Source organism: Ceratotherium simum, chromosome 22 (genome assembly GCF_057802395.1).
Source record: "Ceratotherium simum simum isolate JZ-2026a chromosome 22, ASM5780239v1, whole genome shotgun sequence".
In the NCBI taxonomy this organism is placed as follows: domain Eukaryota; kingdom Metazoa; phylum Chordata; class Mammalia; order Perissodactyla; family Rhinocerotidae; genus Ceratotherium; species Ceratotherium simum.
Window position 1 is genome coordinate 35,879,912 of NC_141921.1, and position 72,089 is coordinate 35,952,000.

Here is a 72,089-nt window from a genome sequence, read left to right on the forward strand (position 1 = left end):
AAATAAGGAATTTGAGATGAGGAGATTATCCTGGATTATCCGGGGAGGCCTCAATGCAATCACGAAGTGTCCTCTTTTATAAGAAGGCAAAGGGAGATTTTACCACAGAAGAAGGAAGCAAAGCGACTGCAGAGGCAAGATACCATGCTGCTGGCTCTGCAGGTGGAGGAAGGGGCCACAGCCCAGGTATGCAGTTCTAGAAGCCGGACAAGGTAAGGAGCCGGATTCTCCCCTGGAGCCCCCAGAGGGAGCGCGCTCCAGCTAACACCTTGATTTCCACACAGTGAAACTGATTTTGGACTTCTGAGCTCTGGAGCTGTAAGAGAATAAAGTGTGTTATTTTAAGCCACCAAGTTGGTGGTAATTTTAGAGCAGTCATAGGAAACTGAAACAGAGACTGATAAACAAAGGTGGAGTAAAGACAGCCTCCAGGACCAGGAGGGAGGTGGGAGGTGCCTGCGCTTGACTGGCAGCTGGCGCTAGAGCAGGCTTTGGGCCACTCAACAGAAGGCCGGGAAGCCCCCTCCCTCAGACCTTAAGGCAGAGGACTCTGAATTTGAGCCAATGTCCCAGCCCAGAAAGAGACTGATGGCGACCGTGGAAGAAAGTGCAAAGCAGGGGGCAGGTCTAGCGTTCAATGTGGGGGAGCCAGGCACAGCTACCTGCAGGGGCAATGGGAAACCCACCCAACAAGGAGCTGGGGAACCTCATCTCAGTGGTTCAGCTGTGGCTCCAGGTGACTGGTCTTTGGGCAAATGGTGCCCATCCCCCCCACCCTGGGGGAGGGGCAGAGAAGACACATATACCATTGCTGCATCCATTGTTATTTCTTCTTCTCTCTTATAATTTTGTACATTTGTGCTGTCTCCTTTTTTTTCTTGATTAAACTGACTATAGATTGTATTTTTAGGTACCTTTTCCCTCTTGAATCAGCTCTTTGATTTGTCAATTCTGCTATTTTTCTATATTTTTATTTGTTAACATCTGTCCTTCTCTCTCTTGTTTCCTTCCTGCACGCCTTTCTGCTTATTGGTCATTCTTTTTCTAACTTCTTGCATTGAACGCTGAATTCATTTATTTCATTCTTCCTGCCTTGTGAATACATTTAAGGCTATAAATCTGCATACAGTTTAATCTGTAACCTGTAAGTGTAAAATGTTGAGTTTTCACTATTATGTTTTCAATATTCTCCAATATTAATGATGTCTTCATGTATATAAGGGTCATTTAGAAGAATTACCTTTCCAAGAGATTGGGGCTTTTCTTTCTTGTTTTGTTAGTTATCACTGCCTCTTATTGCATTGTAGACCAAGTCTGCACTATTTCTACTTTTTTTTTTGTAACTAATTGATGGTTTCTTTGAGACCTGACATATGGTCAGTTTTTGTTTACGTCCCACACACTTGACTAGAAGGAATAGCCTGTATTTATAGGGCCTAGAATTAGACCTATTCTATTCTTTAAACAGTCACTCAATAAACATTTACTGAGCATTTGTTACAATCCAGCACTGTTCCAGGTGCTCAGAACACATCAGGTAAAACAGATGTCTGGCCAAGGTCCCTGCCCTGGGGTTGTGAGGATGGGACTGGGGAGGAGGTAGTCAATGAACAATAAACATAATTAATAAGTAAATTATACAGTATGTTAGAAGGTGATAAATGCTCTGAAAAAAGAAAAAGTATAGCAGGTTGAGGAACAGGGGTCGGGGAGGGGTTGTAATGGTAAATAGGGTAGAGGGGGGCCTCATTGAGAAAGTGACGTTAGAACAAGAAACTGAAGGATGTGAGGGTGTCAGATATCTGGGGGAAGAGCCTGCCAGGTAGAGAGCAACCAGGACCGAGGCCCCAGAGCAGGGCTGTACCTGGCATGTTGAAGGACCAGCCAGGAGACCAGGATGGCTGCAGCAGAGAGAGGAAGAAGCGTAACAGGGAGGGAACGGGGCATTGGACACGTGGGGTCCTGTTGGCCACGGTGAGACTTTGTCTTTTACTCTGAGATGAGTGGGGACGCCCTGCAACCTTTTGAGCAAAGTGAGATGATGCGACTTACACATAACGTGATCACTCTGGCCAATGTGTGAAGAGGCTGCGGGAAGCAAAGGCAGAGGCGAGGAGGAAGGAAGTCATACAGGTGAGGGATGGTGGTGGCTCAGACAGGCGGTAGCCGTGGAGGCAGTAAGAAGTGGTCAGTTTCTGGGTATAATCTGAAGGAGAGCCAGCAGGGCTTCTTAACAGATTGGATAAGGGGTGTGAGGAGTCAAGGATGACTCAAGGGATTTTAGCCTGAGCACCTGGATCAGCTGAGATGGGAGACCAGAGTGCAGCAGCTCCGTGGGGCAGGTCAGGGGTTCCCTCTTGGTGGTGAGTTTGAGATGCTATTAGCCGTCCCCGTGGAGATGGGGAGTAGACGGTTGAATAAATGCATCTCCAATTGGCTGGGCTGCAGATATACACTTGAGAGTCATCAACCAATGGACGGTATTTAAAAGCCATGGGAGTGATGACACCACCAAGGGAGTATGGAGAAGAGGTCCAGAGTCAGCCTGGGGCACCCCAGGGAGAAGCTGGGAAGGAAGGTGAGGAGGAGCCAGTGAAGGAGACACCTGTGAGGTGGGAGGGAAACCGGGAGAGGGTGAGGTCCTGGAAGCCATGAAAGAAAAGTGGCCGAGGAGTGGAAGGATCAGCGTCTCAAATGCTAGGCTAGGTCCGCTAAGATGAGAATTGAGAATTAGCTATTGGACCAGCAGTGTGGTCACTGTGACCTTAGGAGGAGCTGTGTGGTGAAGTCCTGGGACTGAGACTGACTGATCAGAGTGTATATCAGTCAAGGTCCCGATGGAAGAGAGGGAGCCCCTTCAAGCTGGAGACTTTTGGCAAAGATGTAGGCAGGTGTAGGGAAATCCCAAGGACTCTGGAACAGTGGGGGAGTTGTTACCATCCCCACAGCTGAAAAGTCAAAGGAGAGAAGTGGCTACCGGAACCCGGAGAGAGTGGCGAGGAGAGGGGCCCAGGAGCTGTGGCCTTCATCGAGGGGCGCACCCAGCCCACAGTGATACCCCGCCCCCAGAGAGGGGCCCAGAGGAATAAACGCCCTGACCTGACCTCACCTCTTCCCTCCTCTGATTCTCCTGCTCGTCCTCCCTGAGGTCAAACCAACGGGAAGCCGGAGGGCAGGGGGACCTGTTGATGCAGCCACAGAGGTCAGCCTCCCGGGACGCAGGGAGGGCAGAGAACAGAGCTGGAAGGGTGAATGGAAACTATCCAGGACAGAGTAAGTTTGAGAGAATGGTGTTTTGATGCATTTTCCCAGCATTTTTAATTCCATTGTGTCCAGTATGTACCACAGCTGCAGGAGAAAGAAGTACACAGTCTGACTTAAATGAAAGGAAAGAAAACTTTTTAAGTTGAAAATGATGAGGTCATGAGAAATGTTACATGTTCCTGTGGGATGAATCTTTCAACAGAATGTCTCTAAAAAACAGAGGAAATCACGCAACAAGAGAAGAACACAGTGGCGCCAACCAGAAAGAGAAGCCCTCATCCTCCTTCCTCAAACTCTCTCCTCCCTTTTGATCCACATTCTCCTGGTTTTCCTCTCACCTCACTGGCCACTCATTCTCCATCTCCACTGCAGGCCTCCTCCTTTATTTGACCAGAGTTCCCCCAGGCTTGGCCCTGGACCCTCATCCTAAGTGGGATGTGGACACAATGGCTGGCACCCAAGCAACCATATTGAATCATGAGGTACTACACTTAGAACAGCAGAGCTACAAGATGGACACCCAGTCCTTGATGATTGTGGACTCACTTTTACACTCAAGACTGCCTACTTCCAGACTTCTTTTCTGTGAGAGAGAAATGAACTTCCATCTTGCTTAAGCAGCCATTATTTTGAGTTTCTATCGTTCACAGTTGAACCTAATCCTGATACACCACCCCAAACCCAAAGCTGAAAAATCCATTCCACATTCTGTTCCCCATTTCCTGTTCAGCCTCATTGTCCAGCACAGCCTGTTAGAGGTTCTGCAGTGAGTTCACATGACATCAGAAAGATACTCCAACAACAAATTCCAACAACAAAGGGCCCCTCATTTGAATACGAACTCTCTCCCATTCAAATTCCCAAGAAGAAAGTAAAGTCTGAAAGTTACCCTAATTCATTTATTTTAAAATGCAGGGCCGGCCCTGTGGCTTGGTGGTTAAGTGCGCGCGCTGCGATGCTGGTGGCCCGGGTTCGGATCCCGGGTGCGCATAGAGGCACCACTTCTCCGTTCATCCTGGGGCCGAGTCCCACATACAGCAACTAGAAGGATGTGCAGCTACAACACACAACTATCCACTGGGGCTTTGGGGGGAAAAATAAAATAAATAAAATCTTTTAAAATGCACAATTTTTCACCCTCATTTTAATGCATCCAGATGCATCTTAAAAGCAATGTCATTTTGCAATTTTCTGACAGGTAGCGTTCTTGACCTAGTTGTATAAAAACTTCCTTTTGTTGTATAAAAAGTTATCCTCTCCAATTCCTCATTGGCTCAGTCTCAGCTAGAGGATTCAAGACCTCATTTTTCCTTTTATGTTTCTAGTCAGTCCCTAATATCTCTGCCTATCTCCTAAGGCAGTGGTTCTCCGATTGGAGGGAGCATCAGAATTACCTAGAGGGCTCGTAAAAATGAGTTCCAGGAGCCTACCCCTAGAGTTTCTGGTTCAGAAGGTCTTGAGCATTACCTGAGAATTTGCCTTTCTAACGAGTTCCCAGGGGATGCTGATGCTGCTGGTAGGGAACCCCGTTTTGAGAACCACTGTTCTAAGGAAATCTCTCCCTTCCGTTAACCTGCCTGTCTTCCTTTATGTTGTTTTCTTTCTTCAACTGCTCTTGTTCAGATTGAAAACAAAAGACTTGAGGCATGCTTCTCAAAGAGTTCTGGCTCCTTTTTTAATTTCCTGAGCAATCTCGATCTCTAGAGACAAAGTATTACAAAGGCAGGCTGCCTTACCTGCCTTCTTAATCCTGGAGTTGACAATGATTTAATTGCATCATTTCTACACCTCACAACAGGTAGAGGGCATGTTACGTTAATAAGCAAAGGGCCCCTTCCTTTTGTATTTTTTTCTCTATTAAAAGATCTACCATCTTTCCATGGGTGAATCCCATATTGGCCATGGCCTGATTTCTGTAATGAATAAATTCAGAGCTAACTTGAGACTTCAAGTGGGATTGACCACATGCAGGCAAGCCACCTAAATTCGAGGCTAACCTGCTACAGAAGGATGTTTCAACCTCGGCACTATTGACATTTTGGGCCAGGTAGTTCTCTGTCACGGTGGCTGTCCTGGGCATTGTAGGATGTTCAGCAGCATCCCTGGCCTGCACCCCTAGGTGCCAGCAGCACCTCCCAGTCGTGACAACCAAACAGATTCTAGACATTGCCCAATGTCCCCCAGGGGCCAAAATCACCCTTGGTTAAATACAGTCTACAGTCTAGTCCCTTGGCTCTGAGGCCACTCACAACAATGTAAATGGAAAGGAATTGGGGCCGTCCATCTGTGCCGCCTATGTAGGCCTTTCATGCAAACAGCTAAAACCCTTGCCTTCTAGAGCAGCACTTCTCAAAATGCAACATGCCCGAAAATCACCCAGGGAGTCTTGTTAAAACGCAGAAACTGATTCAGGAGGTCTGGAGTGGGGCCTGCCTGGGTGCTCACTGTGCTCCCACCCAGACTAGGTGGATCAGAATCTGCATTTTAACACAATTCCCGGGTGATTCAAATCCACATTAGAGTTTGAGAAGCACTGCCCTATAAAAACACACCTGAATGTAGCTGAAACTCAAGTCCCGGCCTGCGGACCTGGCTGACGAAACACAAGGAACGCAGCAAACCACCGGGCTTCCCCCAGGCTCTGCGGGAATGCACACTGGAGGCCTCTCTCCCCCCATAAGGAACGCTTGCCTCAGCTGTGCACACTGCCTGAAGCTCCCACGGCCCTCGGGCATCTGCTAAAGACCCCTGCGATCCCCTGCACTGTGCTAAGACCAGCCCTTTCTTGTTCCAGGTCAAGTTGAAGTAGCCTACACGCGAAGGCCTGCATGGCCCGTGCTTTTGCTAAGTCCCTCCCCACAAACCCGCCCGTGTCTGCTAAGCTTGTCACCTGAAGCTCCACCTGTATGCAAACAGCAGCTTGCCGCAAATATGACTTGCATTTTGCTAATTCTACTCCTTGTTTGTTTCTTAAGTTTCTAGCAGACATTAGATTTGAGTTTTGGAAGCAAGGTCATTAAATAATATTTTTTCCCTTCCCATATAGGTAGCTTTTGTAGTGAAGCTTAAACTCCGTCTCTTGTTAACCCGGACCCAGAAGAACATGATATCTCACCTGACAAATTTTGTTTTAACATTTTGAAACATTTTAACACAAATACTATAGAATTTTGTCTCTACCTCCCCTATGCCACTCATCACTTTCTACTTTGAGTTAAAGTTATTTCTGCCCCGTCTTATCTCCTCTTTGGGACAACACACTTGAAGGAGAGGCTACATATCTGATTTGTTTTTGTACCCAGACAAAACCTTGCACGTAAGAGACACTCAATAAACATTTATTTAATGAATGATCAAATCTGTTTTTGCCAGGCCTCTTGGTCTGCTTTATTATGAATTAAGCAATCCTTCCCCTCTTTCCTAGTGTGACATAGAGCCTGGTTCTGTAGGTTAGCCCACCCTGCTCAGACCCCTCCGCCATATGGGAACTCTGAAACTATATCTTGCAGATCGTATGCCATGCTGTCTAATTCGCTGATTGTTTTCTTCCCTGTTCATCGCTAGCCTTGTGTTAACATTTGAAGTCACTTATCTTATCTGCTTCATTTGTTCTTGGATCACCTTTGTTCCATTATCTCAGCAGGTAAGGATGTGACTGACAAATTATTTCAGATCTTGATCTGAAAATGTTCTCTGTCTAACATTAAAGTATTATGAGGTGACCGAGGTGACCGTGGGTAGGAAAAGACTCGAAGCTGTTTTAACCTTGGTGAGGAAAAAAGAAAGGGATGGACCTGAGCTTGGCTGGGGATATCGCACACGTGGTGTAATTTAATGCTGGCCAGTCTAGACTTGGGAAAGGTGATGATGAGGATGGTGATGAGGACGATGATGATGATAAGGAGGAAGAAGGGGAGTCATCGTATGATTTCTTCCATGACACTCAAGTGTAAGAAATGTCACATCGCTTTACCTTTCCAAATGAGATCAATTTGGTTCACCTAACCCAGGTTGGTGGGCGATATAAGTCATATTTTGGAGAAGTCTCTTCCCCTGCCCTTGAAGTTGTACAGTAGTCCTCAAAATTTGTGCAGCCCAGGACATTTGGGAAAAAGTCTTGGTACACCACGGCTGTGCTCCCTGGTGGTCACTTGGCCTGTTTGAATACTCTCCACGTCGAGGTTGAGCCCAGGGATCTTTGTTGAGGTTTCCAACCACAGCGCCTGGTGTTCTGCCTCGCCTCCACGTACCATCCAGGCACCCCCATCCAGGGGTCTTCTGAGTACAAGTCCATGTCATGCGATATGGACCAGCATTTGAATTCACCAACCCAGGCAACAGTAGACTCACAGGGGCTTCCCAAAATAGCAAACTGAATTGCAGAATCTTGAGCCAGAGCACCCATAATAATAAGTCCATCCTGATCCAACATTTTATTCTTGGTGGAGGAGCCTCAACACCTATTCTCACAATTTCTCCCCAGATTTTTGGTAACACGAATTAGCAAATTCCCTCGATTCTTTCTGGGATAACACTTCTGTTTCTTATTCTAGAAATCCTAAGCTTGAGTGTACTGTTTATTTACACCTGCGTTTGTTCATTGAGTACTTAAGGGCCTGCTCTGTGCCAGGCATTGTTCTGGGCTCTTGGGATAGAGCAATGAGCAAGACAAAGTGGCCGCCCTCATGGAACTCACGTTCTATTAGAGAAGAACAGAAGAAATAAACAAAGAAATGTGACATATAATATGCGGGGTGGTGCCAGGTATGATAAATATCTCCCTCTTTAATTAACCTAATTCTGTCAAAGCAACCATCCCATCAGGAGGCCTCCGCATTTCTCATCCCCTTTCAATTGTTGTATGTTGGCAACCACCCAGTCCCCCAGGCTTTGCCCTTGGTGAGCAGGCAGCTGTTTAGCAACTGTGGGTCCCATGGGCAGCCAGTGTGCCAAATCGTGGTCCCATCTCTGTGCAGTAACTTAGCCCAGATTCCCTACTTCCCTCACGGCCTGTTGCCTGCAACCTTCTTCCTGGTACCAATTTCCATATCAAAGATCTTTGTTTGCAAGCTACAGAAACTTATTCTGGCTAACCAAAGCCACGGTGAAAGGAAGCTAGGTGACTCACGAAACAGAAAGAAGAGCTGATCCAGCAGGCCTTGGAAAGGACAGGACGCAAGGAGCCTCAGTAGCAAGACCTCATGAATAGTCTCTTTAGGACACTAAGGACAGACTCGCCATGCTCCATCTGCCTTAAGCTAGTGCATTGCTCTGCTGAATATGTTGAGTCCCAGGAGAGAGACTGATTGGCTGGCTTAGGTCATGTGCCCGCCTTTGAAGGCGGGGTCTCATTGTGATTGGCAGTTCTACCGGGACCATCTAGAAGGAGAAGGAAAAATGGGATGATACCAAAGGGAGAAGGGATGCTGAGCAGAGAAAAGCAAAGATGTTCACGGGACTTCTGAGCTCGTGGGCCTCTGTACCCACGGCTCCTACTGCATTTCCCTCCTTGGGGCTATCCTCAGCAGAGCTCCGTGACAGCTCCTCTCTGCAGCTCTCTTTGAAGGCCATCCAGGCAGAATGAATTGTCCCCTCCTCTGTGGCTCCCTGGTGCTTTATTTCACACTTCTGTTATAGCTGCTCACACGCTTGCTGATCTGTCCACCGGAATCTTCACGGAGCCTTTTCACCTTGGCAATCAACACCACGTTAGAACCCTAAATGTTTGCTAAACTGAATGTGTTGAATTCTTTTCTCTCTTTGTAAGGACTTGTAACCATCAATTTGCACCTATTTGGGGTCTCTCCAGGCAATGCGGGGGTGACTGCTGCTGCTCTAGCAGTTTCTCTCTGACTTCTGGCAGCTTCTTTATTTGTGTTGTTAGACTTTCTAGAAGCACCAGAACTGCTTTACTTTGTTTTTGAGATATTGCTCTTTGTTCTTGCATCTTATCTTGCTGGTTTTTCATCCTAGGGTTGTCATTTCTCTTTGTTTAAGGGAATCCAATTATTTTTGTGGGTGTGTGCTGGCTGGCAGGGAGTCACCCTGGGCAATTCTTAGTATGCTGACTTCCTGAGATCATTTATGTATCTTTCAACAACTTATGACAGCAAAATTCACATTCCCAGATGTGACTCTGGGGCTTAGAGCAACTATCTCCATAATTGCCCCAATCTAGTTGAGATTCTTCTGGATTTTTCTCTGGGAGTGGTTTCAGCCCCACAATTTTATTGAATTGGTTTGGATTTGGTTTTTCTCCCCATCCTCACAAAAGAGGGCCCTTGTCCCCACCCTGCCGCCAATTTAATAGGCATTTCTGGATTTAATGTAAGTGGTCCTAGAAATGCCCTCATTTCTGGAAACACCGTAGTGAAAGGGACACGCTCTGTGTCTCTGTAGCATCCGTTTGCCCTTTTAACACCCTCCTAACAGAACACAAATTTCCCTTTGGGGATCCAGCTGTCGATGCAAATAATCCATACACAATCGATAAATCAAAATTGGGGTGAGTTTATTATGAGCCAACCCTGAGGACCATATAGCTGAGGAGAGTCCTTTACAATGGAAGGGAACACTCCAAAGAAGTGGGGTGTACAGCGTGGTTATATACTGTCAAAGAGCATGTATCACATACGGTTGGAATGTCCCTTTTACAATAGTCATGAGATTGCTTTGCCAGCAGAGCAATTCAGTGAACACAGCAGGTCGGGGGCCTCAAGGTGGGTGGTCACAAGGTGAGTGCAGCAGGTCAGCAATCAATCCTTTGTTTAGGGAGAGATGCTTATCCTTAAGGAAATGCCAGTGTGGGGGAAGTTACATCCTTCTCTTCAAGGGCATTGTTCTTGTCTTTGGGACACAGTAAATACTTAATATACAATGCATGCTCAATGGTCACGTCAGGCCCTTCGGAAAAAACAAGTTCAGTCCAAATTAGTTTTATACCAAATGGCTTCCTCATATAGTCCAATATCCTATTGCTTGTCATTTATTTATCACACCTTTCCCTGTTGCACATCAATCATCCAGTTGGGTTAAATACCTCCATCCCCCAGATCCAAGGGTGGGCCTCAAAGGATAGGTCAATCAGCTTCTATCTTATCTCCTTCGCAACAGAGATTGTCCTAGGTTGGTCTTATCGGAACAAAGCTGATGACTTGTGTGCAATGACTGTGGGAAGCTGTGCCTCCTCTTTTCTTCCCCAATGTGAATGAGGAAGTAGGAGGCCCTGGTTGCGTGCGGTCATCTTACAATCACTAGAGAAGCCAGCTTAAGAACAAAGGTGACAGGCCGGCCTCTTGTCCTAGTGGTTAAGTTCAGTGTGCTCTGCTTCTGCAGCCCACGTTTGGTTTCTGGGGGCAGACCTACACCACTCATCAGCAGCCGTGCTGTGGTAGTGACTCACATACAAAATCGAGGAAGACTGGCATGGATATTAGCTCAGGGTGAATCTTCCTCAAGCCAAAAAAAAAAAGAAGAAGAAGAACAAAGGTGACACTGGGAGAGAGCAAGATAGAAAGAACTGCAAAGAAAACAGAACCAGAGCCTGATCCAACCATGCCTGAAAGCTACCTTGTCTCCAGAATCTTCACTGACTTGAGCCAATAATCCACTTTATTATTTAACATGGAAAATTGGTTCTTTTGTTACTTGCAATGGAAAGTACCAATATATAAATGTATATTTTCATATAAAAAGTCAACAAATATGTAGATGATATATATATATCTTCTTTCCTTTTTTCATTCAACAAACTTTTATTGAACACTTGTTAGTGCTAAGCACTGAAGATGCAATGATTAACATCCTACTCTCATGGAGATTAGAGTCTGCAAAGGGAGAGAGATAATCAAATTCTCATCAAATTTTTTTAAATGCTAAAAAACAGTGATAAGTGCTATAAAGGAAAAGAGCAGAATGCCTTAAAAGCATGGACTAGCCTTCCATGGCAGAGACATCAAAGATTCAGGCTTTCTTGGTTGTTGGGAGATTATTGCCAGAATGAATGCAGCAGCCTAGTCAAGGACTACATTTCCCAGCCTCCTTTGCATCTACATGAGGTCATGTGATTAGTTCTCACCAGTGGAATGCTAGCAGCAGTGATGGTTATCACTTCCAGGCTAAAATGGTTAAGAAATGGGTGTGTCTTCCCCACTTTCTCTCTTCTGCTGTCTGCTGGCTGATGTCAATGCTCAGGGCGACTTTGAAAGCCACATGTTGAAGATGGAAAAGTCTTCATCAACCTGGATCCCTGAAAGACTGCATGAGACAGAGCCCCCCACCCATCCCTACCCTTGCCAACCTGCATCGGACCATTATATGAAAGAGAAATCAACGTGTGCTATGTTAAGTCACTGAAATTTGGGGAGTTGTTTGTTATAATGGCTTCCTTGAGGAAATGACGTTAGTGTTGAGATGGGAAGGAGATCACTGGGTTAAGAGGAAACTGTGGGGAACAGCATTCCAGGTAAGTGTCCCAGGACAGGAAGGAGCACAGTGCACGTGAGGGTTTAAGAGAAAGCTGGTGCGTACAACTAGTGTCACGCACTGTGCCAGGCAAGTCACTGGCCCAGTCCCCAGTGTCTCTACTGCAATGCAGCAACTTTCTTGCCTATTTATCTTTTAACCTACGCAGTTATTCTCTTTGAGGGCCTAATGGGTTACTTACGATCTTCAGCTATACCTTGTGTGGGTACAACGTCCCAGACACTGAATGTACATTAATCTCGAAGAGGTTGAGTAACTTACTTGAGATCACAGAACTTCTCAGTGGCAGAACTGGGATGTGAACTCAGGTCTGATTGTCCAAAGTCCATGCACATTATCATGATATGTTCATATATGGCATATTACTTCCTGCTATGGACTGTCTGTAAACTTGGGGATTCACAAAGGTCTTGGGATATACCCCCTGTGAATACACCCACCACAGGTGCATTTGCCATAATTGGAAGCAAAGCAAATTAACTTATTTACTAGGGGCCTGCTAATTGCAAGGCCCTGTGCTTGATGTGAGGGGGAAACAAAGAAACAGAAAGGCAAGAGACCCAACTTCTACTTCCAACTTGGCCGCTAACTCCCTGAGTGACTTTCAGCAAATCCCTGCTCCCCTCTAGGCCTCACTAGCTTCCAGGACCCAGGCCCCAAGGCATCTGAGCGAGCAAGAGACAGCAGGCCTGTTCCTAAACTCACCACTAGGAGGCAGCATGGAGCAACAGCATCGGACTCCTCTGGTTTCTGACCCATCCTGTGAACTGGGTAGTCGTGTGGCCTTGGCTGGTTGCTTCCTTGGTGGGACACTGAGCCTGAGTCTCATCGTCTATAAAACAGGCACAATACCCCCTTCACAGGGCTGCGGTGCAGGTTACACGTAAAGCCTCTGGAACAACATAGGAGGTGCTGAACGGATGGTGGCCATTACTACCCCCAGCACTGCCCTGAGATGGGGGCGAAGGAGGCCCTGCCCTGGGCCCCATGTGCTAAAGGAGCCCACATATCACTCACACACAGACACAGGCACAGACACACACACACACGCACACATACACACACACATGCACACACACATGCACACATATGCATAAACTCACAGATGCATGCATACACACAGAGGCACACAGAGACACACAGAGACACATAATCACACACATGCATACACACACACAGATATATGTACACAGAGATGCACATGCACACAGAGACACGTAGGCACACAGACACACGCACATGCATACATACATACACACACACATAAATGTACACACATAGACAGACATATACACACACACACGCACACACACTAAATTTACTGAAAGGCCCCTGAGTGCCTCTGTCCCCTGCACTAGGACTCTGCAATCCCCTACCTTAAACATTCCTCTCATAACTATCACTGTTCCAGCCCAGTGAACCACATCCTCACATCTCTTGCCCTGTGTCCTCCAGACAAAGACAACAGCGTCAGGATATCACGAAGCCTGCGGCTGTGCTGTTGCTGCATTGTGGAGGGCTGCTGCTCCGGAGAGAGGCCGGGAGTGCAGGATGTGATGGATTACCTCAGCAGAGGCCTCCTCCTGGACAGCGTGAACGCACTATCCTGGCATAACACAATATCACCTCCCACTAGTTCCAATACCCATTATCTTGTGCCTGTTCATTTCCAACCCATGGGTCTGGAGGTGCTCGTGAATTAATGGGTATTCACCCACAGTTCACAGGGTGACTAAGGGACACTTGGTGATACCAAACAATGCATATTACTCATAAATTTATGTAAATGTCAGGCTACATGTAACATTGGGTCATGACAGCAATTCTTTACATGGGCAACTGAATGACATCAAACACTAGAATTGCAAATAGTTTTATTTTTATTAAAATATTGGGCAAGATATGAGTAAATTCAACAAAAAATTTTCAAAAAGTCAACTTCACTCAAATAATTTTATTTAAAATGTTTGGAGCCAGCCCTGATGGCCCAGTGGATAGAAGTTTTGTGCGTTCTGCTTTGGCAGCCCGGGTTCTGTTCCTGGGCACCGAACCCCATCACTCATCTGTCAGTAGCCATGCTCTGTTGGCGGCTCACAAAGAAGAAGCAGAAGAACTTACGACTAGAATATACATCTAGGTACTGGGGCTTTGCGGGGGAAAAAGAAGAAAAAAGGAGGAAGATTGGCAACAGATGTTAGCTTAGGGTGAATCTTCCCCTGCAAAAAAAGAATAATAAAAATGTTTCCGTTTAAAAAAATTTTTTTTTATATTCATTAGCGATAATTTGTATTTTGCCTTTTAATTTTAATAGAGAACTTAGAGTATTTTAGAAGAAAAAACTTTTTGAAAACATATATTAAGATAATTTTAATCTTTTCTCTTTAGATTTATTTTGCTTCTTATGAAACATAATTAAATTTTATACATTTCAAATACAATCACATCTTAAAAATCTTTTAGATCACTGCTGTCAGAGGAACACAAATTACATGAAAATTTGATTATAACATAGTTGGAGATTTTGTTGAAATGAAAGCAAGAAAAACACATTTTTATGGAACAAATGTATAATAATTAATGAAGTACGTATGTCTTAAAGTCATTCAAACATTGCCAGCCCATCAACAGATCACCCAGACACACACAACAATAATTAAACTCAATCAACTTGGACATATTTCTGACTTTCAGTCTTATAAAAACTGGCTTTTCATATATTCTTTCATTTGTTGTTAGGAAAGTATATTTTGGTAGAAGGATAGAACATGCTTTATTTCCCAGTCTGTGGGCTTGATTGAGAACTTTTAAATATTTAGTCACACAGCATGAGAACCCCCAGACCCTCCAAATGTTAAAATGTGACAGTCGAGCCTGACCACCACCAACCAGAACAGGTTCTTGAGGCCTCCAGGAAAGAAGAGGGTCTCCAGGCAGGAAGGGGCTTTGTAGGGGAGGCCCCCAAATCTGTGTTAACTAGTATCCTGCTACTAACAGCAACAGTAGTCATGACTATTGTACCTGCAGGTCATGACTATCATACCTGCAGGTTCCTCTTCTAAATCCTTCTAATTCTTTCTAAATCCTTCTAAGTCTTCTTAGTCCTTCTAAGTCCTGTTCTGTTAACTCTCCCAACAATGTTATGAGACAGATGGTATTATTATCCTCACTGCACAGACGAGGAAACAGAGACTGTGGGATGTGAGGTCATTTGCCCAAGAGGACCCAGTTAGCAGGTGGTAAAGCCACGCGGCCTGACCCCAGAGCCCATAGTGTCATCTCAACCAGGACACTACGGCACTCAGAGCAAAGGGCCCCTCACAGTGGGCGGGGCCTACACGTCCCCCCACACGCACAGGCACTTACAGACACACGCACCCCAGCAAAACGTGTGGGTGCTGGTGTGCCCAGCCCCTGCCTGCGCCTGCGTGGGCACCCCTGCTCCCCAGAGCCCTCCTCCCCTCTCCCTTCCTCGGCGAGCTGGGCCCGTGGAGCATCCTCTGTCTCCTCTCCCTCCTCGTGACCGACCGCTGTACCCACGAAGGCTCAGGGAAGGGGGGGGCCCGATGCGCTCATCACCCCTCCCCAGGCGTGACCACCCACCTGGTGTGTCCCGGCACAGCCCCTCCCACCACCTGACACGGGGGGCCATGCCATCCTGGAGCCAGCGGTACCCTGCTCACCTGCCTTTTCCTCCTTGCTGGCGTCCCTCCTATTCACTCTCCTTCAGCAGCAGGAACCATCTAGTCCACACACAGATATGAGCAGGACACCTCCTTGTTCCCTGGACAAAGACCAACAAGGCGCGGCGGGCCATTTTACAAGGATGTTGGCGATCTTATAAAAGATGACAACAGGCCCCACCAAGGGTTCTTGTTCTTTACTGTCAATAGGAGTCACAAATAGGAGAACCCAACTGTGTGATGACAGTTGTACAAAGTCCGTCCCTAGTGCAGGGACAAGCCTCCCTGGCCTTCAGGTGCCCGTGGAGGCTCCCCGTTGGGATGAAAATACTGCTGGGTCTTTCAGAGAGGTGACTCATTCTCGTGGGGGACTCCCAGGTACTCTCCAGCGCTGCAAGCTCTAGGCCACCAGCCCATCAGGCTCAAGCAAAAGATGTACTGTGGGGTGAATGAGAGGTCGCGGTCCCAAGATCGGATTCCCAGTGAATCACGCCTTCAAGGCCCACCCACCACCAGCCCAGCTGCCCCAGCCTCCTTCAGCCTCTTCTGGGTGCCATGTCCCTCAGACCACAGGGCCTTTGCACAGGCTGTCCCTCTATTTAAACTCTCTCCACTTCCCTCTTCACCCAATTAACTTCTTGAGATCCCTGCTAAACCATTTCTTCCACAGAAAAGCCCTCACTGACCCCCTGCTCAGATCAGACACCTCTGTTAAATGCTCCCAGAACCCCACGGAACATTCTGTCAAGCTACTCGTCCCTATTTGTAAGTTTCCGTTCAGTATATAATTACTAATGTTTGTTCCCTACTGGACTGTCAGCTCCATGAAGGCAGGAATTATACCTGGCTTTGGTCTCCAGTGTACCCTGCACATAGTAGGTCCTCAATATCATTCATTGACTGAACAGGCAACGAATCCTTTCAGGAATAAGGTTGTCCCACTGTGGTGGGCGGGTCCGAGGGAAGCAACAGAAGGTGAGACTGCGCAGATGAAGAGCGCTCAGCACAGTGCCTGCGACACCGTGGAGTTTAATAAGTGGTCGTTGTTTTGCCATTTTTATTGTTAAGATGATGGTGATGATGATGATAACGACTTCTGAACCTCAGGGGACACGTTGACTCCTGGAAAGAAGACATTGCTGGGCTCTGTCTCTCTCCTCTCCTCCCCCCCAACCACCCTCCACCCTGGAAGTTAAGATCTGTCGGGGGCGGGGGGTACAGTGCTCCCCCTGAAATGCTGGGGGCCCTGGCCCAGCTGCTACACCCCAGCGGGGGTGAGTGCTGTGAGCTCCTGGGACAACGCGTGCCTCCCCTGTGGCCAGGGAATGAGGGACAAAAGGAGGGAACCAATGTTTACAGGTTGCTCCTATGGATATGGCATCCTGCGAAGGGCTTTACAGAGTTCATTTCCTTTTCATCTGGTCCCACACTCTGAAAGGAGGTCTAATTACCCTGATATTATGGATAACGGAGCTGGGTTCAAGAGGTGACAGGACCGGCCAAGGCCATACAGCCCCTAAGTGGTGGAGCCAACACTCAAGTCCTATCTTGCTGATACAGAAACCTGGCACTTTCGGCCACATCACGCCACTGGTGAGAAAACCATAAAGTCAACCACATTTCCTAAAGGCCTGACACCCTCCTCCAAGTCCAAGTCCTCCCAATGCCCCCACTTCAAAGCTCAGCTGGGGACACCTCTGCCTGGAAGCCTGCCTGGATTGCCCTGCCTGGCTCTGGCCGTACAGTCCTCAGTTTTCTGCCGCAGGTACACACTGACCGGGGCCCCATCCTGTCCAGGCCAGGGTTCAAAATGGCTCACCAAAGGAATTGTCTCAGAAACCTGGCCCTTCCTGGGGAATACCCTTTAGCTGCAGCAGGAAGGGCTGTGGGCCAAACCTCCCCAGGAATCAAAGCTAATTTTCGGTTATTCAGGAGGCAGTTCCTCAGTGACTCACTGTTTGGGCTCTTGTGACCCAGGTCAGGAGCCAGGGGATGCCAGGAGGTGTCCTCGTTAAAAATCAAAGGGAAACAGAACAAAGGGGAGCCCCCTGTCTGAGACCATGACTCATGGATGCTGGGTGACCCTGGCCAGGTCAACTCACCTCTCTGGCCCCTCTGCCCGCAAGCCTTCTTTAAGCGGGACGAGCAGGGCCCAGCATGGAAAGAGTTCCAGGAGGGGTTATTAGCAGGAAATGGGAGGGGCAGGAGGCCGGCCCCAGGCAAATGTATGTCAGTGTTTACCCCACTTTATTCTTGCATTAAAAACCATTAATCCCACAGCACTGTCAGCCCTCCCTTCCCCGCTCCAAGGTGACATCTTCCCGGGGACTGCCTGTCCCTGCTGGAGAGGGGTCAGGGACTTTGTGTCGGAGTCCTTCTCGTGTGCGGTGTGAGGCCCAGCCTCCTCCCGTGGGAAGCAGGCCGCCGCCAGGCCCCGAGTCAGCTCCTGGCTGTAGTGTGAAATTGTCCACCTCTGCATCCGTGGGCCCCTTCCTCCATAGAAAGAAAAAAAAGTGAAAAGCAAATCTTATGACCCCCATTGGTATGAAGATAAATATAATCCAGGCTGGATTACAGTCATTCAGATTTTAAAGAAATTAGAACATTTTGGGGGCCCCTAAGGGATCAGGGAGGCTAGGCACCACGCCTCCTGTCAGCACTGGTTAAGCCCTTTGAACTGTCCAGGCCCAAATTCTGGCTCACCATTTGCTTAGTCATGTGCCTCGGTTTGCCTCTCTATAAAATGGGGATGATCGTAGCCCCGCATCACGGGCCTGTTCGAGGGCTCCTGGAGGTCTTGCTTGAGACAGCTTGGCACAGTCCTGGTTCATAGTAAGTCCTCGGTGCAAAGAGCTGCTCCGTTGCATTTGAGCTTCCCATCCTCCCACGAAGGAGGAAAGAGTAGGATGCCTCCTCTGCCTATGATACAGACGGGAAAACTGGGGTTCCGAGCAAGGCAAGGACCTGCCCCGGCCACATAATGAGCAGTGGAACCAGGACTCCGAGGCTGCAGATCCTGCAGCTGCCAGGCCCTGGACGTCGATGGAAGTGGCTGGTCAAGTTATCCCGGTCACAGACCAGGAACAAGGAGGAAGTCACAGGCAGGACGGGGGCATCTTGCCCCGAGGACACTCAGGGGAGAGGGCAGCAGCCAGCGAATGAGGCCACTGCGAGTCCACGGCCAATGGGACTGAAATTGCTGACCATGACAGAGCCAGGCCCTCTCCTCCATCCCACTGACCTCCAGCCGAGCTCTGAAGCCTGGCCTCAGGACCTGACCATGGGGACAGCAGCCCTCCCTGGTGGACAAGCTGGGCCTGGGGACTACTGTCTCCCCCACCCAGCCCCTAAGATCCATCAAAAGCACGGATGTTTCCAGTCCATGCTGGAATGCGGGTTTTCCAGCTGACTCACACAGAGCCTATTTCTACAGCAGCCACACTACACCACTGCATGAGGATTTGGGAAGACAGAAGTCACGTGTGGGAGTGTTTTCACCGCTTGTGAAACAAGCAGGAGCCTGTCCAGCAAAGAACAATAAGGAAAAATCCCTAAGCACAGCTGGCTGAGCTCCCAGCCTTTGGCCTATACGATCCTATACATCTCAGCCTATACGGCCTTTAGGTTCGTAGACAGATGGCCCCCCAGGCCCCCGGTGCCCTGCGGCGTGGTCAAGATTTCCCTCTGCGTAACACAGAGGCTGGGGATGGGGCGAGGGGGCGGGCAGCAGAGGGCATGCTGAAGTAGCTAGTGGCACGGAAAGAGGACAGACCTGGACTTGTGAACTGAAGTTCCTCAGCCTCCCACGGGGAAGAGGAAAAGATACGAAGGATGACGAGCACCTGACACAGCCCTGGGCTCCCGCTCCGCCCGTGGGAGCTGGTATGATGATTTTTGGAACGGGGTAGGTGATGGGAAGGGCAGTGAGAAGAGCCACAGATCGGCCCTCCTCCTCAGACTGCCAGGAAGCAGAGCCCACGGGCCCCAGGCTGCCCCCTCCCCTGGGGACTCGGCCAAAGTGTCCAACCTGGAAGTATCATTGCATCACTGGGCATTCGGGGGTTAATGACGGGGAGTGGACAGGACCCGGGTATTTAACTAATTGGGGAGGTGTCTGAGATCAGAGGCACCCCTGCTCACTCCTTCTCCTGCAGCCCAGCTCCTCTGCCCCCTGCTCACCTCCCCTCCCCCCAGGATGAAGCCTCCCCCTCTTCTGACCTTCCTTGGCCTCCTGGGTAAGTGACCTTCATGACCTTCACCCTTCCCCTGCCCCAGCTGGGAACTCCAAGCTCCCTGGAGGCCCCTAGCCTGACCCTGGGGAGGCCGTGGGGGGTCATCCTGAGGCCAGTTCTGTCTGAGCCAGCACCCGCCAGCGAGAGGGGAGAGGGGGTGAAGAATGCAGCCTGGGGGGCCTGGGAAAGGGGCTGGTGGGGATCCCAGACAGCACACACAGGGCTCCCGCCACCTGCGCTCCATCCCTCACCCTGGCTCCCACATTGGGCTCTGACCTGCCCAGGTGGGCAGCCCCCCATCGCTGCACCAGCAGGACCTGGGGGAGTTTGGGGAAGTCCAGGTGGTTAGGAAGCTTATCCAGGGGCATCTGAGGAGACTTGGAGGGGACAGAGTGTTCCTGGGGGGATGGGGGCTGACACCTGGGGGCATAATCAGGACCTGTAGGCAGTCATTTGAGGAACAGTGGGGAGCAACCAGGAGGACGAGTTGGGGGCGTTCTAGGAGATGGTGGACCAGCGGGAGGGGGACTGGTACACTGATACAATGGGGGTGAGGACTAGGGGATGAACATGGGATGGAGGTCTGAGATATTATTACTGCTTAGCATTACTGTTGTTGGGAATGAGGTGCTGGGGGAGGTGAGGTTACCTGAACCATCGGAGAGACGTCTGGACTCAGACTGGAGGGGACCTCAGGGGAAGCTGGTGGCAGAGGGTGGGGCCCTGAGGATCTGACACCTCCGCCCTCCCTCCCGGCAGTGGCCCTGGCTGGCGGGAACCTGGTGCAGTTCGGGGTGATGATTGAGAGGGTGACGGGGAAGCCGGCGCTGCAGTACAACGACTATGGCTGCTACTGCGGCTTCGGCGGCTCCCGCTGGCCCGTGGACCAGACGGACTGGTGAGCAGGCAGCCCAGCGGGGGGACCTCCCTGGGGAATGGTGGAGCTGGGGGAGCATCTCGGGAGGAGGAGGAGCTGGGGACACCTAAAAGTGGACGCTGACCTCTCCCTTGAGCACCTTTGGGCCCTGGGCCCCCGGGCGCCCCCGGTCCAGCCCAGCCTGGCTCACAGTCCCCTCCAGGTTGACAGTGACCCTTACAGGTGCTGCCACGCCCATGACTGCTGCTATGGGCGTCTGGAGAGGCTGGGCTGTGAGCCCATACTGGAAAAGTATCTTTTCTCTGCCAACAAGAGTAACATCCTCTGTGGTAAGTGAACAGTCCTAAGCACCCCAGACACTGGGGAGGGGGAGAGCTTCAGACAGGAGTCCCCTCCTGATGGTGACCATTGGGCCTTGTCAGGGCCAGGCAGGGTAGGGTCTTCCATCATCACGGAATTGGGGAGAGGCCTGTCCATCCACCCAGATGCTCACCTGGCACCCAGTCTAGAAAGCCCCGGGACCCATCAGCTCCTGCCCTGGTCCCAGCCACTTCCCCCCACCCACAGGCCTCCTAGCTTCTGCCTCTGGGGAGAGGATCGAAGAGGGCAGAGCCGAGCCTGGCCCCGAGAAGCTGGACTCAGACCACCCTCCCCAGGCCTGGGCCACAGCTAAAGACAAGGTCCCCGGGACAGAGCCTCGAGCACACGCTCCCAGAGAGAGAGAACGGGAGCTTTGATTTGGGACAGCAGACCCCATTCCCAAAGGCTGACTCTTCCCCTTGGGGCTGTCAGGCTGGGCCCAATTGCTCAGCTTTGCCAGGTCCAATGCCCACTTGGACCAATTAGCTTTCCTCTGGTCCCCTGCCTGGGAAGCAGGCTGAACCAAGTGAGGGTGTGGAGGGCTTCCGGTAGCCCAGCTCCGTGGAGGGAGCCCAGGTCAGAGAACCAAGCCTTCTTCCTGCTGTAAAGCCAGGGCAGGGAGGACAGGCCCAGTGCGGGGCACAGTGGGAGGACCTTGGAGAGTCAAAGAAGGCTCAGCTCAGATCCCTAAGGTCTGTCCTGGGGGAGGGGTGGAGCCAGCAGCAGAACCACCAGGGGCAGATTTGGCTCAGAGTTTCTTGCTTCTGCAGCCATCCACCCAGCAAGGCAGCTTTGCCAGGTAGTGAGCTCCCCGTCACTGGGGGTTCATGCAAGGCGGGGACGGCCACCTGTCAGGGACGGCACTGAGAGGATGAATGAGGGGAGGTGTCAGGTGAACAGGGACACAGGCTCTGGGATCCGCTTTTTCCCCCGCTGCGTGACTTTGGGCAAGTGAAGTAACCCCTCAAAAGCCTCAGCTTCCTTGTCTATAAAGTGGAGATAATCACACTCACTTCCCCAGCTGAGTCCAGCTCCTGGCAAGAACCACCCAAAAGAGCTGCCGTAACTGTTAAGCCCCTTCCGACCCTGAGTTTTGCTGAAACAGCAGGCGTGGGTAGAACCCTGATGCGAAAGGGAGGCTGAACTTCCAGGGGGAAATGAGGAGCCCCAGGCATTTCTGAGCTGTGGGATGTATTCTTGGGGACAAGAAGGAGCCAGAGCCCCTCGGGAGACAGAGGCAGTGGAGAGAAGAGGAGGCTTTTGGGCCCCTGGTGCCTGATGCCACCTCTGATCCCCAGGCTGGGTGTGGGCGCACGCTTGGAGAAGGGGGTGAGGGGCTAGGGTAAATGCCAGAAAAATGGGCTCTGTCCACTCATGAGACAGATGTAGGGCCCGAGCAGCCCCAGCTGCAGTCCCAGTGGCCTCCGGTCTGGGCACAGGCTGCTCTGGGCCCGCACAGGCTGCCTGGGACTGGGCTGCTGTCATTTCCTAGCTTCCTCTGGGCTTGATGGCTGCAATCTACCATCAGCAATGCATCACATGGAGAAAGGAGCTGCCTAGAAATGCCCCTGGGCTAGACAGAGTTAGTGAACCAGACGGTCTCCTTGCAGGGAGAGGGCTAAGGGCAGTCAGAGTGGGCTTGGGGGAGGAAGCAAGGATGGCTGGGAGAAACTTCCAGCCTTCCGTGCACCCTGGGCCCCAGCAGGTCCCCCTCATGCCCTGCCCTTCTTCTCACCCATCCTGAAACATCCTCCGTGAGAAGGGGCTTCCAGCAGAATGGGGGTGAGAACATGGACCCCATGCGTGTGTGAGAGCAGGAGGCCTGAGCCACCTGGTCCCTGACTCGCCTTGTCCCATGCAGCTGGCAGAACCGCCTGCCAGCGACAGACCTGCGAGTGTGACAAGACAGCTGCCCTCTGCTTTCGCCAAAACCTGGACACCTACAACCACAAATACGCCCGTTACCCCAACAAGATGTGCACCGGACCCACCCCGCCCTGCTGAGGCCGTGCTCCACCTCCGCCCTGCAGCCTCCGAGGCCCCCACCTCCAGCTGCTGTAGCGCCGGGCCTGGGGAACATGGACATCAAAGACCCTCCCTCTGGAAAATTCCTTTCCTGCAAACCCGTCCCCCCTGAAAGCCCCCAGACTGTGGCCTGGACCATCGCTGGCCTCCCAGGCCACATCTTTCCCTTAGGAAGAGCCGAGCCCAGGAGCTCTGGGACCTTCAGCACCCAGAAGACACTATACCCCACCCCTGGGATCTCAGTTCCCTCTTTCGAATAAGTGAATAATGTTTTCCCATAATTCTAATACTCTCTGATTCTCAGATTCTATCATTGTAGGATTTAATTAGTCTCCAGTTTCATTCATTCATTCATTTTTTGAGCACCTACCATGTGCCAGCCACGTGCTAAGCACTGGGATTCAGCAGGAAAAATCTGACCTGGGTGGTCCCTGCATGCAGTTCCAACATCCTGTCCTTTTAATTTTCCATTATAGTAAGTTTTTGTGATTCTCTTTTTCTAATATTCTACAATCTTATCCAAGACAATAATGGCAATCTCCAGAAGGAATATTTCTGGCCATGTGACGTAATGTGCGAAGCATGAAAAATACCAGCCTAAAAATATTGTCCCCACTATGTCATCAGGCGTCAACTCCCTCCCATTAGCAAAGACTGGCTGACAGTGAAAAGAAGTTCTAGAATCATCTTATCCAAACCCCTCCTTTGACAGCTGCGGGCCAGAGAGGGCAAGTTCTACCCGAGGGGGTGTCCTCACTCCCAAGTCAGTGGGTCTTCACTTCTTTATGAGTCGGTATCAGCCTCTGACACTCTGAGCCTCTGATTGCCATCTCTGAAGAACCACAGTGGCCAGCGCAGGTCAGCTGTGAGGGTGCCCAGGACAGGTCAGGCTCCTGACAGGAGGGAGGAGGGGAGATTTCAACATCCAACATCGTGGGGCCAACTCTGGCACCATGAAGAGTTTAATGCACCTAAGGATCCCTAGCCTACCCCAGGAGCAATATACTTAGGCAGATTCTACTCCTAAATATAGATAGAGTGTATCCACTGTCTATAATAAGCTGATACAATCTTCCAGGATTGGGATGAGCCCATTCAACGAGATAAAGCACGTAAAAAGGCATTGCACGGGGTAAAGCTCGCAGCAGACACACAATAAATGTTTACTCCCTCTGTCCTTTTCATGGCATGTGTACAACAGTCAGGACTTTGAGGGCAGGAAAGAATGTGAAGAAATCAAAGGGATGATCGTCATAAACTGTACAAGGTGAAGTTCTGTGCTAGGAAAAAAAAAAAGGGAGGGGAGCAGGTGTGTGCACTTGCTGCTGTAACTGACTCAAATCCTTGGTAAGAATCACCAAAAGACCAGATCTTAAAGCAAAAATGGGTTGCATGGGGAAGAAAGCCAGCTGCCTCTGTTGGGAAAAGTGGTCCTGAGGCGCCCTCTGGTGTCCATTTTCTTCAGGCTACTAGCAAACCTAAATTTTCCCTTTATCAGGTGGGCAAAGTATGCTTCTGGGCTAGTGAGATCGGTCCCTTCGCATTTTAAATAATAAACATGCAGATAAATAGCCACATAAGTCCTTACAACCATCTTAGGATGATGGTGCCGCTGCATAAAAAAGAAACACAGGGAGAAAGAACTGACTTGGGAGAGACGGAGAGAGGTTGTGTTCCGGGTATGATGGATTTAAGGTACCAACGGACAAGGACCTGGTAATCTTACAGTCGTGTGACCGTCCAATGAAGCGAAACCCGGAACTTAAGAACCAGACCCCAGAGCAGCCTGCTGTGACCTCTCAGCCACAGACCAAGTCTTATCCTTTGTTTTCCCAGGGATCAATAAATGTTTGGTGAATGAATCAATGGGTCTGTCTAAATTCCATTTGTGTGTGTGTGTCTATAGTACACACTTGATTTCCAGCTGCAGACTTGTGGAAAGGACTGAAAAAAGGAGAGGAGAAGTCTGAACTTGAGGTCAGAGGGTCCAGGTAGAGACCTCTGCTCTGCCGGTCAGCAGTTAGCATCCGTTCTAGACCTCGCTGCTCGACGAGGCCTGTGGACAGCAGCAGCGGCATCGTCTGGGAGCTTGTTAGAAACACAGAATCTTGGTTGGCCCTGACCCCAGACCCACTGAGTCAGAATCTGTAGGTTAACGAGACCCACATGTGATTCGTAGGCACATTAAAATCTAAAAAGGGCTGATATACGGCCACAGCCTCAGTTTCTGCATTTGTAAAATGGAACAGGGACATTTCCCTGGCAGGTTGGTTGTGGCAAGGTTTCAGTAAGTTAGCACGTGTGAAAGTACGCAAAATAAGGCCCGGCACATAATAAGCATTTGTGTTCTGCAAATGAATGAATGAATGTAGTCATAATAACAATAATAGCTAGCATTTATGAAGCATTTGGCATTTACCAGGTACTGTTTTAAGTGCTTTCTGCTTATTAATTCATTGAATGAATGAACCAATGAATGAATGAATGAATGAGGCATAGGGTCTTGGAAGGGACTTTGCTGCCTGAATATTTCATAGCTTGCCTCTCCAATTTTGGTAACAGGATTGGATTGTTTTGGCTTTTGTTCCCACTTAGCCCCTAACAAAAGCTACTAACTGAATATGCGCTTAGAAATCACACTGGAATCCCCGAGCTAACTTAAGAGTCTGATTATGGTATCAGGGACATTCGTCTGTTTCTTTGGGGTTTTTTGCACTGTCGCTGCTGGAGAACTGGAGACTGTATTCAAGTTTATTCTTTCCTTCAATAAGCTTTTGTACAAACTCTGCTCCCGGCCCCTTCCTGAGTGCTGGAGACAGAGACAAATCAGATGCGGCCACTGGCAGACAGAAAATTATTCTACACTAGTAAGTGCTGTCACAGAGCTAAGACTGGGGTATCAGGACCAAAGTTTCTTCAGCCCTCCATCCTCCCTCCTGTCCACCAGTGCCAGCTGCATCTTCCCACAGCTCGATTTCCATCACGTCACTCCTCTGCCCCGAACCATCAGTGGCTCCCCACTGTCCACCAACACCTGGCATTCAAGTTGGGTGTCATCTGCTTTCCCAGCCTTGTTTATCCAGCCATGTTTATTTCTCTATGCTCCTCACCACTCCCAGAACATGCCCACGGCCTTCCTGCCTTCACACCTTTATGCAGTAGCTTCCTTCAACCTAGAAGCTTCCCTGTCCACTCATCACCATGTTAAAATCCACGTGCTTTAAGGTGCATCTCCAATGCCACGTTTTCCACGATGCTTTTCCAACTGGAGCAGGTTTCGCCCTCCTCTGAACTGCCCAGCAATGTATTCCTACCTTTCCTGGTGCTGCTTACCCCAGTTATGTTTTTGGAGTTCTTGTTTTGGGTTCCTACATGGTGGAGGCAGATTGCCCTGGCTTCAAATCCTGCCTCTGCTACCCATCTGTGATCTTGGGCCAGTTATTTATTCCCTCGTGAGTAAAATGGGGACAGAACATCAGCCTGGCGGGGTGGTTTTAAGGTTTAAATGAGAAAACATACTCAAAGCCCCCGGAGCGTTAGAGAACTCCACCTATGCTGGGTTACTTCATGTATTTCTGCCTTCCCTATTGTATCCATCACACAGTAGACGCTAAATAAAATCCGTTCAATAGATTCCATGGATTCATGATCATTGGAATTATTTAGGGAGGTGGCATCATACGTACGGTAAATGTTACTCATTTATTTGAATAGCCCTCGGCTCGCTCCTCTGAGTGCTCATTTATCTGAAGCGGGCACGTGTTTGAAAATCCTTAACCTTCAGTGCCCTGAGCTCACGTCTCACAGAGGCCATGAGGCAAAAGTGGCTGGAGAGACGGTGGGCAGCACTGTTCCTGGAGGGCTGCCGCCTGTGATGCGTGCCAAGGTCAAAATGCACACGGGGCCAACTCCCGACTATGAATTACAGTCAGGATGGACTACGTACACCCCATCTCTGGAGTTCATTGGGCAAGCACAGCATTTCTCTTCCGGTAGCAAAAGACACATGACAAATGCTTGAAGAAAGAAGTTCCCAGTCTTAATAAACTCTGCTCTAAACACGTGGGACACCCCACTCCAGGGTTTTGCTTATGCTGGTCCTTCAGTCCAAAATGCCTTTGCTCCCTATTTCCATATCCCGTTTCCCCTTTCATGTCTAGTCCAAAAGTCACTTTCTCCACTGAGCCCGCCTTGATTTCCCTTCTGAACTCACAGCGCTCTTATCAGTACCTCCCTTTATCGCATGTGTTCTCTTGGGTTGTATTACATGTTCATTTTCCCTCCTAGACTAGAAAAAAGTTTTTCGGGGTTTTTTTTTGGTGAGGAAGATTGGCCCTGAGCTAACATCCATTGCCAATCTTCCTCTTTTTTGCTGAGAAAGATTAGCCCTGAGCTAACACCTGTGCCAATCTTCCTCTATTTTGTATGAGGGATGCCACCACAGCATGGCTTGAGGAGCGGTGCGTAGGTCCTCGCCCAGGATCCAAACCCGTGAACCCTGGGTCACTGAAGCGCAGCACGCAAACTTAACCACTGCACCCCTGGGCCAGCCCCTGGACTAGAAAATTTTTGAGGACAGGGTCCACCTCTGTATTCAATGCCCAGAAATAAGGACCCACACACAGCACAGATTCAGTAAATGTTAGATGGATTCTTGGATGTTTGAATGGGTGAATAAATGGAATAAAAACTGAATATCTTGAGATATCTAAGTCCCTCTACCATAGGTAGGTTTAGACAAGTTTCTCCAAGGTGGAAAATTTTTCCTTCTGCCAAGCCCAGAGTCTACGAAGTGGCTGGATTGGTCTTGATCCTTTATAACCAAAAATGTTCTAAATCCCTGCATCACTGTGCTCTGAGTGTCCACTTTGTCCAGCAGTCTACAAAACCACGATGGAGCAGAGCATTTTATGACAAATTCTGGTTGTCTCAAGGCACACGTACACTTCTGCACAGTGGGGGCAAGGACTTCGTTGCGGTGTCTGGCGAACACTTTAAACCCGGGTTTTCAACCCAGCTTTCTCCTAGGCAAGCACAGGCAGTGAGTCACCAAGAAGGGCCACTGGGACAGCCACGTTCCCCCTTACAGTATTTCAATCTTTAGCTCATAAATTGTCACTGCCCCCGAGTAAGCAATGCTATAACCTAGAGGAAAATATCAATAATAAACCATGTGTTCTCTAATTATTCCCTACCCGGCCTGAGAACATTTCTGTCCTACAGACTCATCCAACTTCACAGACAGAAGGACGTCACAGACCCAGGCAGGAAGCCCCCTGAATACAACTCAACCTACCAGGGGGCCCCCTGGCCCCAGCTAACTCACCGCAGGGATGGAACTAAGGAGACACAAGTTTCCCGCTGCGGGGGAGGGGCACTAAACCGGGACATCACTTTGGTCCTCGCAGGATCTCTCAGATTCAGTCGGGTTAACAGGGTCCAGAATCTGGGCCTCACGGGCTCAGGAACTGGACAGCATTTGTGCACCCAGAGGTCTCTCAGTGGACTGAGCAGAAAATCACACAAGGAGGATTCTTTCCTGTCATCCAGGGTGTACCAGATACCCTTTGCTATCAAAGTATTGCAGAGCCAATTCAAAGCTGCCTGACAATACCAGTCCAGTTAGAACCAGACACGGGGAGTCTCTAGGCCAAACGCACGAGGACACGGTGCAGCCTGCTGAGACGGCACCAGTCTTGACCTGGAGATGGACCAGAGCCCTGGGGTGGGCTGGGCCCCTATGGCATGCACTGAGGGATTCCTCCCCCTCTGGTTTTCAGAGGCCACCATTCCCCCTTCCCCTTCCAAGGACCTCTTCTAGGTGAGTCCATGCTCTAGTCACTTCTGTCCCATGTGTCTGGGGAGTGTGCCTCCTCCTAGGATGGGGTCAAACGGACCCTGAGTTCTAGAGAAACCCCCAGGGGGCAGCCAACAGACAGCTGCTCCATATTCAGACAACTTCGAATTATCAGAGACACTCTCAGACATTAAGCAAAATCTTAAGCGTTCAGTCCTTAAGGATGGCTCTGCCAGGGTGTGTGGTGGTTGCACTTGCCCGTGCTAAAGCCACAATCAGCTGTTTTAAGCTCAGTGAGACCCTAAATGACTATACACTGGAACAACACTCACACATCTTCCACGCAAAGTCTCTAAGAAGGACATTTCCCAGCATGCTCTCTCAGACTCATGCAAACAGTGGTCAGACAGTGACAAAAACAACTTGAAACTTTGTCTTTAAACTAGAATTTATTCTTATACAAAACTCCATTTCATAGATAAAGTGGCACATCTTTGCAGCTTCTATTGCACCAAGTATTGAAGATTAAAAACACAAAAAAAGAAACATTTGGTTTTGAAAACACTGCAAATAGCCAAGTACAGTACTTTGGTAAATAAAAAATAAAATGGTTCAGATTAACACACTCTGTGGAAAGAAACAACCTAGAGGAAACAACCTACGGACATCAGACAGACATCAGTCATATTTCTCCCCATCGAGCTCCAGAGATAAGGCAAGACTCGCTAAGTCTTTGGGTCATGACCCCACGGAGGTCTGAAATATCTCCAGACTGAAGCTAGAACGAGTATAGTGCAATTAGAAAAAAGAGAAGGTTCCTGAGCCTGTGAAGGCCCCTGTGTTCTCCACAGCCACATCTGCCTCCTTCAAAAAGGGGGCTGACACCCACCAGTACTTCTACAACAGCAAGAGGTTTGAAGTCCGACTCCTGGCTCTTTTCTTGTCACTGAGCTCAGCGCTGGCAGAGAACGCTGGAAGGGTAGCCGGGGAGGCCGAGGGCCCTTCCTACCATGGAAAATGAACGGTGAGGGTGGGAAGTCATGAGGAGCCCCACACCAGCATTCCTCAAGTTTTGGTCAAAGGACCTGCCAGCGGATCAAATCACAGGCTAAGGCCTCTGAGCTCAAATGATTGTCATGGACGGCTAGCAATAGTGACCTGCTGGAGGTTGACATGCAAAGGATTAGGGGTGGACCACAGAAGTTTCATCCAGTGATCATTATGTTCCATGACCACCAGCACAGTGAGCGGAGGAAGCTCTGTATCACTGGTATGTGCTGCTTCAAATAAAGACACATGCAGAAGTTCCTGCTTTTACAGAAATATATTCTCTACTGGTACCAGCCCCTCTCGAGTAACTCAGCAAGGATGCTAAACATTTTAATGGAGCTACAAAGTCGTCCTAACTAGAGAGACTCTGCAAAGTAACCCCTTGGAAGAAATGGTTAAGAGCCTGAGGTTTCTACAGGAACTTGACCTTGGGACAGAACAAGGCCAGGCAGCGCACGAGGCCCAGCTCTTCCTCGGGGGCCAGGCTCTGTGGCGCACGTTTCAAGTTCCACATCATATGAGCGCTTTGTGAGTGGGGCTCAATATCTCCACTTCAAGCCAATTATCTACTTCCCCCTCTAATCTGGGATAGCAGAAGATTTGCCATAATTTAAATATGCCATCTAGATCTTCAACGACATCAGTGGAAAAATACAATTTGCTTTAGTCAGGAAAACACACCTTGTAAACAGTGCCATTATTAAAGCCCCTCAGAACAACTGTCAGAAGGCCCCAGAGTTTTAGCAACACCTGTTCTGAAAGCTGAGATGAAGGACACTGTGCATAATGAGAACGGCAAAACAGGAAAACTGCATCAGACTCTAACGGTTTGCTACAGAGAGACAAGAGCCTTGAGGTAAAAAGGTGAAGAGCTATGCATCTACCCAACATAAGAGTCAGAGAGGGCCACAGACGTGACACACTGATACCACGATGCTCCATTCCCAGCCTGCCCACAAAAGACCCTTCTGGGCAGAGGGACTCCGTCAGCTCTGACTAGGAATCTAGGTTTCTTCTAACCGACTGCATATGGGAGTTGAACGTTTCACAGAGATAAACTGACAGCATTCTGTGTTGACCCAGTAAAACCCAGGCAGAGTCTAGAGAGCACCTCAGAATGAGAGAGACTGCACACTGACGACAGGGACTCATGACGAGTACAGTTCAACGCCATGTCCCTCTGCTACCTACCTACTCAACATGTGCACAGCTCTCTCCACCTACACGGCCCTCCTCCCACCCCCTCAACCGCGTCATTTCACATTGTAAAAGCTCCCCAGGGAAGCAGGGCAGAGTGATATCAATTTCCAACACAAACGTTCCCTCGGAGTCCAGCTCTAGCTGCCCCACGAGGGAGACCCCACTTCATAAGCCCTCGGAATCAAAATGAGTTTGGAAGTGTTCTTAGAGCTTATAAAAGAAACTACAGACAACCTCAACTAAATGGAAGATTCTTCTTTCTGCCACAATTCCTCAACCAGACTTTGCTCCTGAAAGTCCATGTTTGTGTTATTGAAAAATTAAATATACATATACATTCTATTCTCTAAAATCTCCTGGCGGCAACTATATTACTTAGAAGTTGTGGTTCTATGTTGCTTTAATACATCTACCTCTCTAGGACAAAGCTGTTGCCACTAAAATTTTATTTCTTATTTTGACCCTTAAAAAATCTTTTTTTAAAATCCATAAAACCTTTATATACAGTTTATAAGACTAGTAAGCAGCTATGGACCCACTGCCCCATCCCCGTTCTCCTGGCCTCACTAAAAGATATGGAGACAATCCCATGTAACATAAACCTCTAAAGGCCAAGATGTAACTCAGAGGTGAAGAGAGATTCACCTCCTAATAGGGAGTGTGCAGGAGTAACTGTACTAGGTAAAAGTTACCGACAATAGCCATCCCAGAACTAAACACACTGGGCCTCCATTTGGCTGCCAATACAGTAATTTTCAAGTGCCTAGTAAGGCAACTGAGTATATGGATGCCATCTACCTCATACTTCGCTGAGACTGAGGCAGTGAAGTCTAAATTCAACTGTTAGCTAGAAGATATCACTAAAGTTGGATACGTACACCCCATTTCTAATAATTAATATACTGAACAGAGAACTGGAAAACTATGAAACGGAAATAAAAGAAAATTACTGAAGCCATTTGATTAGTTTTTAAAACCACTGTTATTTTACCCCAGAAATGCTGAAGTCCGTTATCAGAATCAGGTAATTTATAAATAAATGTGCCCAATATTCTTTAATAACTCTAGCAGCTTTTAAAACTTCAAAAACCTAACAGGGCCCAAGGCCACCTTCACTCACCAAGTAAACAAAGCAATTCTACTACTTCTGACAATGGGGCTCCCTTGAGCTATTTCTGACTCCTAATTCTCCTGAATTTCTAGTACACGATCTTTCTGAGAGGATCTGGTCTCCTGTACTCTCGCAGTAGAAAACAGACAAGAAAGAGTGTTCATTCAGAAGCTCAGCCACGGAATCTGCCCAGAGTTGAAAGCAAAGAGAACAGCAGATCCTAACGCACTGGCCCTCGGTCCCTCGGAGACAGTAAGGCAACGGAGACCTTCCCATGTTTGGACTGAGTGCTAGAGCCTCCAACTCAGGACCCTGTGATGTGCAGAGGACAACTGCGATGCAGTTTCCAAGTCTGCTAAATATTACAATGTACTGCACCAGGAAGAAGCCCAAACCTCAATGCCCTGGGAGCCACTCCAAGAGACTACTGACGCTCCAACCACAAACAGTCACCCAAGTCAAACAGACAAAAAATTAAAACACATTATTAAAACCGAAGAAAGCAAAGTGCCTGCTAATAAAGACAATTCAATGAATCCAGGGCCAGCCCAGACGACGATACATCTATACATGTCAAAACTTTTTTATAGTTTTCCTTTCACCTTAGAACTTTTATACTTTTGAAATTTGAGGGGTGGGAGAGATAATAATTTACCTTTTGATTCAGCATATTTTAATCGTCCAAATATCAGGTCCCCAAAAGGCAAAGACTGTACAAGACTGGCTACTTCACACATTATAGTTCACACTCCCTAACTCAGATTTAGGAATGACATCTCTCCACTGCCCAGATCTGTCCATTGCAGAACTGCGGAGTCACTCAAAGGCCTTAGCCGAAGTATGTTCTCTGCCCTGTTGGTCTAACCTAAGTCACTGACAACTTCTAGTAGGTGGTGGAGAGTTTTTCAAACACCAAAATCCCAAATAGTGGCTTAAATAAAAAGAAATAAATGCAGCATTTTATGGAATTTCATCTTCACAATACTAAGAAAATTCAACAACAGATCAAGTTACCTTTTATTTCTCTGAAGGCCTCTTTCTAAGTCTAGAATAGTAGGGAAGAAAATAGTTACTTAAACTATGAACATGAAAAACCTTAGATATTCTTCCAGACATTCTTCCCCTACAAAATCAAATAACTCTTTAGACTCTTCCTAGGCAAAAACTCACAAATCCCTCAATTTCTCCCTTTACAACTAGGGATTCTGCTCTCCATACTATCAGAATCCCTGAACGGCATAAGCAATAACACAGCTTCTTCTCATTGTCAAAAAACTACTACCAAAAACTCAATAACACTATCAATTTTCAGCAAAGTCCAGGCCTAATTAACAGTCAGGTGCATTTATCATATGGCTTGAGTACAAACGAACCAACAGCACCTATATCCCATCTGAAATAACATCAGCATCAGTAAGGAGAGAAATATAGCTGTTTAATTTCCACCCTGACTACAGGCCACAGCCCTCATATGATATCACTTCGGGAAAACACTTCCTGAATTATTTTCTGATTAACTTGGATTAGAAGAAAACTAAATCTAAACATGTTCCTGAGTTGGAGATCATTTATAAACCATCCTGTGTATCAATATCTATATGAAAATGAAAGAGAAACAAAGGAAACTTGTCATTCTGAATTTCTAGCAACTAATCTAAACTACTTCATGAACAATTACAGTAAAACTCAACCCAAGTGTTAAGCATTTGGGTCACTGAACTCCAATTTTCTGGGCAAATAAAACCACGCTCAAAAGATTTTTCCCTACCTAACTAGCCACCCCTAAAACTCGATATTTTAAATGACAGAACGTGAATGGCTTCACTGCACTTTCATAAAATAAAACACATCACTAACAAAACTCTGAACAAAAAAGAGGCAGCTTGAAGGAAATTAACTCAGTGTGAGCTTATGTGTGGACTTTGTAGGTTGTGTTTCGTTCTATAAAGGACGGCCTCACTGGAAAGCCTGGTGCACAGCACTCCATTTTCCATTCACTTCTTACACCTCCCAGAGGGCCAGAGAGTCAGATGTTGAGAGCAGCAAAGGTCTTCACCAAGGTGACCTGCGTGTTCGCATCTGCTTCACTTCTGTTGTTGTCCCTGTGGCTACCCCTGCTCTCTAGGGCTTTGTGACGGTGCCTCTCCTCCTGTCGTTTCTTCTTCTCCAGTCGCTGCTGCTCTCTCCTCTGTTTGTTTGTAACCTGAAAGAGAAGACTGCTGGGTGAGTCGCCAGCACGGCTGACTCAGGCTGCCACCTGCAGAAGAAAGATTCAGGGCTGACAGATGCAAAGGGCACAGACACCTTTCAACAATCACAGAGAAAACTGACCTAACTGACCAAAAATTATGTATTTTCCATTACTGTTCAAATTTACTTTTAAAATTTATATCCCCTTGCTGAGCTAGCAAACAAAATCAATTTCATTCTCCTCATAAACCAATTCAAAAGGACCTAAAGAAACATTAACCCTAGTCCAGCAAGAGATAACACTCAAACAGGCCAGGTGAGGCCTTTCTCTACATAATTTAACAGCCCAGGGAATCCTAAGTCCTCAGAAGCTTAGTGCATCTTTGCCTCTGGCTGTGGCTTTTTACATTATGTTGCATTTTGAGCTCAAAACTTCTTGATGAGAGACTTTAAAATGACATCCAAAGTCAGTAAAATGAATGGCGCCATATACTACCCATGAGAGTGGGGAGCAGAGAGGGTGATGTACAACGTTTTTGGGAAGCACTTGACAGTTTACCAAAAAGCCTTAAAAAGATTCAAATATCCATGCCCTTTAACCTGTCAATTCCTCTTCTGGGACTCCAGCCAAGAAAATAATCCAAAATACAAAGATTTATACACAAAGTTGTTCACTGTGGATGATGGCATTTAGAAGAAGTGGGATTTTAGAACGTGGATTAACACAGGAAGCACCCAGACGTGCAGGAACGTTAGGTGGGAAAAGGAGACTACCGCGTGCACACAGAACACGAGGTCAGGGTATACTTCCTTCCAGTCATCATGCCTACGCCAAACAGGACGGGCGAGGGCCACATTCTGCTTCTGGATATACCCTCACACACTCCCCGTATCTTCTACAATAACTACTTTTATAGATCAAAAGAGAATTACACGCTAAAATGAGCTCCAAGTTCCCAACACTGCCTCCACATTACAAGAGCCCACCACGTGCCGTTCCACCCCATCTTTCATACCTTTGGGAGCTGGTTTTTATTTGCTTTGTTTTCTTCGCCAGGGCTGGCCCGTGCCTTATTGTTTTCGGTCCTGCCTTCATTTAAGCCCTGATTTCCAAAGACTCTGGTGCCACTGCCACCCTCCTCCCATAAAGGGTCACACTGCTTCAGCACTCGGCCACTAGACTCAAGGTTCTCCTCTGCATCTTCCAAAGAAAGATATTTTGTTAAAACTGCGAACCTAAGACAGTTACACAATGCGACTATTGTTAAAGGACTCCAAAAGTACCTGGTCCCAGACCACTGTCATTTGGAAAGGTTTCCTTGAGGCAAAATCCTAATATCAAGTCAATACCAGCGGGGAAGACAGGAAAACATAACTGGTAAAATCAGGAAGATAAATTGAAAGAAAGCTGTTGACCAGCCTCATCATCAGCGTCCCACCAGCAGAGTGTTTTATTAAATTAAACCACTTTTTAACATGAATTTTTAGGGGAGAATCTTTCATTTGCACCCAAAAACCAGAAAAGAAACAGGCTCTGAAGCTGTGCTGTCCAACACAGCAGCCACCAGCCACATGTGGCTATTTAAATTAAAATTAATCACGGTGAAATAAAATTTAAAATTTAGTTCCTCTATCTCAGCCACATTTCAAGTACACACTGGACCGCAGAGATAATGGACAGTGCTATTTTAAAGTCACAAAGACCAAGTTACTTACAGTTTTCTAATAAGGCTCAGCAAATATATAAAAAGGATAATAAAATACCCAATCACATAGAAAACTATCATGCCAGGAACAGCATCTGGCACATAATATCTGGCAATAAGTACTGAAATCATTTTAAATAAATGACTTGAGAAAATAGTAAGATGTCACATCTTTTTTCCTTCCTCCAAGCCATAAAATTAAACTCAGTTCAAGTAAAAAAAAAAAAGTCTGAATGATCACAGGTTAATAGGTGCTAGTAATTTAAATATTTCCAACAGAAAAATAAGCTATTTTTCTCTCCGTTCTATTTTGGTTATCATTTTGGTTTTATAAAGGAATCTTAATTCTAAAAGGATAAAGTCTTCCCTGACACTCTCCACCCCTCCAAAACTGGGTTAGGTGGCCTTTTCATGTGCTCCCCTAGCACCCTGCCCCCCACGCCATTATGTATTATTATATCTGTTTACTTATCTGTCTCCACTCCCCAAGACGATACTCTCATTCTGCTGAATGAATAAATAAATGACAGTATAATTACTACCTGTGACTTGATTAAAAATAAATATTTGGAAAACTGCCAATATAATCACTTTGAAAGCTTATCAATATCAATCACAGACTTACTATTTCTTTTCCCCTGGTTCATCTGAAGCATGGCAATTATTGCAGATTCAATATTATAATTTTCTGCTTCCAGGTTCTGGACTATCAAATTAAAATCCTATCGAAGAAACAAAGGAACACTTCAACACTGTGGATATATTTTTCTACCTATCTCTACTTCAACAATTTGATAAATAAAAAGATGTAATAGTGAGAATTGAGGCAAGGTTTAAACACCTTTTCCATTTAGAAAATGTCTTAATTTTCAGTCATGTTGGTTACTGGAAATAACCATTTAATATAAATACTTTATAAAACTGCATTGATCAGAAAAAAATAAATCCACATACTTCTTTAGGATTTTGAGCAGTACTGGGTAAAGTATAGCAAACAAGAGAGAAATGAATAAACAGCTCTCGTTAAATCATATCACATAACCTAACCAAACTACAAACATCATGGACCTTTTTTGGTCCATCAGGTGTTGGCATGCCAGAGTGGCGCTACAAAACTAGCAGGTAAACTAGGCACAGCAACGCTTGTTTATAAATCATTATTACCGCATGACAGAAATACTAACTGAGCATCCAGTCGCATTGCAAACCTTCTGGACAGCATCTTCTACTTCATCTCGCAGGTCGTCTTCAAAGTCCACTCCTGTTGTCTTGATCTTTTCTCTTTTATTTGATTCATCTTGATGAAGCATCTGAAACTAACGGAAATATAAAGAGTAATAATCATGGAACTCTAGCAAACTATGTTCAGAATCTTCAACATAGGAAGACATCCTAATTTCAAAAACATTCAAATATATGGGGAAAAGACTCTAGGAACAATCTTAAGGGAATAGAAATGACTAGGCTAAATTTCATCCAGACATTGAGATTCCAGGCCACAAAAGAAGTATTAAAAAGAAAGGCCCAAGAAATGGGATAAACTGTTCAGCAAGAATGGCATTAGAACTCCTACAGTTTCTAGATACCAACATTTTGGGCCAGCCCCATGGCTTAGCGGTTAAGTGTGCACGCTCCGCTGCTGGCGGCCCGGGTTCGGATCACGGGCTCGCACCGAAGCACCGCTTCTCCCGCTATGCTGAGGCCGCGTCCCACATACAGCAACTAGAAGGATGTGCAGCTATGACATACAGCTATCTACTGGGGCTTTGGAGGAAAAATAAATAAATAAATAAAATTTAAAAAAAAAAAAAAAAGATACCAACATTTTGGCAATGACTGTTGATTCGACAGCACACATCCATCTCAGCTGACTTCCAGAGCTGTGAGCTGAATGACAGAAGAGATGCTCTATACAAGCACCCGAGGAGCTTTTGCAGCAGGACAACTCGTCTTGAAGAAACATACATACAATTCCCACCTGGTTCCCTCAGCCCCATTTGATCATCAGCAATCTTCAGTGTCAAGTTCCTGTCCCAGTGGACAGTCACAGGTGAGCATGACTCATCTAACCTCCTGTGCATACCACCACACTCAAGGGAACCTGTCAATCCAAATTCTAAAACCACAAAGAGCAGTTCACTGGGTATCCATGAGGCCTTTACAACCCAAGCCTAAATCAGAAAAGCTAAAATCACCCCTCCAGCTGCTCAATCTCCTTCTCCCTCTGCTTCCTATTAACGCAGGGAGATGGGAAATGGGCAAGGACATTTCTGGTTTTTGCATGTAAAAGAGTAAGTGGAGGGGCCGGCCCCGTGGCTTAGTGGTTAAGTGCGCGCGCTCCGCTACTGGAAGCCTAGGTTCGGATCCTGGGCGTGCACCGACGCACCGCTTGTCTGGCCATGCTGAGGCCGCGTCCCACATACAGCAACTAGAGGGATGTGCAACTATGACATACAACTATCTGCTGGGGCTTTGGGGAGAAAAAGGGGAAAAAAAGGAGGAGGATTGGCAATAGATGTTAGCTCAAGGCCGGTCTTCCTCAGCAAAAAGAGGAAGATTGGCACGGATGTTAGCTCAGGGCTGATCTTCCTCACAAAAAAAAAAAAAAAAGAGTTAAGTGGAATCCAGCAATGTGTAGTATATTCCTTAAAATGTTAATAAAAAGCAACCTATTATAAAATTATACCCTAACAACCTGGCAATGTGAATCAAGAGTCTTTGAAATTTATCCAAAGGAAATAATGTCAAGTATAAAAAAGATTTCTGTAAAAGTGCTCATCACAGTGCTACTAATAGTGGTGAATAACTGGAAACAACCTAAAGCTTCCATAGCATGGGTATGGTTAAATAACCATGGTAAATCCACAGAATGATGCTTCATTCCCATTAAAGTAAGGAACACAGTAAAGATTTTTACTACTACCATTATTATATAACAATGTTTTGGAGGTAACAGCTAATACAATTAGCCAAAAAAATAGAAGTATAAAATTGAAAAGAAAGAAGAAAAGTTATTGGGGCCGGCCGTGGGGCGCAGCAGTTAAGTGCACGCGCTCCGCTGCTGGCAGCCTGGGCTCAGATCCAGGCACACACAGACGCACCACTTGTCAGGCCATGCTGTGGTGGTGTCCCACATCAACTGGAGGAAGATGAGCACGGATATTAGCTCAGGGCCAGTCTTCCTCAGCAAAAAACAAAAAAGAAGAAAAGTTATCACTATTTGCAAATGATATAATTCTATACCGAAAAAAAAACAAAGACTCAACCAAAAAACTACTACAAACAAAAATAATTCTGGCAACTCATGTATCTATAAGAATCTAGTATCCAGGCTACATAAAGAACTCCTACAACTCAACAACAAAAGCACAACCATCCCAATTAAAACATAGGCAAAGGACTTAACAGACATCTCTCCAAAGATATACAAATGGCCAAGCACACATGAAAAGATGCTCAACATCATTAGTCATTAGGGAAAGGCAAATCAAAACCACAAGATACCACTTCATACTTAGTAGGATGGCCAGGATTTTAAAAGGAAATAAAAGAAATTCCAGTATTGGTGAGAATGTGGAGAAAGTGGAATCATCAACACATTGCTGGTAGTGATGTAAAATGGTGCAGCTACTGTGGAAAACAGGGTAGCAGCTCCTCAAAAAGCTAAACAAATAATTACCATAAGACCCAGCAATTCTACTCCTAGGTATATATCCAAAAGATTGAAACAGGTATTGAAACAAACACTACACACAAATATTCATAGCAGCACTGTTCACAATAGCCAAAAAGTGGAAACAACCCAAACGCCCATCAACAGATGAATAATAAACGAAATGTGGTATATCCCTACAATGGAATATTATTCAGCTTTAAGAGGGAACAAAGTACTGATATGTACTAAACACAAACGAACCTTGAAAACACGCTAAGTGAAAGTCAGACAGGGCCGGCCCCGTGGCTTAGCGGTTAAGTGCACGTGCTCCACTGCTGGTGGCCCAGGTTCGGATCCCGGGCGCGCACCGACGCACCGCTTCTCCGGCCATGCTGAGGCCGCATCCCACATACAGCAACTAGAAGGATGTGCAACTATGACATGCAACTATCTATTGGCGCTTTGGGGGAAAAAGGAGGAGGATTGGCAATAGATGTTAGCTCAGAGCCAGTTTTCCTCAGCAAAAAGAGGAGGATTGGCACAGGTGTTAGCTCAGGGCTGATCTTCCTCACAAAAAAATAAATAAATAAATAAACTTTAAAAAGAAAGAAAGTCAGACACAAAAGGCCACATATTGTATGATTCCATTTATATGAAATGTCCAGAACAGGTAAATCCATAGAGACAAAAAGTAGATTGGTGGCGGCTAGAGGAGAAAGGAAATGGGGAGTGACTGCTTAATGGGCACAGGGTTTCCTTTTGGGGTGATGAAAATGTTTTGGAACTGGATAGAGGAAGTGGCTGCACAGCTTTGTGGCTGAACTCAGTGCCACTGAACCGTATACTTTAAAATGGTTAATTTTATGTTATGTGAATTTTACCTCAAGTAACAAAAAGAATTCCGGGGGCCAGCCCCGTGTCTGAGTGCTTAAAGTTCCTCGAGCTCCACTTCAGTAGCTCAGGTTCGCGGGTTCAGATCCCGGGGGTGGACCTACTCCCACTCATCAGCCATGCTGTGGAGGGATCCCACATACAAAATAGAGGAAGAATGGCACCGCTGTTAGCTCAGGGCTAATCTTCCTCAAGCAAAAAAAGAGGAAGACTGGCAGCAGATGGTAGCTCAGGGTGAATCTTCCTCACCAAAAAAAAATAATTCTGTAGGATAGCTGGATATACATAATTAACATTTTCTTAACAACTCTCATATATACAAATGATAATCAACTTGGAAATATAAAGGGAAAAGATCCTTTCCTCACAATAGGAACAGAAAACACAAAACATCTAGGAATAAACTTGGCAAAAAATGGGCAAGACCTATATGAAGAAAATGCTCCTCTAGATCACCAAAAAAGTCAATTAAACAAATAAAAAACCTTTAAAAGGGTTTTTGGCTAAGAAGATTAAACATCATAAAGATGTCAGTTGTTCCTTAAGTTAATCTATAAATTTAGTGAGATCCCAATAAAAACAAATATCAACAGGACTTCTTTTTAACTAGACAAACTAATTCTAATGTTCATATATAAAATAAAACAAAGCAAGAATATACAGGAAATTATAAAAAAAGAAAAGTAATGATGAGTGAAAAATTCTACCAGATTTTAAAATATATTCTTAATTAAAACAATAAACACATGAACAGAGAAACCAGTGGAGCAGAACCAATGTCTAGAAACAGACCCAAATACATATAGAAATTTAGTATATGAAAAAAGTGGCATTTTAAATCATTAGAGAAAAGATGTATAATTAATAAATGGTTTGAGCACAACTAGATAACCACAAGAAAAAACATCAAGTTGGATGCATACCCTCACACCTTTATATGAATATAAATTCCAAATAGAGACAAAAGATTTCATTTTCTTTAAAAAAATGAAACCATAAAAGTACTAAAATAAATTAAAGGAGAATTCTTTCTAACCTCAGAGTGACAAAGACCTTCCTAATTATGACCCCAAACCCAGAAGATATGTAAGAAAGCTTGATAAATTTAACCAAATAAAAATCTAAAATTCCTTCATAGCAAAGACCATAGGGCAAAGAATAAAAACTCAAATGACAGACTGTGAAAAAATATTTGCAACTCATACCACAGACTCAGAGGTTAATTTCCGTAATATATGGTCTCCCAAAAATCACTAAGAAAACTTAATAGGAAAAAAACAGGCAAAGAAAATGAATACAGCCCACAAAAAAGGAAATACAAATAAGTCTCAAACACGGGAAAAGACACATAAACTCACCAATAAGAGAAATACAAATTAAAACTATGTTAAGCAAACAATTTTTTCCCTAACATTGACAAAGATTAGAAAATCTGACAGCATGCTGAGCTGGCAAAGGTGCGAGAAGGGACACGTATTTCGAGAGGGAGTGTCAACTGGTAAAACCTCTATACAGAGCAACTCGGCAACATCTTCAAAATTCATAAATGCAGTAAGGCCCTTCTAGGAAGTGATCCCACAGACATACTCACACACGTGTGAGGAGGTGTAAAGATAAAGCACCACACGTTGTTTGTAAAAGCAAAAGTTTGAAAGCACCAACAAGTCCCCCGAAGGGACTAGTCAAACACAGTCTAATACATCCATACAACACAGCACCAGGCAGCCCTTTGAAGAGGTGCAGGAAATTCCTTACGGACTGCTATGAATTCAACTCCAAGATACGTTCAATTTGATAAGCATGCTGCAGAACAGTATGTGTAAGATGCTACAATTAGGGGGGTAGGGAGAGTGTAAAAACAGCAAAAGTGGAATACATGCACATACGCACACATTTGCTTGTAAAATATCTCTACGAGATTTTATGATATCCTGACGACACCGGTCACATCCAGGAAAGGCAACAAGGTTGGGAGAGTGACTCTCACTTTATTTTTTTAAATTACAAAGAAAGTATGTAATAATGTGCAAGAAGGCTTTTGAAATAATGTTAATTGAAAAAAGCAGGAAACAAAGCTATATAAATACCAAAACAATCACAGAATTGTGTCCAGGTAGCTGATTTTGTGTACTTTTCACCTTCTTTACTTTTTCTATAGTTTCCAAACTTTAGATACAAAGCAGGGATTAATTTTAAAACATAAAAGTAATTAAAAATTTTTATATAAATTATATTCATGTAATCACAGCTATCAGCTATTAGGGAAAGCAAAAGAATGACAACCAATTTTACCTGTCACTCTCACCTGAGCTAAAAAAAATTAAACAATCAAGCCCACAGATTGTTAAAGGCAACTTTCCATGAAAATATCACAGTTTTCAGCTCCAGGGCATACAGCACTTGACCTGGCTCCTCCAGGGCGAGAATAAGAAAGATGTGGCCTCACTCACGTCAGTCTGGAGATGCGCAGGTGCTTCTGAGTTGTCGTTGATCCTCCGCACGCTGTCATAGTGCTCTCCGTACCGATACGCGATGTGCAACTCCCGCCCGTTGCCTTTCTCTGTACCACGGATCTGCAGGCGACAGAAGGGGAGATGCCAGCGAGGATTTGGATGGTGTCAACTTTGGCACAAAAATGCCCAAGGAAGCCCCGTCAACAGGCTCCACATAGACACAAATCGAGAATATGACGGGATGTGCCAGGGGGCTGGGCTGGGAGACAAGGTATCTGAGAAGCAGCTGCTGCAACAAGAGTCTTGGTGCCACACACCTGGGCTCTGGGGCTGGTGTTCTTAGCCTCTGACTTAATTTGTGGAAAACAAAATAAAGGAAAGGCATTTTCTCTTAAAAAAAACTGCTTAGGCCATTTTTTAATTATCTTTCTCCCACCCATGTATGCATGCTTCGACGTGCTTAATATGTAACTATATGGAAATAAATCCATACGGAAACACATATTCAAAAACCAGAGGCAGATTTACAATGAAGTTTCATAATGAAAATTTACAATGAACTTATTAAGTTTCAGGGGCGTTAGTACCTCTCAGTCCCTCAAATGCACTGGCTCCTTCCAAGAGAGAAGGCCCAGGGGCAGGTGCAGATTTGTTGGGCTTGAAGCTCAAACCATTTGGGAGCACTCTTTGAGAAAAGGAACACAAAATTACAGCTACAAAATTGCTAGAACCCCTCCCAAGACCTTGAAAGGAGGCCATAGAAACGACGGACCTGACACTTGAGCTTTATGAGCTTCACAGTAAATCCACCCCTGTCGTTAAAACAAAAACAGCTTTTTCTATCAACCACCTACTGAGAAACATTAACAACAAACTCAAAATCTCCCACATATCAATTTCAAAACAAAATTATACATAGTCAAGCAGCACTACTGCTTTACACAACGCTGGAGGCACTACTCACAAGGTGTTCCGTGTGATTGGTACCCCCGGAGCACAACCCAACAGGAATGGTGCTCTGCAGAGCCACGCAATACAGAAGCCCTAAGGTCCAGCCTGGATATACCCGAAAAACCACCACCTCCACAAAACCCGAACATAGTTCTGCCTCTGTCCCTTACAAAGCCCAGTAACTATCTGTTTGTTAAAATTCCAAAACATCAGCACCTCCTTCCTGTTTTTACTGAAAGTCATAGGTAGTAAGATACTACTATTAATTTAAACAATATCTGTGGTCTAAGAACACAGCAAAAATCATGGAACAAACAGGAACCACAGAGGTCTAGAAGTCAGAGCCATGTAAGTTTTCTCCAGGTAGAATATCTAGGTCTCAAAGTGCAGAGAGTCTGGTTTTGAGACACACAAAACAGAGATGGCATCACCATTTATCTCCCAGGAAGAGTACTAGAAAAGGAAAGTAGTTGATTAGAATCTTTCAATGACGTAACTCCTAAAGTACTTAAATACTTAAATAACAATAATCTATACATACGTTATGCATAGGAAAAAATGACGGGAAGCACTGTCACCAAACAGTTAACTGTGATGTTCATGGAGACGGAGATGACAGAGGACTTTCACTTTCTATGTTACACATGTCTGTACTGTTCACAGAAGCATATATTCTACTTGTAACCAGGAAAAAATGTAGGTTTCAGTATCTCCATGTTCTGAGTATAAGCCTACTCATTATTAATGCAAGAGCTCTTACCCATAACAGTAGCGAGCAATGCAGTTTCAATTCTCAAATTTTATAAGATGCTTCACTGGGGTTGGGGAAACGGGGAAGATCCAGTGGACAGTTCTATCGTACAGCAAATATATTTTTTTTAAAACATACTTTCAATGTTTAGCAACCCATGTAAGAGAACAGTACAGAAAAGTATTTGAAAAAAAATATTTAACTATGCAGAATTACCTTCCACAACCACCTAGATAATTAATAAACTAAAAACAAGTTCCAGTGGAGGAAAAGGCAGCCTATGATTACTAAGTTGGCATCAAGTATTTTCCTTCAAGAATAGGGTCATTATGCTGTATATTCAAATGATTTTGATGACTCTAGGAAAGAGTAAAAATTTAATGACAAAAAATTGGGACAACGAAGGAGGTAACCACTATTCTTGGTTCAAGCACCACCCTTAGAAAGAAAAACCCTCACTAAAAATATGATAGCTGTCTCTGGTGTCAGTGCATCTGACAACACTGCCCCAAAGATCAACACACACAGATACTGTTCCCCTCCTGCTCACTGTATCCCTGTAAGGTAAAATTCCTCACCAACCCATGGAGAATCTAATTTATTTTGCTGTAGTGTAATTCTGTTAAAAGTACACTATGCCAGACACAAAAGGCTATGTACTTCCATATATGACATTCTGGAAAGGCAAAACTATAAGAGACAAATCAGATTAGTGGTTACAAGAAGCTGGGGATGTGGGGACTAATGGCTGCAAAGGGGCACGAGGGGACCTTCTGGAACAGTGGAAAGATTCTAGATGTTGGAAGTGGTGGTAGTTACATGACTACGTTTGTCAAAACACATAGAACTATACACCAGAGAAGGGTGAATTTTATAATATGTAAATTATATCTCTATAAACTTAACTTTATTTTTAACAAGCAACGGCTCGGAAGAAGCAATTGATTAAGAAATATATATGCAGGTGGCGTAGGAAAAAATGAGGAAAAAAAGGCCATTGTTGCCGTTATAGTAATAATATACAGGGATATGTGTGGGTATATATAAATATAGATGTGTCTATATCTGTGTAGATGTGCTTAAAATGTGTATAAAAACATTGTGCTACGTCTCTTCCCAGTTTATGTATGAATGTTTTTATAGCTAAGAGCGTGTGTGAATGACAGGGATACACAGTGAGATGTTAACACTAATGATCTCTGGAGAGTGTGACTCTGGGTGATTTTTATTTGCTTTATGGGCTTTTCTGAATTTTCAAATTTTTATACAATTAACATGTTTTACTTTTCTAATTTAAAAAAAACTTAGAGGGGCCGGCCCCATAGCGTAGTGGTTAAGTGCACGCACTCTGTTGCTGGGCACCGAGGCACCGCTTGTCAGGCCATGCTGTGGTGGTGTCCCATATAAAGTGGAGGAAGATAAGCACAGATGTTAGCCCAGGGCCAACCTTCCTCAGCAAAAAGAGGAGGATTGGCATGGATGTTAGCTCAGGGCTGATCTTCCTCACCCAAAAAAAAAAAAAAGTTAGAAATGGGGGCTTAGTGGAGAGGGAAGGGAGGAGAACGATAGAAATCACACGCCCGGTCTTCGAGCAGAGCCACAGAGTGACAAGAAGCGTTCTGAGTGCAAAGAGGAAGAGTAAGGGAGTTGTAGCCTGTACATGCTTTCACACCCCAACCTTTGACCTTCCACACTTCAGAATGTTTTGTTTGATGGACTGTTTGGGAGATTAGGTTGATTTAGGATCCCCAAAGGTAAAAAAAAAAAAAAAGGTGAAAAGAGTTGAATGGATAGCTACTTAAAACGGGGCGTGGGGGGGGACTAAACGGTTCAACAATATGCTCCGCCATCCTCACACAAACTGAACACTTGTTGGATAATCTTATTTGATGTAGAAAAACCACTGGAACCGTAGGTACAGGTGAGTAGAGCAGAGAAACAGAGCTTGACATCCTAGGCCATGAAATGAATCGTGTCGCTCAGAACACGCTTTTTAGCAATGGTTATTATAGTGAATTTGGTCTTTGTTTCCCTCCACCTAAAAAACATACACACACCATGGGAACAGGCATACTTCAAACTGGAATTTGTATGCACTAATCCTTTAAATTCTCACTCAGATATTTTTACAGAATTACCTAAAATATCTCCATATTAGGCTCTCTGCCCCCAAATTACCCAATTAACTGACATAATATTGAATAATATTTCTGGCATTTTAAAGGTTTTCAGACTCCATTTGCACACAGTGCAGGGCTGAATTCCAAGCCACCATAAGCCTCCCGTCTTTGGTTAGGCTCCCAGTCCAAGTTACTGTGTTTGAGTTCAATATCACAAGTCAAGCCCCAACACCTTAAGACATCCCCAAAGCTAATTTACAAATAAGAGCTTAAGATAAATTCTTGAATAGGCGACCTACCTGCCACAAAGGGGCATTAAGTTGATGAATCACCACATTCAATTGATGATTTCTTGCAAAGGCGACAATTGCATCATTGCCAGCAAACGTACCAGGCTTTGCCAAACTGGCCACTGCATGGAAGTAGGAGAGAAAGTAAAATGAAGTCTTTATAACGGAAAAACCCAAACGCAAAAAGCAAATGCAAAAATTAGTATTTTGTTCCAAATAACGAGAAATGAGGTATACATTTGAAAAGTCCATTAGCTTTGTCAGAGTCTAGGAATTCAGCCGGTTGAACAGTACGTAGACTGCTTCTCAGAAGGGCACCAATCATTAACAAAGAAAGGATTCATTTATTTACCCCTTCAATAAGTATCTACTGAATGCTTCCTATATGACTAATTCTATAAGACACTGGAAATGTAACAATAACCACAGTAATCATAATAGTTTGCATTAATGAATGTTTCTTATGTGTCAAGCACTGCTCTACTCACGTCTCAGATTACCACTTTTACTCTTCAAAAAAACACCCTGAAAGAGGTATTATCATGCACACCATATTATAGATAAGTAAAGCAAGCACAGAGTAGCTTATAGCTGTGCCCAAGGTCACAGAGCCAGCACACAGCAGAGATTTCATCCAAGGCAGCCTGACACCAAGAATCTGGCTCTTGGCCACTCCATTATATAGCCAGTCACAGTTTGCCCTCAAGGAGTTTACAACCAGTGAGGTGCAAACAAGAAAACAGACACTACTGATGCCTAAGTGCTGCAGGAAAGGAACGTGGAGCAAAGAATTTGGCCTTGCCCAAAGAGAGGTCTGGCCGTTGTCTCTGCTCCTGGGAGATAACCTCTAAACCCCTGGCATTTCCCAAGAGATAGGAGTGTCTCTGTTATTCAAGGTAGGCCCCTCAGCCACACCTGACAGTTTACGCTAATGAGGTGACTCTTGGTGGGCCGCTCTGGCCCTGTGCTGTCAGAAAGACCTGGGGGTTTGGGGAGCTAGAGACTGAGTTCAACCACTTAGGCAAGCAACTAATAACATCTACATAATGAAGCCCCAATAAAAATTTTGGACACCAAAGTTCAGGTAAGCTTCCTTGTGTATGGTGTAACTCTTCCCAGACTTTACCCTTTGGCTAATTTTGATCTGTATCCTTTCCTCATAATAAACTATAACTGTGCATATAACAGCCTTCAATGAGTTCTCTGAGTCCTTCTAGCAAATTATTGAACCTGAGAGTGGTTTTGGGACACCTCAAATTTACAGCTGATGTCAGAAGTGAGGGAAGTCTTGCGGAAGACTGGGGCCCTCAAACCTTACAGTTTGGCTAACTCCACGTCAGGAACGTAAGCCAGTTTGGTAGTGTGGAGGGGGAGGTAAGGTGTATCAGATAAGCTTCTGAGCTGAGACTACTAAGCTGATTCCCAAAGGACAAGTAGGAATAGACAGACAGGAGAGGAATAAATGCCGTTCCAAGCAGAGGCAAGAGAGAGAGAGAAGGCTGAGCTTATGGACTAATCAGTATGGCAGGGTCAGGAGCAAGAAAATGTGGTGGGAAACAGCCAGAGATGAGGGTAGGGGATAAGAAAATCACAGATCATGAAGGGCTAAAGAGTTTGGACTTTATCCTGAGGTCAACGGGGAGCTGGCTACAGGTTTTAAATAGGGGAAAGACATATTAGCCGTGCATTTAGATCACCACTCTGGCTGCAACATGGAAAACAAACTGAAGGGGTCAGGAGGCAATGAGACCAGTCCAAAGAGTATTCAAGAAATGTAGGCAAATGTCCACAGAGGCCTGATTTTACAAGGTGGTAGCAATGAGAGAAAAAATATTGAGGTAGAAGTGACAAGACTTAATGAATGACGAGGTATGAGGAGGGAGAGGAAGCATTAAGAACATTCAGGTTTCCCATCTGGATATTTGTATAGTTGGGGAAAAGAGGTTACTGATTCTCTGAAGCCACAGTCTAAAGGAAAAGAATAATCCTAAAAGATATGGCCAGATGCAAGGGTAAGCAAGTCCTGAAGAGTTAAGTGAGCCATTCATTTATTCATTCAACAAATATGAGTGCCTACCATGTGCCAGGCATTGCTGCATTGGGGAACAGCCACAGGCCCTGTTCTCAAGAAGCTCACAGTGTAACAAGGTAGACAGGCATTAAAAACACATAACTATAAGAAAGATGAATGTAATAAGTTTAGTGTTCCATGGACACACAAACAGAATGTGAAGACTTCTACGTTTCTTTGCATTTCTGCTATGGCAGTCAGGGCCACTTCTCACTTCTTCGATGCTCAACTTCTTATGTAGCACCAACCAACCATCAGGCATGCACAGTGACATTTCAAGAAAGCACCTTCTCATTGTACATCTAAAGTGACTATCATCCTGGCAACTAAAGGTTTGAGTTCCTTGTCCTGCCATACCCCCAAATCTACCACATGACCATCACTGAAAATGGTCAAAGTGGAATTTCAAGTCACAAACTAAAAACTCACTTCATCCAAAATGATATTTTAATTGGATCAATGACAATTCATTTTACATAGCACTAAACTATAAAACTTGCCCATATATCCACATCTAATTTGTAAACTGCTGACCATCTGGTAAACTGTGTCTCTCTACCAGACAAAAAGTGATCCAGGAGGAGGGACCATCAGAACTCAGTGACTGGTTTAAACTACTCATTGGGAGTTTTGCTGCTGTCTCTTTTGCTGCTGATGCCTAATAAATGAGTTCTTTCATAGTGAGGAATGAGAAAGGCTTTGGGATCACTGATAGATTCCCTCCCAAATGTCTTCCTCCCGCCGCCCTCTTTTTTGCTAACAGTCCAGTCATGCCACGCATAACGACGTTTCAGTCAACGACAGACCACTCATACAACGGTGGTCCCGTGAGATTAGTACCATACAGCCTAGGTGTGGGGTAGGCTATACCATCTAGGTCAGTGTAAGTACACTCTATGGTGTTCGCACAAAATCGCCTAACGACATATTTCTCAGAGCCTATCCCCATCGTTAAGCAATGCATGATTGTACAGCCACCTAGCCTTTCCCCAAGCAGAAACTTCAGAATCACCTTTGTCTCCTCCCTCTCTCCTCCTCCCCACCTTCAATGAGTCCTGTCAATTACACTGCCAAACTGTGTCCTGGTCTGAACCCTATTCTTTATCCCCAGTAGCTGCCTTGGTGGAGACCATCTTATTCTTTCATCTCGCCAATGTGGAGAGCCTTCTAACTCATCTCCCTTCCCAGTTTCTCTCCCCCTCCGCTCTTGACATGGTTTCCAGAGTCTCTCTAAAACACAGGCAATATTCTGTCTCTCTCCTGATAAGAGACAGATAAGACTGTGAGCCCTATAATGAAAATGTTATTGTAAAACAGAAATGTCTCAGCACCTAAGACATTAGATCCTCAGTAAATATTTGTCAAAACTAAAATTTAAAAGCTCATATGTATTTTCTTATTATATTTGTGCCTATTAAGAAACTAATTAAAATCACTAACTGACTAGCCTCAAAGAAAACAGGCTGCGTTTGGGTTTTTGATGAAAAATTAAAATGACTTTATTGATTTGTCTGATTATAAAAGTAATACATGAACATTTAAAATCAGAAAAATCTGCAGAAGATAATGTAAAATATTCATATTCCCACTATCCCCAGATGGCTAGTACTTATTAAGAACTTATTTTAACTGTAGTATTTAATTTAATCTTAAAAAACCTTAAAAAAAATCTTAAAAAAATAGATGCTATTATTATCTCCCCTTTATAGAAGAAGTTTAAAGAGAATGAGTAGTTTCTGAAAAGTAAGTGGCGCCAAGAATTAACAACCATAAAATGTTAGTATCTTTATAAAATTTTCCTAGTGTTTCTGTGTGTGCATACCTTTTAAAAACAGGACCAACCTATATACACTATTTTATAGCCTGCTTGTCCCCCCACTAAATAAGAAGTCACGAATAGCTTTTCAGGTCAATTAACATCATCATCTTTATTAAGGGCATACGCATCTAAACCTATTGATTCCCAACTGCCTAGCAAGCTGCCTATTACAGGGCAGGCAAACAAATATTTGTTGAATACATGAATGCCATAATTTATATATTCAAACCCCTGGCTGGGAGGGTGGGGGATGCTGATGGATTTCATTACCCAATGCACTATTCCTGGAGGATCCAGTGTCCCACGGTGAACCTACCATGTTTCTCAAAAGGAATGTCATCTTCTACAAAGGGTTCAAAATCTTCCCGCTGCTTTATCATGTAGTCCACTGTCTCCTGTCGGTGCTTGAGATGATTTCGTGAGTGACCCTCCAATTGATCACCAAGAGCTCTGAAGAGGCAATTGCTATCAAAACAAAAATGTTGGTCAAGACCTTTTAAAAATGAACTTATAAAACACTTATATGAACACCATATAAAACAATGATGCTTCATGCTAGGCAATCCATAGGAAATCTTTCACAGAGAGAAGAGATCAAGTCTCCACTTTTATAGTCCAGGATTCTTCCCAGATACTTAGGGGAGAGCACTAGGCAGATGTCCAACCACACTACCTTCATGAGAGGCAATAAACAAGGAGTCTATGCCCCACTTACCAGCTGGCTGACTCGGAAAGTTATTAAACTTCCCTGGGCCTCAGCTGCTTCAACAAGTGAAGGTGTGATAGGTTATCCAAATGAAGACAGGGTCCAGACCTTACAAGCCATTCCACACCTAAGGGTTATGATTCCCAGATGCCCTTCCAAAATGATAAATCCTATCTCCTGCCTCTTTTCCGAAACAAGTTTCACTATAGCTGCCCAGCTAACTAATCATTCATCTAACAAACAGTACCCAAAAGACAGCAATTTGTCAAGCTCCCAATACAAACAACTGAACTCAACATCCAGTTTGAGTCCTAAGAACATAGTGGAGAAAGCCACGAGAATAAGAGCACTTGGACAACACGGAGTTGCACTACACAATGACACTTTCCCTCCTTGGTTCCTCACTTCTCACCCAGGTGAGCCACAATGCTATTGTTATTCCTGCCAAATGAGACACCATTTTTTATTTTGTTTCTAAAATTAAAATGCTGGTAATAAACTTTAAGAGTTATCTTTACCTTCAAACCCCTCAAAAGCTTCTAAAATTCCAAACTATATCACCAACACAGAACCCAGATACACAGAGACTGAAACAAGACAAACACAATCTGGTATCCTTAAACCAGGGAAATTCTGAAGCCAAACAGTAGCCCAGTTTCACAGCAAACTGTTTGCTCTTCCAAATGAAAATCTATGATATTCTAATTCCAAAATATAAACTCATCACTGCCAGCAAGACTTCAGACCTAAACATGCAGGAGAAAGAGGTTTTTTGTTTTTCAACTCAGAAAAGAAATAGATAAGATGATGTGTGAGTCTTCAATAGAAAGTTATAGAGAGCCAGGAATCTCTTCAAACATATCAAGATTTACACTTTTTTTTTTGCAGGGGCAAGGGAGAATTTACAGATGACATTTTCTATAAACAAGAAACCAAAAAGCTTTGCATCAATCCACAGCAAGATTCTAGAAGGGACAGGAATATAGCAGTTCTAGACCCTAGACTGAGATGTCTGCTGCTAAACTCTAACAATGGCAGTCTTTTTTCAACCACAGGAAAAACAAGTGAGCTAACAGATAAAGCATTCTCAATTTCAAGCTTTTCTTTCAAACTTTTCTTAAACCTTTAGCATCTGCCACCACTAGTCTATTCTTTAATCTAGCTTAAGAGGAGGTGTGATTTAGCACAAAATTATATATTCAGTTATTTTACACTTAGTATATCAAAACTCACGGTGTTCTACAGAAAATAACGTGCTTTCTAAGAACTTTTAGTAACGTGGGCAAATGTTCCCCATATAAGCCAAAAAAGTACGTATAAAACTGTGTACACTGCAGGAGCTCAACCACATTCATCTGCACACTATACTTTTCTATGTCTACCAAACTTTCCTTGAGCTCACCAAAGAGTCAAAATGAAAAATCAAGACAGACAAATCATTTCCTTCTCTGACAGAGTTACAAGGTAATGACACAGGAAATGTGAACAACAACAGCCGACCTGGGTTCCCTTAAGGAGCCCAGCAAGAGCACTCATGATACTCGGGAGAGCAAAGCAACCATTGCCCCAAGGACCTCTAAGAGATCAGGCTGTTGCCTGAGTGCACACCTCCGCCCATTACACTACAGCAGGGCTTCTCAATCCCCATATTATGGACAGTTGGGGACAATTCTTTGTTGTGGGAGCTGTCCGGTGCACTGGAGGATGTTTCGGAGCACCCTTGGCCTCTCCCAAAAGATGCCAGTCACTCCACCACTACCTCCTTCCCTGCCAGTTGTGACAACCAAAATGTCTCCAGGCATTGCCAAATGTCCCCTGGGGAGCAAATCACCCCCACTTAAGAACCACTGTGCTACAGGGATATACATAAGGTCTTGCATTTGAGTTCACAAAAGCAACCAATTACATAAGCAGAATGTAAGGGTTTTCGGTGCTCAATAATGTAGTATGAGACAACAGTATAATATAGACATCAACAAAATGAAAGGGCTCCGAGGCTGCAGCAACAGTAGTAAATGTGCAGAAAAAGAAGGGGGGACATACTTTGTTCTATTCTTTGTACCACTCTGGTTGCTACACTTTAAGAGACATGTTCAGATGAGATGATGTGGTTTTAAAATATGAAGAACATAAACAACTAGTGACGTTTAGCCTAAAGAAGGCTCAGGAGGACATGACAGTTCCCTCCAACTACTTGTCATGGTGAAAGGCATGTTAAACTTCTACAATGAAACTAAAACTAAAATACGGGAGCTACAGAGATATAGATTTTGGCAAATGAAAGGAAATTTTATCTTAGCACTACAGACAGAGACTGTATAGACTCAGGATTTTGTAAATTTCTATCTATTGGCAATCCTCAGGAACTGTCAACGTCTCTGCTGTACGTTACAGTAGCCACTAGCCACATGTGACTACTGAGCACTTGAAATGTGGTTAATCCAAATTGAGGTGTGTTGTAAGTGTAAGATACTGGATTTTGAACAGTATTTTTAAAAATGTAAAATATCTCATTAAAATTTTTTATATTGATTATACATTGAAATGATATTTTACATAGCGTGGCTTAAAACATATATTAAAATTAGTTTCACCTGTTTCTTTAGTTTTTTAATGTCACCAGTGGAAAATTTTAAATTACATATGTGGCTCCCATTTTATTTCTACTGGACAGCACTGGTCTAGATCACTCATTCTCAAGCGTAATCCCTGATTAGCAACATCAGCACCACCTGAGAATTTGTTCAAAATGAAAATTCTGGGGTCACCCCAGACCTACTGAATCAGACACTCGGGGGTTGGAGCCCAGCAATCTAGTCCGTGCAGGTGATTCTGTTACATGCTTAAGTTTGAGAAACAGAGTCTAGAATCTAGACTCTAAATCAGTGGTTTGCAATTATGGTTGCACATTAGAATCACCTGTGAACCTTTTAAAACATTATCAATAACCAGGCCCACTGCCTGAGATTCTGGTGTAGCTGATCTAGGAGAGAGCCTAGGCACTATTTTTTACTATTTTTTTTCAAAGTTCCCCAGATGACTCTATCCTGCCCCTAGGGTTGAAAGCCAGTGAGCTAGCCACAAAAGATGGGGCTGCTGTACAGAAGATGCAGGTAACTAATGGATAATTAGATAAGATGATGTGTGAATGCCCTTCCATCACTAAGATCCTACAATTACAAACAAAATTAAAAAATAAAACAACTTGTTTTTTAGAGATAAATGGCTAAAATTAGTGATTCTTTAATGATTTAATTTTAGAACACTACTAATTAGTAACTAACTTAGGGCTGCATTTGGCAAGATACAACTAAATATAGTTCAGAGAGATGCTAATATTGTACTGCCTAATCCAAATAGGGGTTCTTTTTACGCTACAGCCAATTGTGTTTTTAAGGACAATATCAAGGGTAAAATATTTTTCTTGTTTTGAAATTGAATCCAATTTACATGGGTCCACCCTCCAGACAACAGGACAAACATGAAGGCGACCCATGATGCATTACAAAACTCCGTAAGTAGCTCCCTGATTAATCTATGCTAAACTGACTCAACTCATGGAAAGGCTACATTAGAGAATACCAGCTAATTTCTCCCCAAGCACCCGGAGGTTCCAGAATGCTACAAGTACCATACTGCCAACAATGAATATGCCTATACAGCGAGATGCTCTCTCAGGCTACTCAATATTGTAATCAGACCAGAATGGAAAGACAGAAGAGTGCAGACTGTCAACAATTCTTTTATATTACCATAACTTTATTATATTTCACCAAGAGCACTCAAATATTAATAAAACAATCTGTTGATACCTGCCAACCCATCACATACACAGGAAACACCATCCATTGCAGTGATAAAGCCTGTCATCACCACACCCCAAAGCGCCACAATACTAAAGAGGGCTGACCCACAGTTCATCTCATGATACCCATGGGAAGAATTTGTGAACAGAAGGAGGTTAGCTTCATGGAGCCCATACAAGAGGAATTACCATTATCATTTTATCTAACACTGTCCAAAGAAGAGCGACCTCGGAAGTGAGAGACATGAACATTCCGGGCAAGGGGCCCTCTGGCCTCTGCAGCCTCACCGCCCCTGACTTCTACCCTTGTACTCTATACTCCTGTCTTCCTAAACAACTTGGAGATCTCTCAAAAGCAATGTGCTCTTGTGCCTTCACATACACTGCTCCTCAGCCTGGAATGTCCTCTTGGCATACGCCCACTGCTCCTTCACCACCCAGTCTGAGTAAGACCTCCTCTGAGAGGCCTCTAGCACAGTGCAGGTTTCCACGAGTACTTGCTGAAGGAATGAGAAGGCCTCCCTGACCACTTCATGGAGGGTTAGCCACTTCCTTCTCAACAGCTCCACTATCATCAGTCACTGTTGAGAATATATCAAATTGTATTTTAATTATTTATATAACACATTCTCAGAGTGTGGCCCAGTTTGGGGGAGGAGTGTCTCTGAGACCCTTTCGGGGTATCTGTGAGTTCAAAACTAAGATGTTATTTATCTTTCTCACTCATTCTCTCACAAGTATACAGTGAAGTCTTCCAGAGGCTACCTGATACACGAGGTTATCACTCTGATAGCTAATGGAATGTGTTTGTGTATTCTTGTGTTTTAAATTTTTGTTTTACTTTCTAATATAGTAAATACTGATAGCTATAACCTCCATAAACCAAAGCTCTTTGGAGTCCTCAGTAATTTTTAAGAGTGTAAAGGGGTCCTAAGACCAAAATGTTTGAGACCCGCTGTTCTACGTTTCTCTCTCACTAGGCTACAAACTCCTTTTGTATCTCAGTCATCAATGTATTCCCAGCACGTTGCTCAACCAACCAATGTTTGCTGAATTAACCAAAGAAGTATGCTCTCTTTTGGAGGGAGGAGGGAGAGTAGAGGTAGTACCCCTAAAGCTTCCCATAGCTTTAGGAAAGCTCCCTCAAGATTTTACAACTCCTTGTGCTGCTATTCCTGCCCATAAGCAACCTCCTGTTGAGTACTTCAGTTTCCCGGACACCCTGACACTGAGAATACCATGCCCAGTAGAGCAGACACAAGCAATCCAATCATTTGCAAGGAAACGTCCCACCCCATCCCACTGTAAAGCATTCAATTGGTATTTTGATTTATACAGCAGTTTCTTGTGCTCGTGAGTTTGATTAGGATCAGTAAGGCCCTGAATAGTTAATAAACTACATTTGATGAAGTCAAGGTACTAAACTAAAAGCAAGACCCAGCAAGTGCACACCTTTAACTGTAGTGACTCCACTAAGAAAATGCCCCTCTGAGAGGCCCTGCTGAGGGTCTAGTTGGCCTCTCTCTGTAATATTTTTATCATTCATTCATTCAACAAAAATGCACTCAATGCCTTCAATGTACCAGGCAGTGTGCCAGCTGGTGGTGAATAAAACACAATCATGCTCTAAATCCAATGTGCCTAAAGCACTGAGCATATCTATGTAGGAAAGGCAGGAAAGGTAAATTAGAGCCAGTTCATAAAGTCTTGATTAATAAGCTGCAATGTAATGTGAAATCCAGAAAACAATTTTTTCCCTCTTTTCCATGCTTAATAGCTAAGGCAATTCTGTAGGGTCTTGAGCTTCCTTTTTCCTCCCTCTGCCCTGAGCCCTCAATTGAAGGGAGGAACAGCAGCAGCCAGGCTGGTATTAATACTGTCTCCTAGCGAGTCACACACCCCGGCAACCAGACTCCCTCTGACCTACCCCTGCAATGGGGATGCTAACTGTTCTCCTCCCCTCTCCCCTACCTTCTCCTTCTTCCGTGCCTGCTCCTGGATCCATATCACCTTTCCTGAGGCCAGTTTTCCTTCCCTTTCCCCATTCTCTCCCTCCCACCTCATTTCTTTATCCCGTATTCCCTAAAAGAGCTGAACCTAGATTCCAGTCTAAGCCCCAAGCAAGCTCGGGTAAGCACCTTTGCTTACAGAGGAGAAACTGAGGCCCAGGGAAGTAAGAATGAGAAAGCTGCCTTCAGCTCAGTAAACACGCCCTCAGAGCCCTAATTTCCCAAGTGTAAAAGGAGGGCGATACCCAACAGGAAGGAGGCAAAGCGCTACAGCAAAGGGGGCCTTCACCTCTGTCTGTCCGATGGGCGTCAGGACTGCTCTACGTGCTGTCCCGCTCTCCGAGGGACTGGCTCCATCCCATCCCTTCAGGTCCCCGCTAAATGTCACCTTCCTCCCTGGGCACCCATCTAAAGGAGACCTGCTCTTGTTGTATCCGCTCTCTGGACCACTGGACAGTTTCCTCGCGGCCTCTGCCACGATTAGAGCGATCTGGGATTACTCGCGCGTCCCGAGGGGAGGGCCCCGCGGCCGGACCCGGCAGCGGGCACCGGAATGAATGGGTGGACGCGAGCGGGCGACGGTCGCCTGGCCCGGCGCATTCCCCGGCGCCGCCTCCCGCGCTCCCGGCCCGCCTCACCCGTCCCCCGGCACCTCCCGCAGCTTCAGCCCCAGGGCCTGCAGCTGGTTGGCGAAGCTGACGAACTCCTCCTCGCAGCCGCCGCCGCCGCCGGACTCCGGCCGGTTCCGCCGCTCCTTGGCCAGGGCCCGGCGCGCCGCCCGCTCGTCCCGCTTGCGCTCGGCCTCGGCTTTCCGGCTGCCGCTGCCCGGCCGGCTCTTCGCCGCCTGCTTTCGGGACATGGCCGCGCCCCGCGGCCCGCAGCGGCAGGACGGAAAGCCGCGGGACCGCCGGGCGGCCGCCTCGGGCGCCCAGGAGGCGAACTGCGCGAGCTACCGAGCCCGGCGGCGGCGACGCACCCACCACGCCTGCGCCGGGCACGCCGGGCACGTGCCGGAACCCCGCCCCCTCCGCGCGGCTCAGCCGGCAGGCGCCATAGAGAGCTCGCCTGGGAGAGCTAGAGGGGCAGTCATCTTCCTTTGTTCTGCTCCGCCCCCTAGCGGTGGGTGGTACCCAAAGTGAGGAGCAGGTGAGACTGGAGAAAACAAAGCTGGAAAAGATGATGGAGAGAAACGGAGGATGATGGAAAAGTCGGAGACGGGAGTAGCGGCACAAGTGAGGAAACAGGGGAAACTGAAAATTTTAACTCTAGCTGTGAGCCTACGGTTGGAAGAGGCGCTTTCACATCGCTCATTCTTGTTTAATTCTCCCAAATTACAGGAAATTGAATCTGAGAGGCTAATTTTAAGGAGACCACACAGCGCAGAAGGAGAGCTTTGCTCTGGTTCCAAAGCCCTTACACTTTGTTTGATCGTGCCCTTCTTCACCTCTCTACCATCCCTTCTAACTCCAGGGAGCAGTAGCCCTTGTCCAAAACTCCTGGCTCCTCTGGCAATCTTGGTTCCACCCGAGGGTGACCAACCTAGCTTTGCCTGGACTAAGTGTTTTCTGGACTTGCAGTTTTAAAACCGGGTGAGTCCCAGGCAAGCCAGGATGGTTGGTCACTGTAATCCATACCCACCTACTCTGGTACCTGCCTCCGTCAGTAACCCCCTCTTTCTTGCGATAATCTCCTTGTTAAAAGACAAACTGAGGCACATTAACATTTTCAAGAGTTTGTTTGAGCATACATGGTTTGGAATCGGGCAGCGCCAAGCCAAAGGTGGTTAGGAGCACTCCACCAACAGGAGCTGGGGGAGAGGTTTTATAGAGAAGACAAGGAAGGAAAGCAAGGAAATTATTTGATTGGCTGTAGCTGAAGCAGTTGCCTTATTTGGGAGAACCCAGTTGGCTGTTTGTGATGGGTTGTTCTTAAACTTAATTTTCTCAGGTTGGAGTGCCTTGACGCTGGCTTAGGTTTGATTCGCTTATGTAGGCTACAAGGTGTTAGAGCTGCCCCAGCCTAACGGCCTCCTTGTTTAGTTGCTTCAACACCCTCTTCTCCCTCATCCTGGCTCCTCTTTCTTAACTCTCTCTCTCTTCCCGTGGTGGTGCTACTGTCTTTTCCTCCTCTTGGCCCTCTAACCAATCTCTTTCACCATCTCTGGGAATTTGCCTGATGTTTCTGCTGTTGATAATTATCTTCTCACTGGACCTACAAGTTCCTCTTTGGCAGTAGCCTCCACTTCATCAGTTTCAACCAGCATCTGTATTTATCTTTGATATGTAACTCTCATTTCAGGCCCTGTGCTGGGTTCCAGGTGTAACACTGAACCAAAGAGACGTGGCAATTGTCTTCAGGAAGCCCAGATGCCAGTGGGAGGCGTAGGCAAAGACACGGCAATTACAATACTGGATGACAAGTGCTGTCAAGGAGGAGATACAGGGGGAAATGTGGGGGAAAATGCGAAAAGTCTTCCCAGAAGAACTGAGTTCTGAGCTGAGGCTTCAAGGATGAGTAGAGCTGGGCCAGACTAAGAAAGTTCAGAGAGGGGACTGTGTACCCAACACTAGAGCGCAGTCTTGAGGAACCGAGGGAGGTGCAATCTGACAGGAGCACAGGGCTTGAACCATGAGGCAGCACATGGAAGGAAAACCTAGCTCTAGCCCAATCTCTTAGACCATATGAAGGGGTTTGGCCCAGGTCCTTAGAGCCATGGGGCACCATGGAAGGGTTCTGATCAGGGGACTGACGTGATCAGGTTCATGTTTAGAAATATGTCTTTGGCTGTAGTGAGGAGAATGGGTTGAAGAGAGGATGCCAAGTAGGAGGCTCCTGTAGATGTCCAACAAAGACAGGTGGTGGTGATGTGACGCTGGGTCTGGGCTGGAGGAGAGGACAAGTAGATTGGAAAGAGAGATTCACATGCTAGTAAAAGTTCATGCAACGGAATTGGACTGAGTTGTTGGGGAATGTTCCACATGCTTCACTGAAGTTCCTGAAATTCTTCCTCTACAGATCCTTCCTTTATTCTCCAGGAGAAAGAGCGTGAATTGTGCATTGCCCCTCCTCTATTTACACAGACATTCCAAGACCTGCTGTGACCCCTCTGCTTATATTTAGTAAAGTTGGGAGGCAATGCTAGGAGTGGAAAACGCCCTGGACAGGATGGAGAGACCCAGGTTCTGGTCCAGGTCTGTCACTGGCTGACCCTGTGATCTTGAGTGAGTTGCTTAACCTCCCTAGTTTACCTTTCATCATCTGTAAAATGGGAAGAACAACAGTGAAGACCAAATGCAGTAATAATGATAACAATGACAACTTTTATGTTTACTGTGTGCAAGGCACTATTCTAATTGCTTAACGAATACTATCTTATTTAATCATTACAACAACCCAATGAAATATATACTATTTTTAATCCCTACTTTATACATGAGAAAACTGAGGCACAGAGAGGTTAAGAAACTTGCCCAAAGCCACACAACTAGTAAGTGGCAGAGCCAGGATTTGAAGCCAGGCCATCTGGCTCCAGAATACATGATCTTAACTACTATATTATACTACACATATAACTTTTCATAAGCTACAAAGAACTCTACATGATACATGAATTTATTTCATTATTAACTCTCTTACACTTCCCCTATTTGCTGATCATACAGTCTCTCTACCACCTCTGTTGTCATGTATCACTATTGTCTCATTTTCTCTGCATTAAAACAAATCACAAAGATTTAGAGCCTGATAAGCCTGGGTTTCCATCCTGGTTTCACCTTAGGTAAGTTATTTAACTTCTGAACCTCAGTTTTCTATTCCGTAAAATGACTATGATAACATGAGAATGAGAGGGAGTTGTAAAGATAAAATAAAAATGTAAAGCCCCAGGCCCGCAGTAAGTACCAGCTTAGTGAAGTTGCTTGAATCATTCCTCTGATGGTGGCAAGCTCGTGGGCTCAAGGGCAAAGACGTGACATTGCAAACTTCAGAAACCAGGAAAGAAAGGTTTGTCACCATAAAACATGTGGAAGTGCAGAACATGTGGAAATATTGACAGAAATGCAAACACTTGCCCTTCTTATATAAATCTTTTCCGGCATAAGCCCTTGGCCAGTCAGCCCGTGCCTAGAATTTTGAACAAGCTAATTTCTCTTCTCACAGCAGAGGCCTATGTTAGACACTGTCTCCCTTTGCGTGCAAGTCAATACTGCTTATAAATTATCTCTAAAGGCCAAAGGGAAGGAGTACTTGTGAATTAAATGGATGCTCTGCCAGCTTCCCGGAGTTAATTAAAAGAATCATCAAACTTCAGTAGGTGGCATTTAGTACAAATTAGTAAAAAAGTGTGACTAGTAGAATTTTATGAAGATATGCAGCTTTAAGACTTGGAAGGACGTACATCAGGGTGTGGGGAAATGAGAACTCCACACACAGCTGTTGGGAGGTAAACTAGTCTGGCCACTTTGGAGGGCAGTTTGGGGAGTCTCTGGTATTGTCCTAAAAGCCCGATGACCCAGAAATACCACGTCATTATCTATCCTAAAACAGATCTTGCACACGTGCACCAGGAGGTATGTCCAAGGATGTTTAAGGCATCGTGGTGTGTAAAAGCAAATAATCAGAAACAATGTAAATATCCATCAATAGGAAAATGGCCTCTTAAATTATGAAATGGCCACTTATTAAATACTACGCAACAGTTTAAAAGAATGAGGTGGGGGGGATATAAGGTAATCTAGATGAACTTACCTGGAAAGCTCTCCTGGACATGGGGTCGAATGAAAAAGCACGTGGCAGAGTGATCCATTCCCTGTAGCCTTTATGTGAAACATTATGTGAAACAGACCAACAGCAACATAAAACACAACAGAAGAACTGTATGTTTTCTACAGGTATGTATGTGTACTTAAATATGTAGAAAATGGTCTGGAAAGATAAATACCAAATTGATAAGAGTGAAGAGAGAGAAAAAAAAGAAAAGTCACCTTATCTTTATATGTACTTTTTTTTAATGAGGGCAATGTAATTGTGTATTATGTATATGATTAAACTAATAAAATTATCTTTACTGGACTAACAAAATCTATTCTTTCCTTGAAATTGAAGCCCTACAGAGTTCTTTTGGGGACCTGCTTTATCAACTAACACAAATTTGTAATAAGCATATTGCTTTTCCTGAGAAGTGGGTATTTCCGGTCTGTAAGAGTTCTTGGCATCTTGCTCTCTTGTCTCTCTTGCCGTGTCACCCTCGAATCACTCTTGTTCTATTGTCAATTTGCTCTTCCTGTGAGGACAGAGCTTTCTAAGCAAAATTATCAACTCAGCCATGTCCAAACTAGCACAGATTATGTAGTACTAGAATTTGAATTAATGATATGTCACTCTATTTGATGGGCATAGAGGACATATGTAAACATCCAATTCTCAGGACAAAGAGCATCACTTCACTCCATCACCCAGACCCACTCCACAAGTGAACTTGGCCAGGATGGGTGCTCTGTGCAGCCGATTGACTGGCAGAGTCTCTGAGAAGGACAGTTTCAGGGCAGGGAGTCTCTGACCAAGGCCAGGTTTTTAATTTCATCATTTGTGCCTAATGTTGCAAAAACGCAACATGGTTTGATTATCTTCTGTGACAGTCCCGTAGTAGGCCACAGGGAAGAATGTTATTCAACAAAAGTCTTTCTTTTCTCTCTCTCAGTCATTCTTTGTTTCTGCATCTTTTGTTGGTGTTGTTTTGTGTGTGTGTGTTTGCATATGTGCAGGCACACCTGTGGAGCTTTGCCACTCCTTTGTCTCTATTTGTGGCTCCTGCTCTTGGTGGTGGTTGGTCCCACTGTGTGCCTCTGTCTGTCCCATTTTCCCTCTTGGACTTCGTCATCTTTTTCTGGATTTCCAGCACCCCTTTTGTCTCACCCACTCAGCCTATGAGAGACCAGAAAGAGCGGAGTTTTGGAGTGGTCAGTTTGAATTAGTCCAAATCCCGTTTCTGCTGCTTACAACCTGTGTGACCAGCAGTATCTTCCATAATCTTTCCAAGCTCCAGTTTCCTCATCTGGAAAATGAGAGCAGTCATGTCTTCTTGTCAGAGTTGCTCTGCAGGATTGACATCATGACCCTAACGAAGTACCTGATCCAATAACTATCAGTGTCCTTTCTCCTCTCTCCTTTCCTTCTCTTTTTCTGTCTCACCACTGCCCATTCTCTCCACTTTCCCTTAAATGGCTATAAAACTGAAATCTATTGCATATACTAAATTATTTATATATGCAAAATGGGTAGTTTAATATCCTCCGTTGTTTCTTTTTCTGGCAGCTAAATAGAACATTTTACACTGCTCCTGAGGGGAATAAAAGACTTCAGTTTTTGTTTCACGTGACTCTTATTTGATTTCTCCATTTCATCAATGGCCCTTGTTGGGGGAAAAGGTCACGGGGTATGGGAATGGGGGCTCCTATCCCTGGGCTAGATTTTGGATGCTCATACTCATTCAGTGACTTTGCTAGTCCTTGAGCTGCAGGATTTATCTTTACAGCTCCATAACAGTTTATCCGTTTGACGCCTCTGTGCTGGAGATCCTCGCTGCCCACAGGGTCTGTCGCTATAGTTCTGCATAAACCAGCTGCAACTGCACCATCAGCCCCTGCACCAGGACCCCACTCTGTGACCCAGATTAACTCACTGAAGGTGAAAGGAAGGGGAGCTGGCTGCTGTAAGGCACACAAGGGGGCAGCAGAAAGACAACTTTCTCGCTCCTCTCAAACGGTACACATGGAAATTCTTCTGATATGAAAAAAATAACATGTTCATGGGAGAAATTTTAAAAAGACCTTAAAGAAACAAAAAAATAATCCATAATCTCACTCTCAGAGACCGTGATTGTTCCCATTTTGGTGTGTTAGATTGAACCATATGAGATTGTTGATAATCAACCATTTTTAACCTACAAAAATGACAGTTTCATGTGGTTTAACCTAATATTTTCTCCCATCTTTTCTCTACAATTAACATAAATGCATTTTTAAATACAAAATCAGGATGGGATTATATGTACATATGTGTGTGTGTGTGTATCTTTAAAGACTGTCTTTTTAAATGAAATATTAATGACTACAAATATGTATAGAGAATAATGCAATGTACACCAGCAGGTCTGACACTGCTCCCTTGAGAAATAAAATGTCACATTTACAACTCAAGCCCCACATACACTCTTCCCCAACAATCACCACCTCCCTATGTCCTTGGGGCAACCAATTCTCATAAATTTGATGTTTATCACACATAGGTTTGTATCACCACACGATATGCAGGATTGTTTAGCATTTTTAACTTTACATAAATGATACCAAAGTGGATAAATCATTCTGTGACTTTTATTGCTTACTAAAGATTATATTTTTAAAACTTTAACACGTCGATACATGTAGCTTGTGCTCATATATTTTCAATGTATTGCTATTGATTATTCTGATTTGCTCTCTGCCTCTCTCCACTAGACTGGGCTCCTCCATGCTGGGGCTCTGTCTTAGCTATGTGTGGCCTGAGAGCACCATAAATGGGTGTTGATTAGAATGGACAAATGCAGGAAGTGAAAGATTGAGAACCACTGTGCTAGAAAATCAAGCCCAGACTCCTTTGTGGCACCTAAAGCAGAGAGCACTGATGACAAGAAGGCTCTCGTGTCTGGGAGAGGCAGACATCAAAGCCGAACCTTTCAGGGCCGGCCCCGTGGCTTAGCGGTTAAGTGCACATGCTCCGCTTCTGGCGGCCCGGGTTCCGATCCCGGGCGCGCACCGACGCACCGCTTCTCTGGCCACGCTGAGGCCGCGTCCCACGTGCAGCAACTAGAAGGATGTGCAGCTATGACAGACAACTATCTACTGGGGCTTTGGGGTGAAATAAAATAAATAAATAAAATCTTTAAAAAAAAAAAAAAGCTGAACCTTTCATTATGATGTCACCTCTCTGGTGCCAGACTTCAGCTGCTAGGACATCCCATCCAGAACTGCAGGGGAGGGGCAGGAGCATCAGGAAGAGCTTCCAGAAGGTCCTGAGCCCATTCCTGAAAGATGGGTAGGTCCCTTTCACTATGGCAACCAAAAGCCCACATTTTCAGACAAAGACGTTGACATGTTCTCAGGGTTCACTGGTTATATTTTTCTTCAAGTTTTATAGACAATTAAAATTTATGATCGGTAGAAAGTGGCATTGTGGAGGTTTAAAACACAGACAACCAAAAAAAACAATTCCTTTAGTAGTCGAACTCTTCCTAACCCTAATGAGTTTAAAGTTTACCTATAAACTGAACTGTAAAACACAGGGATAACAATAACCACAGCAGCAATGAGTCATAGTGGAAAGAGTTTAGGGGCTCAGAAATCAGACGGAGCGGAGTTAGAATCCTGACTCTCACTTCCTGAATGTGTGACCCTGGGAAAGTTAGCTTACCTCGTTCAATTTCTCCCCCTTTATCTGCCAAAAGAGATGCTAATACCCGAGTTTGCAAGGTGATGGGTGTAAACCAATTGATCTATAGTGCGCATCCTACAAATGGGAGCAACTTTTATTAGCAGGCTGGGTTAGCAGGGAACTGCCTTCGACCATTGAAGCTGGACATGGTCGTTAAGAGAGAACGAAAACTCCTCACAGTTATGAAACCCAGAGTCTTCCTGGGACTGCTGCTGTGAGCCGCTGGTCCTGGGTAGCAGCTGGCGATCATTGTCCTCAGCCCTCCTCAGGAGCATGTCTGCTCCTTGAAGAAGGTACGTCTCTGACATCCCAGGAAGCAGCCTTTGGTTCCATGTCTGTTTCTCTTCTTGGAGAAGATGGAGAGAATAAAGGGCTTGTATCAGCAAAGTTCAGGAGAGATCCAGATCTAGAGAGAGAATCTCCCAAAAAAAGTGGAATGTTCCCAAAGCCCCCCTGAGTCCCCTGTGAAATCTCCAGATGCAAAAACACAAACTCAAAAGCATCCTGAAAGAAGGCGAAATCTGGTGGTTCCGACTGCTCCCCAGGGAAACAGCTCTTTTATTTTTTCAGTTAGAAGAAAAAGGAATTGAGGTCAAAATGACCTCCTTGAAGTAAATCTATTCAAAGAAGTAAGCATTTAATTTTTGTATTTACAGTTGATTATAATATCACACACTTTATTTAAATTAGCCTTTAATTTGCACAGCTAGAGCTGCTGTGGGATTTCTCCATTTTGCTGGTGAAAAATAAGTCATACTTTAAAAATGTGCACGCCAGTTGACTCAATTGTAACCTCAAAAATAATCATTACGGCATTTGTTGTCATGGGAAAAGTGGTAAACAACCTAAATGTCTACCAAGAGGGGGGTTTTTCAAATAAACCAGGATGTCGCCATACCATAGACTAATATGTAGCCATTCTAAATAGTCTCATAGAAGACAATGGCTCAAATGAAATAGATTGGAATGATGCATACAATGTGTTACTACTTGAAAAAAGCAGTTTGCAAAGAGGTAAGGATCCCATTTCTGTAGAAAAGACACCCACGGACACAGACAATTAAAGAACAGATATCAAAATGCTAAGTTGATTAGTTCTGGGCTCTTGAAAATGAGAGTGATTTTTATTTTCTTTTGTTGGCATTGTGGCATGTTGGTATTTTTCTAGATTTCAGATATTGAAATTTTATTACAATGATAATAAGAAAAATGTGCCCCAAAAGATGTGAACAGTCCTTGGAACACCTGGGTCTGTTTCCTAAAGCTCCCTCAGCACCAGAACTCACAATGCCTGGGCGGGAGCAGCCTCGTATGGGGAAAGGTCAAATACTTCATTCCCCAGCAGCTGACCCTAGTTTTGATTCAAGCCAGGCATGACACTTGTGACATTATCTGAGCATATTCATTAGTATCAGGATTGGGGTAGCTGCCATACCCATTGGTTTGGCTTGCCCAGAAAGAAAATTGGAGAGTTGGAACTCAGATTTTTAAGAAAAACATTGAGTACCCCTCCTTAGGGACACTCACGCTTACAGCTGTAACAGTGGCATTGCTGTGGCATCAGGAATTTGAGATGGGCTGGCCATCACATGGATGGCTGGGTCATTTTATTTATAGGCTAAAGAAAGCTGCCAGCCCTTAGCAACGAACCTGGAACCTGCCCTTGGCCCCCTCTAAGTGAGACAGAAAAGACAAACCCACCTTGTCCCATTGTGAGTCCATTCTCCGCTCTTTATTCTGCTGTTTATACAGTTCAGGAGCTTTGCAGTCATAGAGTGACAGCCAGGTTGGTCTCCTGACTGAACAATGGTCATTTACCAAGCCAGTGGCAGCAATGCATTTGGTACAGGCCAAGTGAAGATGAAGAAGTGTCAAAAGATGAAGTATAACAACCCCTTCCCCAACTCACAATTCAATACTCCCTCCAACTCTAACATCACCACCTACAGAAAGCTTCCAGGGTTTCACAAGCTACCCTTAGACCGTGGACTATCGTCTCTCTATTCTCAGATCAGGCATTTGAGAAAGAGTCTAGGAATGAATGAATGAATGAATGAGTGACTAATACATAAGTGAATGAACATGTGAATGAATAAATGAATGTATCTGCAAAGGTACATGCACCCCTGTGTTCATTGCAGCGTTATTCAGAATAGCCAAGACTTGGAAGCAACCTAAGTGCCCATCAAGGGACGAATGGATAAAGAAGATGTGGTATATACACAATGGAATACTACTCAGCCATAAGAAACGATGAAATCCAGCCATTTGTGACAACATGGATGGACATTGAGGGTATAATGCAAAGTGAAATAAGTCAGAGGGAGAAGGTCAAATACCGTATGATTTCCTTCATTAAGTAGTAGATAATAACAACAATAAACAAACACATGGGGACAGAGATTGGATTGGTGGTTACCAGAGGGGAAGGGGGGAGGGAGGAGGGTGAAAGGGATAATTCGGTACATGTGTGTGGTGATGGGTTGTAATGAGTATTTTGGTGGTGAACATGATGTAATCTATGCAGAAATAGAAGTACAATGATGTACACCTGAAATTTTTACAATGTTATAAACCAATGTTACTGCAATAAACAAAAAATTTAAAAAAAAAATAAATGAATGCATCTGCTCCAACGATGCTTTGTAGATATGCCTACTCATTCATTTCACAAAAATTTATTGAGGATTGACTATGTACCCGGCTCTGTGGTGTGCACTGGGATGCCAAGTGAGGAAGACAGACTAGTCAGGGAGATAGTGAATCCACAAGGAAACAAACATGTGCCTGATTTCAGATGGGGATAGCACGATGAGGAAACACACAAGGTTACGTGAAACAGTGCCTGGGGTGCAGGGTGGTTGGAAGATACGTCGAGCAGGGAAGGCCCCTCTGAGAAGGTGGCGTTTAAGCTCTGACTTTGAATGACTGTGAAAGCACTTGCTTTCAAGTGCTTATTTCGCTTATTTCAAGTGCTGCATTCTTGAAAATAGAGTTTCAAGGACGTGTGTGATGTCCTCTTCTTGTTGACAGTGGAGGCTATAGTATCTTACTCATCCCCATGAGCTAGCAGGATACAGTAGCAAGCGCAAGGGATTTGCAGCTGCACTACCTGGGTTCACATCCTGCCTCCACCACTTACTAGCTACAGACCTTGTGTGAGTTACTTAAGCACTGGATCCTCAGTTTCCCCATCCAAAAATGGGGCTGCTGCTGCTGCTGCTGATGATGATGATAATGATACGTTTACAAAAGAGACGACTAGCTGCTCACCAAAAATCCATGCTTCCCCTTCCACAGTGTGAAGTTGTTGCTGAAAGACAGCTGTCCAAGCATGGATTCCATTTGTCAGCTTCTCTTGCTCCCAGATGCAGCCAAAGATGAATTTTTGCCACTGAGATGTGAACAGAAGAGACGTGTGTCACTTCCAGGCCTGGGTCCCTGAGTCATTCACTGGCCAGGAACACCCTCACGGGACTGTTAAGTTTGGGAAAAACAAACTTTGATTGTATTAAACTTCTGAAATGTTAGGGTATATTTGTTATAGCATCTAGCATACTACACTAACTAATACAACCCTAAAGTGTTGTGAACATTGAGTTAGTGTGTCATGCAGTGCCCACTCAAAGTGGTTGAACATAACTGAGTACAGGGCTTTGAATCCTTTTAAATCAGCCTCATGAGAGTTTGACCCCATGCCCCTTGTCACCTTTTCAGAAGGGGATGGTTTTTACCATACTGGATATTTGTTTCTGGGGAGGTTAGTTTCTATAGGAAGAGGAATATTAGGCCCCTAGGACCTTGCAGACTGGTGTTACAAAAAAAACCGTTTTAATTGCCTGGGGATACAGGAGGAGAGAATCTTTCTCAACAAAGTAATCTCTCCTCCTTGAGCTCAGAGTTTGCAGTGCGGCTTGAAAGTGAAGACCTTCACCCAGGATATTAAAGTGAAGAGCTTCCCCCAGGATATCTTTTCTCTTTCTTTTTCCTCTTCCTCCAGGACAATTCTTCTGTGATAAGTTCCCTGAAAGTCTTTTAGTTCTCAAGCATCTATGAAGGAAGAAGAGAACTATATGCCTCATGTTTTCATCCACTTTAAAATGAGATAATGAATATAAAGCTCCTAGCACAGCAAATGGCATATAGTAGGAATATGACAACTGGGCCTGGCCTCCCTTTAACTCATTTAACTCCTGGTAGCTCACTGTCAACTAGTATTGTCTTAGCCCATACTAAAAATGACCCAATTGGTATTATTTTCCCCATTAGACAAATAAGAAAACAGAGGCTCGGAGAGGTCAAATATATAGCACTGTTGTGCCCATAGATGTCTGGTACATGTTTTATCGATTTTAATTCTCACCACCATATATGGAATGCATAGCATTGGCATTCTTGTACACATTTTCCAGATGAGAAAACCGAGGCTCAAAGAGTTTAGACTTTCATTCTTTAACAAATACTTTTTAGTACTTTTCTGTGTGCCAGGCTCTGTGTCGGTGTGCTGAGAATCAACAATAAGCAATACAGACACATTCCTTGCTCTCATAGAACAGTCTGCCATGAGAAACAGCCAGATAAAGAGGCAATTTCAAGTATAATAAGTTAAAAAATCCGAGCAGGCCCAGGATGCCATAAGTAAGCAAAGACGAGAGGCCACCTCGCTCAGAATTGGGGAGAAGGAGCGACATGCAGTATTTTAATTTATATTAGGTATAAAACAAGATGTGACTTGTGGATAGGATTTAGCTAGAATGGGCATTGTGGAAGAATGTTCCAGGAATAGGGAACTACCGGGGCCATTTCCTCATTAGATGTCCCATTGTGGATTTCTTTGTATTTATTCTGGGAATTTTCTATATAGTCTGGGAATTATTGGGCTTTTTGTGTCTGTGGAAAGATGCATCCTCATCTCAGGAAATTTTTCAGTCATTTTCTTCAAATATAACCTGTGCTCCATTCTATTTTTCCTTCTGGGACTCTAGTTAATCCTAAATTAGACATTCTATGTCACTTACTTCTCTTCTGCAGTTCACACCTTTTTGAATCCTCATCCTTTTTCTGGGGATTTTTCTGTCTTACATTTAACTGCTATTAATTCTTTCTTTAGCTGTGTCTAATCTGATGTTAAAACCATTCATTGCATTCTTAGTTTTCTTTTTTATATTTTTCAGTTCTAGAATTTCTATTTGGTTCTTTCTCAAATTTATGTCACTTTTTATCACTTCCTGCTCCTGACAAAATTTTCCAGCTTGGCTTGTATCTCCTTGAACATCTTAAGCGTGGTTGTTTTATTGTGGGTTTCTGATCATTCTGACAATGGTAGTCCCTACGAGTCTGTTTCTATTGTCTGTTGTTTCCGTTGACTCTTGCTCGTGGTGTCTTGTCTTTTAGTGTGCCTCGTTATCTTTACTTGTTGGATATTGTTTTTGTTTTGTTTTTAGTGGGGAAGATCAGCCCTGAGCTAACATCTGCCAATCCTCCTCTTTTTGCCAAGGAAGACTGGCTCTGGGCTAACATCTGTGCCCATCTTCCTCTACTTTATATGGGACGCCGCCACAGCATGGCTTAACAAGCGGTGCATCTGTGTGTGCCGGGACCCGAACCGGTGAACCCCGGGCCGCCACAGTGGAGCGCACGCACTTAACCACTTGCGCCACCAGGCCAGCCCCTGGATGTTGTATTTTTAAACGTATTTGTTAAAATAATTTGAGAACTAAGGTGATGTTATATTCTTCCAAAGAGGCTTTTTCACTTATGTCTGTCAAACACCTGAGAGTATTAACTGTCCGGGACAATTTAATCGAATACAAAAGATTGAGGTTTTTCTGGGCCTCCCTCACCTTGATGACTCAAAGACTGGCCACAGTCTGAACTAGAGCTGGCTTACTCCATTTCATCCTTTCTCCTAGGGTACAGCTCTTTTAAGTCTCAGCTAAAAATGGAACTGGCTTACCAGGATCCCTATGCTTGATGGAACTCAAAATCCTACTCTAGTTCCCCTAGCTCTGAGAGATTGCCAAAAGTACAGCTCAATCTTTCAGCTGCCTATTCAATATCAACAAATGCTCCTGAGCAAAAGTGGTCCTGAGTGTAGGGCTCACCTCTCTGGGATCCTGTCTG

General features: G+C 45.0%; 2 protein-coding genes across 2 annotated transcripts; one reads left to right on the top strand and one right to left on the bottom strand.

Annotated features, from left to right (window-relative positions):
• The first annotated feature begins 19,623 nt into the window (after positions 1–19,623).
• PLA2G2E (phospholipase A2 group IIE) lies at positions 19,624–23,031 on the top strand. The gene is made up of 4 exons (XM_004425661.3): positions 19,624–19,663; positions 20,420–20,558; positions 20,760–20,866; positions 22,759–23,031. Exons 1-4 carry the CDS (start codon positions 19,624–19,626, stop codon positions 22,899–22,901), a joined length of 429 nt encoding a protein of 142 aa, XP_004425718.1. The 3' UTR covers positions 22,902–23,031.
• Positions 23,032–29,149: 6,118 nt separating this feature from the next.
• On the bottom strand, positions 29,150–58,422 carry OTUD3 (OTU deubiquitinase 3). Its single transcript, XM_004425660.3, has 8 exons — positions 58,136–58,422; positions 51,294–51,442; positions 47,097–47,209; positions 42,973–43,095; positions 37,161–37,292; positions 36,602–36,698; positions 35,287–35,471; positions 29,150–34,283 (listed from the first exon to the last, which is right to left on the bottom strand). The coding sequence occupies exons 1-8, from the start codon at positions 58,354–58,356 to the stop codon at positions 34,107–34,109; spliced, it is 1,197 nt and encodes a 398-aa protein (XP_004425717.1). The 5' UTR covers positions 58,357–58,422; the 3' UTR covers positions 29,150–34,106.
• Positions 58,423–72,089: the final 13,667 nt, after the last annotated feature.

Excerpts from the sequence above, each read along its gene's own strand:
- OTUD3 (XM_004425660.3), bottom strand. The coding sequence starts at position 58,356 with ATGTCCCGAAAGCAGGCGGCGAAGAGCCGGCCGGGCAGCGGCAGCCGG. Across the intron at positions 37,293-42,972 it reads CTGCGCATCTCCAGACTGAC|TTTCAGATGCTTCATCAAGA; the intron begins GTGAGTGAGGCC and ends TATTTCCGTTAG. Across the intron at positions 35,472-36,601 it reads GAACCAGGGGAAAAGAAATA|ATGCAGAGGAGAACCTTGAG; the intron begins GTAAGTCTGTGA and ends TTTCTTTGGAAG.
- PLA2G2E (XM_004425661.3), top strand. The coding sequence starts at position 19,624 with ATGAAGCCTCCCCCTCTTCTGACCTTCCTTGGCCTCCTGG. Across the intron at positions 20,559-20,759 it reads CCCGTGGACCAGACGGACTG|GTGCTGCCACGCCCATGACT; the intron begins GTGAGCAGGCAG and ends TGACCCTTACAG. Across the intron at positions 20,867-22,758 it reads CAAGAGTAACATCCTCTGTG|CTGGCAGAACCGCCTGCCAG; the intron begins GTAAGTGAACAG and ends TGTCCCATGCAG.